We start from the raw sequence: 72,089 nt of genomic DNA on the forward strand, positions 1-72,089 counted from the left end.
ATGTTGAGGAATTTTCCTTCTATTCCTATTTTGCTGAGAGTTTTTTTGTCATGAATAAGTGTTGAACTTTGTCAAATGCCTTTTCTGCATCAATTGATAAAATCATGTGATTCTTGTCTTTTGTTTTATTTATGTGGTGGATTACATTAATTGTTTTTCTAATGCTGAACCATACCTGCATATCTGGTATGAATCCCACTTGGTCATGGTTGAATTATTTTTTTGATATGTTGTTGAATTCTATTGGTTAGAATTTTGTTGAGGATTTTTGCATCTACATTCATGAGGGATATAGGTCTATAATTTTCTTGTGGTGTCTTTACCTGGTTTTGGTATCAGGAATATGGTGGCTTCATAGAATGAGTTTGGTAGTATTCCATCCTTTTCTATGCTCTGAAATACCTTTAGTAGTAGTGGTATTAGGTCTTCTCTGAAAGTTTGTTAGAACTCTGCAGTGAAGCCGTCTGGACCAGGGCTTTTTTTGTTGAGAGTTTTTTGATTACCTTCTTAATCTCTTCTCTTGTTATGGCTCTATTTAGTTGTTCTACCTCTGTTTGTGTTAGTTTAGGTAGGTAATGAGTTTCTAGGAATTCATCCATTTCTTCTAGTTTTCCAAATTTGTTAGAGTACAATTTTTCATAGTAATCTGATATGATTCTTTTAATTTCAGTTGGGTCTTTTGTAATATTGCCCCTCTCATTTCTTATTCAGATTATTTGCTTCCTCTCCTGTTTTTCTTTTGTCAGTTTGGCCAGTGGTTTATCAGGTTTGTTGATTTTTTTAAAAAAACCAGCTTTTGGTCTTCTTTATTCTTTCAATTGTTTTTCAAAATGTTTTCTATTTCATTTAGTTCAGCTCCAGTTTTTATTATTTGTTTTCTTCTGGTGCCTGTGGGTTTCTTTTGTTGCTCTCTTTCTATTTGTTCAAGTTGTAGGGATAATTCTTTGGTTTTGGCCCTTTCTTCTTTTTGGATGTGTGCATTTATTGATATAAATTGGCCTCTGAGCACCACTTTTGCTGTGTCCCAAAGGTTCTGATAGGAAGTGTTTTCATTCTCATTGTAGTCTATGAATTTCTTGATTCCATCCTTAATGTCTTCTATAATCCAGTCTTTCTTGAGCAGGGTATTGTTCAGTTTCCAAGTGTTTGATTTCTTTTCCCGGTATTGATTTCCACTTTTATGGCCTTATGGTCAGAGAAGATGCTTTGTAATATTTCAATGTTTTGGATACTGCTAAAGCTTGCTTTATGACCTAATATGTGGTCTATTCTAGAGAATGTTCCATGTGCACTAGAAAAGAAAGTATAGTTGGTTGCTGTTGGGTGGAGTGTTCTGTATATGTTTACGAGGTTAAGTTGGTTGATTGTGGCATTTAGATCTTCCATGTCTTTATTGAGCTTCTTCCTGGATGTCCTGTCCTTCACTGAAAGTGGTGTGTTGAAGTCTCCTAGTATTATTGTGGAGCTGTCTATCTCACTTTTCAATGCTGGTAGAGTTTGTTTTATGTATCTTGCAGCCCTGTCATTGGATGCATAAATATTTAATATGGGTATATCTTCTTGGTGTATTGCCCCTTTAATCATTATAGACTGTCCTTCCTTATCTTTTTGTGATGGATTGAACTTTAAAGTCTATTTTGTCAGAAATTAATATTGCCATTCCTGCTCTTTTTTGATTGTTGTTTGCTTGATGTATTTTTTTCTATCCTTTGAATTTTAGTTTGTTTGTGTCTCTAAGTCTAAGGTGTGTCTCTTGTAGGCAGCATGTAGACAGATCTTGTTTTTTAATCCATTCTGCCACTCTCTGTCTCTTTATTGGAGCATTTAGTCCATTTACATTCAGGGTATTTATAGATAGGTATGAATTTAGTGCTATCATTTTGATGTCTTTTTTTGTGTGTTGACAGTTTCTTTTTCCCACTTGATTTTATGTGCTGAGTAGCTTTTCTTTACATATTGTCCTTTCCTCATATTTGTTGTTGGTTTTGTTTCTGCTGAGCTTGTATTCTTTCCTCGTATTTTATTTTGATGAGTAGGATAGTTTGTGTCCTTTGTGGTTACCTTATTATTTACCCCTATTTTTCTAAATTTAAAACTAACTTTTATTTCTTTGTATCCCCATATCTTCCTCTCCATGTGGAAGGTGTATGATTACATTTCTTAGTCCCTCTTTATTATTTTAATGTTGTTTTCTTTTATATAATAACATTGCCATTACCCTGGGTTGGGCTTTTTTTTTTTTTAATCTCGCTTTGTTTTTTTTTGGATTTCCCTGTGTGGGTTGACTTCTGGTTGCTCTGCCCAGTGTTCTAGTCTTGGGTTGATACCTGATATTATTGATTTTCTTACCAAAGAACTCCCTTTAGTGTTTCTTGTAGTTTTGGTTTGGTTTTTATGAATTCCCTCAACTTGTGTTCATCTGGAAATGTCTTAATTTCACCTTCACATTTAAGAGACAGTTTTGATGGATATACGATTTTTGGCAGGCAATTCTTTTCCTTCAATTTTTTAAATATGTCATCCCATTGCCTTTTTGCCTGCATGGTTTCTGCCGAGCAGTCTGAGCTTATTCTCACTGTCTCTCCTTCGTAGGTGACTTTTCTTTTATCCTTCGCTGCACTTATAATTCTCTCTTCATCTTTGGTTTTGCCAAGTTTGATTATAATATGTCTTGGTGACTTTCTTTTAAGATCTACCTTATGAGGAGTTCGATGAGCATCTTGGATAGATACCTTCTCATCTTTTACAATATCAGGGAAGTTTTCTACCAATAAATCTTTAAGAATTTTCTCTGTATTTTCTGTTATCCCTCCCTGTTCTAGTACTCTAATCACTTGTAGGTTATTTCTCTTGATAGAGTCCCACATGATTCTGAATGTTTCTTCTTTTTTTTTAAAATTGTTTTATCTGATTTTTGTTCAAATATTTTAGTGCCAAGTGATTTATCTTCAAGTTCAGAAATTCTAGCTTCTACTTGCTCAGTTTTGCTCCTCTGACTTTCTATTGAGTCATCTAATTCTGCAATTTTATTGTTAATCTTCTGAGTTTCTGATTGCTGTCTGTCTATGGATTTTTTCAGCTATTAAACTTTTCATTATGTTCCTGAATACTCTTTTTAATTTCTTCAGTTTCTTTATCTGTGTGTTCCTTGGCTTGTTCTGCGTAGTGCCTCATTTCCTTCTTGATGTCTTGAAGGGTCTGTATATTAAACTTTTGCATTCTGCATCTGGTAATTCCAGGAATGCACTTTCATCTAGAAGATCCCAGGATTCTTTGTTTTGAGAGCCTGTTGAGGTGATCATGGTCTCTTTCTTTATGTGACCTGATATTGACTGTTGTCTCCAAGCCATCTATAAGTTATTGTATTAATTTATGCTTGTTTACTGTTTTGTAGCTGCTTCCTTTGTTTTGTTTTGTTTTGGTATACCTCTATGGGTTGCTTGAGTGACCTAGCTTATTTTCGCCCTTGGAGCTCTGGTGTCCTGTCCCCGGGTGGCTAGAGCTGCTATCAGTTATATCAGTCTAGGATTCCATTCAGTTTTCTTGTATGAATTCATCTCAGGTTTCCAGGTAGCTGATATCAAGTGTGTGGTACAGGCTTTGTCCTACAGCTTTAGAGGGGCAGGGGTGATTGGCGTATATACTGGTTTCTGATTGCAGCATGGGGTCACACTCTAAACAAGGCAGGTGGCTGAGAACCAACCCCCGAGTGTCTCTGAGGAAAGCATGTCCCTGTTCCCTAGAGCGTGAAGGTGGGGGGTTCTGCAGATGGACTGTGGGCACCCAAAGTTTTTTTGTTGTAAGGACTGGGAGGTACCAGTTATCTTTGGACCCCTGTTGTGGGTGGCTGCGTGACCTGAGTGGAGCCACCAGTCCTTAGGACCCTGATGTGGGTAGGTGGGGACCTTGTTTAATAGGCAAAGCAATGTCAGACATCAAACACCCACCTCTCCACTACACAGCTGAAATGGTTGGAGTTTGCCAAGAAGGGCCTATTCTCCTGAAATAGGCCCACACAGGTCCATGCAGAAGGGAAAGGTGCTCAAGGCCACAGATGGTTTATGCCTGGACAGGAGCTTCTTCTGTCCTGAGCTCCCCCTGTTAGTGGAGCTAGCAAATTATCTTTTCCCCCAAATGCAAATTTTTTCCTCCCCCAAGGCCAGGAGGATGGCTCTAGGTGCTCATCAGGGTCTATCTCAGGCCCAGGGATTCAGCCGGTGAAGCCGGCTTGGTGGTGGTGGTGGGGGGCCGCGGTAAAATATACGCAAGTACTTAGCTTTTGCCGAGAGCGCCATTCTCCTCAGGTTCCAGAGGTGTGAGTGGGCTGTGTGGCTGGCTGCTTCTCCCTGAGGAAACTGCGGCCTGATGCTAGTACCAGCCCGCCGCTGCCACTGCTCCAGGAATGGTGCCTGAGGGCTCCCTGCGATTCAGGTCCAGTAACTCCTCTCCACTTCTGAATGGCCTCTTCCTTCCCCTGCCCCTCAGTTCATTGCCTAAGCTTGCCTTTGATTCTCAGGGCTCCCAGCTTGTCACAAATATACTAGTTTGACTTGTTTTTTCAGGTCTTTGTTGTAAAGAGGGCTCCATGGAAGCGTCTGTCTATCCCGCCATCTTGGCTCCCATCCTGTTTTTTTTCTTCTTAAATCATTTGGGTTAATCCCTTATTTTAATAGTTTTTATATGTTAAAAATGATTTGGAAGATAGAGTAGGGAGAATGAGGCCTCTTCATTTTTTTTTTTTTTTTATATCACTTAGGATAGGTTAAGTTATACTGTGGTAATAACCCCCATGCCTCTTTCATTTTGTTGTACTGTGGGGGCTTGCATGCTGCTGTGATGCTGGAAGCTGTGTCACCAATATTCAAATAACAGCAGGGTCATCCATGATGGACAGGTTTCAGCTGAGCTTCTAGACTAAAACAGACTAGGAAGAAGGACCTGACAGTCTACTTCTGAGAAGAATTAGCCAGTGAAAACCTTAAGAAGTGCAGCAGAGCACTGTCTGATATAGTGCTTGCTGGATGATGAACCCCCCAGGTTGGAAGGCCCTCAAAATATGACTAGGGGAGAGCTGCCTCCTAAAAGTAGAGTTGACCTTAATGACATGGATGATGTCAAGCTTTTGGCACCTTCATTTGCTGATGTGGCACAACTCAAAATGATAAGAAAGAGCTACGAACAGTTATTAATAATTGGAATGTGGAATGTACGAAGTGTGAAGCTAGGAAGATTGGAAATCATCAAAAATGAAATGTAACACATAAACATCAATATCCTAGGCATTATGTGAGCTGAAAGGTACTGGTATTGGCCATTTTTAATCAGACAATTGTATGTTCTACTATGCTGGGAATGACAGCTCGAAGAGAAATTGTGTTGTATTCATCTTCAGAAAAGAACATTTCAAGATCTATCCTGAAGTATGACACTGTCAGTGATAGGATAGTATCCATATGCCTGCAAAGAAGACCAGTTAATATGACTATTATTCAAATTTACACAGCAACCAGTAAGGCCAAAGATGAATAAGCTGAGGATTTCTATCAACTTCTGCAATCAGAAATTGATCAAACGTGCAATCATGATGCATTGATAATTACTGGAGATTGGAATGAGAAAGCTGAAAACAAAGAAGAAGGATCAGTAGTTGGAAAATATGGCCTTGGTAATAGAAGTGATGCTGGAGATCACAGGATAAAATTTTGTAAGACCAATGACTTCTTGCAAATACCTTTTTCATCAACATAAACAACGAGTATACACGTGTACCTTGACAGGTGGAATACACAGAAATCAAATCAACTACATCCGTGGAAAGATACTATGGAAAAGCTCAATATCATCAGTCAGAACAAGGCCAGAGGCCAACTGTTGAGCATATCACCAATTGCTGATATGCAAGTTTAAGTTGAAGCTGAAATAAATTAGAGCAAGTTCATAAGAGCCAAAGTACGACCTTGAGTATATCGCACGTGAATTTAGAAACCATCTCAAGAATAGATTTGACACATTGAACACTAACGACCGAAGACCAGATGAGTTGTGTAATGACGTCATGAAGAAAGCAAAAGGTCACTAAAAAGACAGGAAAGAAAGAAAATACCAAAATGGATGGCAGAAGAGACTCTAAACTTGCTCTTGAACGTCAAGTAGCTAAAGCAAAAGGAAGGAATGATGAAGTAAAAGAGCTGAACAGAAGATTTCAAAGGGCAGTTCGAGAAGACCAAGTAAAGTATTATGACATGTGCAAAGACCTGAAGATAGAAAACCAAAAGGGAAGAACATGCTCAGCATTTCTCAAGTTGAAAGAACTGAAGAAAAAATTCAAGTCTCAAGTTGAAATATTGAAGGTTTCTATGGGGAAAATATTAGACGACTCAGAAAGCATCAAAAAAAGATGGAAGAAATACACAGAGCCATTATACCAAAAAGAATTGGTCGACCTTCAACCATTTCAGGAGATACTATACGATCAGGAGCTGGTGGTACTGAAAGGAGAAGTCCACGCTGCACTGAAGGCATTGGTGAAAAGCAAGCCTCCAGGAATTGATGGAATACCATTAGAGCTGTTTCAACAAATGGATGCAGCACTGGAACTGCTCACTCAGCTATGCCAGGAAATTTGGAAGACAGCTACCTGGCCAGCTGAATTGAAGAGATCAAAGTTTATGCCTATTCCCAAGAAAGGTGATCCAACCAAATTCGGAAATTATTGAACAATATCATTAACGTCACACACAAGCAAAATTTTGCTGAAGATCATTCAAAAGCAGCTGCAGCAGTGTATTGACATGCAACTACCAGAAATTCAGGCTGGATTTAGAAGAGGATATGAAACCAGGGATATCATTGCTGATGTCAGATGGATCTTGGCTGAAAGCAGAGAATACCAGAAAGATGTTTACCTGTGTTTTATTGACTATGCAAAGGCATTCGACTATGTGAATCATAACAAATTATGGATAACACTGCAAAGAATGGGAATTCCAGAACACTTAATTGTGCTCATGCAGAACCTGTACATAGCTCAAGAGGCAGTCTTTCGAACAGAACGAGGGAATGCTGTGTGGTTTAAAGTCAGGAAAGGTGTGCGTCAGGGTTTTATCCTTTCACCATACCTATTATTCAATCTGTATGCTGAGTAAATAATCTGTGAAGCTGGACTATGTGAAGAAGAACGGGGAATCAGATTTGGAGGAAGACTCATTAACAACCTGCACTATGCAGATGACACCACCTTGCTTGCTGAAAGTGAAGAGGACTTGAAGTACTTACTGATGAAGATCAAAGACCACAACCTTCAGTATAGACTGCAGCTCAACAAAAAGAAAACAAAAATTCTCACAACTGGACGTATAAGCTGCATCATAATAAATGTAGAAAAGATTGAAGTTGTCAAGGATTTTGTTTTACTTGGATCCGCAATCGACACTCATGGAAGCAGCAGTCAAGAAATCAAAAGACGCATTGCATTGGGGAAATCTGCTGCAAAAGACCTCTTTAAAGTGTTAAAAAGCAGAGATGTCACCCTGAAGACTAAGGTGTACCTTACCCAAGCTATGGTGTTTTCAATTGCCTCATATGCATGCGAAAGCTGGACGACGAATAAGGAAGATTGAACAAAAATTGCTGCCTTCGAATTGTGGTGTTGGTGAAGAATATTGAATGTATCATGGACTGCTAAAAGAACGAACAAATCTGTCTTGGAGGAAGTATAGCCAGAATGTTCCTTAGAAGCAAAGATGTCAAGACTACATCTTACATACTTTGGTCATGTTATCAGGAGGGATCATTCCTTGGAGGACATCATCCTTGGTAAAGTACAGGGTCAGCAAAAAAGGGGAAGACCCTCAAAAGGATGGATTGACACAGTGGCTGCAACAATGGCCTCAAGTATAACAACGATTGTGAGGATGGCTCAGGACCAGTCAGTGTTTTGTTCTGTAGTATGTAGGGTCATTATGAGTGGAACTGACTGGACAGCACCTAACAATACAACATGGTTATAAATAACAACCAAATCTCACTGGCTTGAAAACAACATAAGTCATTCTTGTTCATACCTCATGTATATTATAGATTAGTAAGGGGCTGTACTTACATCATCTTTAACTCCAGACCCAGGTGGATGGAGCAGCTACTATCTGAAATATTGCTACTTACTCTGGCAGAAGGAAAATATAGTATGCAGTATCGCACATCAGCAATTAAATCTTTGGCCCTGAAGTGACAAACCGCATTTTTCTCACACCTCACTAGGCAGAACTAGTCTCGTGATTTTACTCAACCACCAGGGGCAGGGATAGTCCAGCATTAGAAAGCTGGAACTGATTAGGGAACAAAACCAATAGCTACCATGCTTTTTCTAAGGAACATTTTTGTGGCTTGCTTTTGGTGGTTCTGGAGAGCCAATTACCCCCGTTTAAACAAGTATATGAGCGAAGGATCCTGGATGGTGCAAATAGTTTGTGCTTGGCTACTAACTGAAAGGTTGGTGGTTTGAATCCACTCAGAGGCACGGTGGAAGAAAAAAGCCTGGTGGTCTACTTCTGTGAGATTATAGCCATTGAAGACTCTGTGGAGCATAGTTCTGCTCTGAAACACAGAGGATTACCATGAGTCAGAATCAACTTGACAGTAATGGGTTTGGTTTTGGGTTTTATGCCTATTAGAGGTTACCTGAATTGACAAGCATTTTTGACCATCTGCTGTGTGTCAAGTATTGTGCTTAGTTCTGAGGATACAAAAATGAATATGATGGGTCTCTCAACTTCAAGGAGCAACTGGTCTAGTGGAGGAAGAGAAGGATAAAGCTAAGTAACTATAATCCATATATGCCAAATGCAATAAAGGAGGTATGAGCCAAATTGCATGGGAACACAAAGTGCTACAGAACCCACATGAACCCCATTTACTCAGACATCGTGGTTAATCAAGAGATAGATAAAATATATCGGGATAGAAAGTCATCTCACTATATTCATTTCACTACACTCCCCCCATCCCAATGTTACACCTGTACCTGTATGTGCCCTACTAATCTGCTGGGTGTCTCCCTGAGAAGGATATATTTCAAAGGTGAACTACAGCCCATTTGATTTCCACAAAAAAAACAAGCTTACTCATAAAAAAGCTTGCTTGTGCAATAGGCTTCACAGAAGATTTGGTAGAAGTGGAAAGAGTAAGAGGAGATATTTACTTTGTAGCAACACAATCAACTTTGAATGGAATGCTAAACCTTTCTGAAAAAGCCCTGAAGCAAACATGCATAATCAGGTGAGTCCCAATGGCCATTCATTCCGCGAGGCCTCTCTTTCTCCCCATCTTGGAGTCTTTTTCTCTCCTTTCTCTTCTCTCTTTCTTATTTCTTTGTGTCAGTTAGGATAGTCTAGATTATGCTGCAGTAGCAAACAACCCCCAATCTCATTGATTTAAAACAATGAAGGGTTAGGTTTTGCTCACATGAAGAGTCTTTTTTTTTTTAAAAAAAAATTTTTATTGTGCTTTAAGTGAAAGTTTACAAATCAAGTCAGTCTCTCATACAAAAATTTATATACGCCTTGCTGTATACTCCTAATTGTTCTCCCCCTAATGAGACAGCACACTCCTTCCCTCCACTTTCTCTTTTTGTGTCCATTTGGCCAACTTCTGACCCCCTCTGCCCTGTCATCTCCCCTCCAGACAGGAGACACCAACATAGTCTCATGTGTCTACTTGACCCAAGAAGCTCACTCTTCACCAGTATCATTTTCTATCCCATAGTCCAGTCCAATCCCTGTCTGAAGAGTTGGCTTTGGCAATGGTTCCTATCCTGGGCTAACAGAAGGTCTGGGGACTATGACCTCCAGGGCCCTTCTAGTCTCAGTCAGACCATTAAGTCTGGTCTTTTTATGAGAATTTGGGGTGTGCATCCCATTGCTCTCATGCTTCCTCAGGGATTCTCTGTTGTGTTCCCTGTCAGGGCAGTCATTGGTTGTAGCCGGGCACCACCTAGTTCTTCTGGTCTCAGGCTGATGTAGTCTCAGGTTTATGTGGCCCTTTCTGTCTCTTGGGCTCATAATTACCTCTTGCTTTGGTGTTCTTCATTCTCCTTTGCTCCAGGTGGGTTGAGATCCACTGATGCATCTTAGATGGATTCTTGCTAGCGTTTAAGACCCCAGATGCCTCTCTCCAAAGTGGGATGCAGAATGTTTTGTTAATAGATTTTATTATGCCAGTTGACTTAGATGTCCCCTGAAACTATGGTTCCCAAACCCCCACCCCTGCTATGCTGGCCTTTGAAGCGTTCAGTTTATTCAGGAAACTGCTTTGCTTTTAGTTTAGTCCAGTTGTGCTGACTTTGCCTGTATTGCGTTGTCTTTCTGAAGAGTCTGTTTTAATTCAGCAGAGGATTCTGTTTTGTGTCAGCCCTTCACATCAGGAGCAAAGTACATTCTTCTGCTTATGTAATATGGTACAATCTAGTGTTTGCCTTTGATGCCTGGATTCTAGCCAAAACTGTACCCTGTGGATTTCCTTTAACTTGACTGAATTGTCATAGTATTTTCCCAAACAATGACAACTAAATCTCTGGGAGAACGCTGGTGTCAGCTGTTCAGATACTTTTTTTCTTTTAACAGAGATCAATTAATAATATATGCATACTTGTTTACAAGACTGTACAGTCCCTTCTGGCAGCCTGGGAAGGACACTAGAAAAAAGTAAGGTTAGCAGGTCAGTTAATGGAATATTTGTGGAGATCCATCCAAATATGTCTTCCCAAGTACTAGGCCTTTGCTCTTAACAAGATTCTCAACCTGGAATGCCCTTCAACTTGATTGTCCTGTGGATGCATTTTCTTTTAATTAAGCTTAGACTCAACTCAAACGTTTCTGAGAAGCTTTTCCTGATGAATGTATCTAAAAAAAGAAAAGAAAAAAAAAAATCCTCCTCTCCAACACATAGAGCATCCCATATTACCATAGTATTATCTTTAAGGTATTTATTATTACCTGGAATTATCTCGATTGTTTATGTTTTGCTTCTTTACTCTCTGTTGTCCTCAACTAAAATAAACTCCATGAGGACTGGAATCTTGTTCTTATATACCTCTGTAATCTTAGCCCTTAGACCAGTGCCTGGCACATAGTAGGCACTCAATAAAACTTTGTTGCACAAATGGATGAGTTTTTTAGGCTCCTCTTGTCAGCTCTACAGTCAAAATACATGTGACATGATCATTATTTAAATAAAAAAATGGTTTTAAATGAAGGTTTCTCTGACTTTTTGGTACCTGTGTAACTTTATAGGAAGCATAAAAGTGCTTAGAAGACAGAATGTAGTTTAGGGGGATTTAGCTACTTCGCCTTTCCAAGTCCAAACCCAAGAAATAAGGACATCAATGTAAAAATATCCAAGGGCTTCTTATACAAATCTAGCTTCAAGACAATTCCCCTTGTCATGGCTTCCAACCAGTTTGTCTCCATTAGACAATTTGTCCCTTTCTTTCTTCCTCCCTCCTTTCCTCTTTCCTTCCTTCCTTCTTTCCTTCATCCTTCCTTCTTTCCTCCCTCCCTTCTTCCCTCCCTCCCTTTCTTCCTCCCTTCCATCTTCATTTTTCTCTTGCTATCTTCCTCTTTCCCTCCTTTCTCATTTTCTATTTACTAATTTATCATCCATCTATTCTGAAACTGAGTAATTTTTTTTCTAATCCAGGAAAAGAAAATTGGCTCGTTTGTTCTCCTTATCAGAAAATTGATTCAAGGGCAGAAATGCAGTGTAGAAGAAAGCCTATTGGACTGGGACCTAGGAATCTTGGTTTCTAGTTCTAAGCTCTGTTAGAATTCGCATAGAATTTGTCTGTGGAAAAATGACTCTTTGGGTCTTAGTTTCCTCATCTACAAAAGGAGGAAAGGCCTTTGAGAGTCATTTCGTTTCTGTGTATCTGTAAGTCAAAGAACATTAAAAAAAAATGGAGTGATTTCATTAGTTTTTACATTTCTAATCTTTGGTATTCTAAAATGCGACACCCACAGGTAGAACTCCTGGGTGGTTCAAATGGTTAAATGCTGGACGTTAACCGAAAGGTTGGTGGTACAAACCCACCCAGAGATGTCTCAAAAGACAGGCCTGGCGATCTACTTCCAAAAGGTCACAGTCTTGAAAACCCTCTGGAGCAGTTCTACTCACACAAAATAGACTCGACATCAACTAACAACAACAAAAACACCCGCAGATGGTTTCAGTGGAGTATTGCACTGTCTTCCCTACCTAAAATAATAGGAGAGTATACAATAACACAGTGACATGAGGTCTCTGACTGCCACGTGAGATCAGTCTTTGCACTGATCTACCTCTCATGTATATCTATGGAGGGGAAAAAAAGGCCTGCGTTGTTATAGATACCGGCCTTATTCTCACTGTCTGTGAATTTTCAGCCTGCAAGCTAAACAAACAAACAAACAAACAAAAACAGGAGCTTTTCAATGAAATGGTAGAAGAAAATTTATTGGTGGCTCATAATAACCAAAAAGTTGTTTTTCAAAGAAGAAATTAGTTTCTAGGTTATACGAAAGGCTTAGCAATGGAGATGATTCTGGTCATGGTGAAAAAAAAAAATACAGTGAGAACTCTTTCAGAGCAAATAACAGTGCACGGTGGTTATAATGGCCGGCACGTCTTAAAGTGTTTTTTGCTAAAACTCAGCACCAGTGAAAAATGCCTTCACTTGCATTGAAAGGAGCAGTCCAAATGAAGAAAACAGAGGACGAGTAGGGCAACAAAAATGTTAGCATAGGAAAAAAAAAAAAAAAAGCCTGGCAGCTGTGTTAGATGATCATTTTTTTTCCAGTTCATTCCATTTCTGCAAAGCTCCCCACCTCTGGGTCTTTAACTTTTTGTCTTGTGTCTAAACATGGGAGTTATAAATTGAGAATAATGGAAATGTCCTACACCAGATGCTAATTTAGATCACCACAAATCCAAACAAATATCCAAATGGGTATTACAGGGTTCTGCCCTTTCACTGAGATCTAACCCAGACAGTTTCTAGTCCTGTAACAATACATATTTTCCTGATAAACAGCCAAATTAAATTTTTTCTACTAGCAATAAAAGTGGAGGCCTGGTGGTACAGTGGTTAAGAGCTATGGCTGCCAACCAAAAGGTCTCAGTTTGAATCTACCAGCCACTCCTTAGAAACCCTATGGGGAAATTCTTCTCTGTCCTATAGGGTCACTATAAGTTGGAATCGACTTGATGGCAATGGGGTTGGTAGTTTTTCAGGTAGAGATAAAAGTGACCTGGAGTTTCAAAGACTAGAATTAAAAAAAAAGAAATTCTTGAGAATATTCTGAAATGCAGATAGAAAATTTTAAAACTAAACACTAATATTATTTAACTTAAATAAGTTTGAGACTGCCAGGAAAATCCTTCAAAGTGAGTTTTATTTGTTTGAGGTAAAGCATTGTGCAAAATATTTTTATGTTATAACAAAATTTTCTACAGTTAAGTGTTTTCTTGGTAGTTATTGCAGCAAGAAAGCAGCAACAAGGAGAATGAAAGAGAAATAGATTTGGTTCATGTTAATATTTTTTGTTTTGTTTTTGTCCTGCCCGTCTTGAAATATCTCGTAGCCATTTTTAGGTTGTAAATTATCTTAATTTAACTCTTGTAACATAAAATCTCATGTATTTAATAGTTCCTGCCTCTCCAAGGAATAAAGGAAAGGAGTGTCAGTGGTCTATGAAATTATTTGAGTATTTATAGATAAAATTTAACATCTGTCTTCATCTAATATAATATTTGAAAAGAATGTCTGCATTTGTATCTATGTAAAATGTTTCTGGTATCACAAATAATTTTTTCAATCCATATATTCCAAGTGTTTTGTGTAATTTAACTTATTTTTATTGGTCTAGTTGAATTATTCTAATGATCAAAATTAGTCGTGTGTGCATGTAGTTATTGTTTCTGGTGGTTTTAAAACATGGTGGCAGACTCTGTGACACTCCTCCCATTAAGAAGTGGCAATTAAGACCTCTCCCTTTGAATCTGGGTGGATCTATGACTGCTTTGACTAATAGAGTAACCTGGAAGTGACATGATTTCTGAGATAAAGTCATACCAAGCTATGTAGCATCTCTATTTTTTTTGGCTGGGATACTTGCTCTTGGAGCTCTGAGCCACTGTGTTAGAAGTTCTATCACCAGCAGACTCCGTGCTGTGAGGAAGTCCAAGCCACATTGAAAGGCCACATGCATGTAGGTTGATAGGGCTTGATGAATCCCACCTTCAACACATCCCATCTCAGGCACTGGACATGTGAGTGAAGAAGCCTCCCATCCATTCTAGTCTCCCAGCCCTTCAGGTCTTCCCAGGCAAGGCATCAGATAATGTGGGGCAGAGACATGCCATCCTGTCGTGCTCTATCCTGAATTCCTGACCCACAGAATCTGTGAACATCATAAAATGATAGTTGTTTTATGCCACTAAGTTTGGGCTGGTTTGCCATGCAGCAAAATTTCATTGTAATTTTTCTGGATGGTAAGTACTTCTTCATTCTTTTTTACAGCTTATACATCTAAAATGCTCTGACTAGCAAAAGAAATAAAACACTAATATGAAAAAGCAGGTTGCTGCTAATTATGTAATCTAAGCCATCTCCAAATCTATTTGTTCATCAAAATATACATTACTAGTATATCCAGAATATAAATAATTGTATTGAAAGTTTTAGTCCCTCTCTTGGATGTTTATATTAGATATCTGGAAAAGCATGTCCGATCTTTCATTGTATTACACAGAGTACATCAGTAGTTTTCCAAACTTTTTTGAACATGTATCTTCCGTTATATACATGTTTATATACATATATCTATGCTATACTGTATATTTATTAAGCACATTATAAAATTCACCAAAAAAGATGAGATAAAACTGAATAGAAATAGAAATTCTAAAATTTTATTCCACACCACAATGAAACACCTTGCCAACCTATTGATGTATTCACATCTCACTTTGAGGATCCCCGAAGTAGACAATGGATGGAAAAGAATAGCCAAATCTGGTTGCATTTTGTCATCTGTGAAATGACAGAAAAAATAAGTTAACTGTTTAGGCTTATCATCAATTTCATCCTCACACTTATATTTATATTGACTTTTATGATAATCACATCCATTATTTTATGAACTTAACCTTCAAGACAGAATAATGAATGGATCATTGACTGAACTGCAGTCAATAGGCTATTATAATTTCCCTTAATACAGCAATATTGAGGAGCCCCAGTTTGTTTGAAAGCTTACATTTGCTGAATAACTATAAATAATGGATATGAATGATAATGAAGAGATTGAGAAAAAAAAAAGGCCTTGGAACTAGTGAACTGAAAAGACAATAAAAAGTTATGTGACAGGAGAATTATTTTAAAGATTATTTTGGGATTTGACTACCTTTATGTTATGTTTATTCGAGGTATGAGTTAGATTTTTGATCCAACCAACATTTATTTCATGTTTTTTTTTTTTATATGCTAGTTATATTAGATGCTTTTCATTCAGATATCATTTAACTTCCTCAGCCTTGAATGCTTCTAACTTCTCCTATCAAAAATCATTTATATTGGTAGATATTTTCTTTTTTTAAAAAAATTATTTATTTTTATTGTACTTTAGATGAAGGTATACAGAACAAACTAGTTTCTCATGAAACAGTACGAATATTGTTTTATGATATTGGTTAACAACCCCACATGTTAACACTCTCCCTTCTCGACCTTGGGTTCTGTATTACCAGCTTTCCTGTTCCCTCCTGCCTGCTAGTCCTTGCCCCTAGGCTGTTGTGCCCCTTTAGTCTCGTTTTGTTTTATGGGCCTGTCTAATCTTTGGCTGAAGGGTGAATCTCAGGAATGACTTCATTACTGAACTGAAAGAGTGCCTGGGGCCATACTCTCAGGGTTTCTCCAGTCTCTGTCAGGCCAGTAAGACTGGTCCTTTTTTTTTTTTTTAATTGTACTTTAGATGAAGGTTTACAGAACAAACTAGTTTCTTATTAAACAGTTAGTACACATATTATTTTATGACATTGGTTAACAATGCCATGACATGTTAACACTCCCTTTTCAGCCTTGGGTTCTCTATTACCAGCTTTCCTGTTCCCTCCTGCCTTCTAGTCCTTGCCCCAGGGCTGTGCCCCTTTGGTCTCGTTTTGTTTTATGGGCCTGTCCAATCTTTGGCTGAAGGGTGAACCTCAGTGACTTCATTACTTAGCTGAAAGGATTGCCGGGGGCCATACTTTCACTGTTTCTTCAGTCTCTGTCATTCCAGCAAGTCTGGTCTTTCTTTTTGAGTTCAAATTTAGTTCTACATTTTTTTCCAGCTCTGTCTAGGACCCTCTAATGTGATCTCTATCAGAGCAGTCAGTGGTGGTAGCTGGGCACCATCTAGTTATATTGGACTCAGTCTGGTGAAAGTTGTAGTGGTTGTGGCCCATTAGTCCTTTGGACTAATCTTTCACTTGTATCTTTAATTTTCTTCTTTCTTCCTTGCTCCCAAAGGTATGAGACCAGTGGAGTATCCTAGATGGCTGCTTATAGGCTTTTAAGACCCCAGATTCTACTCACCAAAGTAGAATGTAGAATATTTTCTTTATAAAGTATGTTATGCCAATTGAGCTAGCTCATCTTTTTTTTTTTTTTTTTTGTGAGTTAGAATTTTGTTCTACATTTTTCTCCAGCCCTGTCTAGGACCCTCTAATTGTGATCCATGTCAAAGCAGTCATTGGTGATAGCTGGGCACCATCTAATTGTACTGGACTCAGTCTGGTGGAAGCTGGTAGATGTGGTCCATTGGTCCTTTGGACTAATCCTCCCCCTTGTATCTTTAGTTTTCTTCATTTTTCCTTGCTCCTGAAGGGGTGAGGTCACTGGAGTATCTTAGATGGCCTCTCACAGGCTTTTAAGATCCCGGACACTACCCCTAAAGTAAAATGTAGAATGTTTTCTTTATAAACTATGTTATGCCAACTGAGCTAGATGTTCCCCAAGACTGTGGTTCCAACAGCCCTCAGCCCAGTAATTCGGTCCCTCAGGGAGTTTGGATGTGTCTGTGGAGCTTCCATGACCTTGCCTTGTACAAGATGTGCTGGTGTCTATATTGGGAAGATATTTTCAGCAAATGAGATGAAAGAAATATGTTACATCTTAACAAAATCATGATGTAAAACAGAAAGCTCTTGTCAGCCTTTTGGCCTGTTTTTGTAAATAAAGTTTTATTGGAACACAACCATGCTTATTTGTTTATGTATTGTCTATGGTTGCATTTGTGCTACAATGGTAGAGTTGAGAGGTTGCAACAGAGACTGTATTTCCTCCAAAACCTAAGGTATTTACTATCTGGCACTTTAAAGAAAAAGTTTGCCAACCTCTGATATAAAAGGCATACTAAACTTATTTCACTCAGTTTTGCAACCATCTTCTTAAAAGATGCCATTTCACAAGGAACTGGGTGACTCAAGTGACTTGTAAAGGAAATTAATGCCTTTCACCTAGAAAGCAATTCTTAAAAATTGTCATCAATTGGGTATTATTAACCCAGTCAGGCAAATTAGTACCTCATACTAACCTGGAATAAATCAGGTTGGAAAAAAAGACACTGAGATTATGAAATAGTTTGCAGTTCAAAAAGTTTTACTATTGGGCTCTTAATACTTAAGGTATTTGAGCGCCTTTCAAATTATGCAGATTAAGGGGCCATTCCTCTCCCTGTAAGGAGGAATAGCTTTGACTTCCTCATCACTCAGTTCTTGTTGACTGACATTCCCCTGGCCTATGTAACTATGCATGTTGATGGGCATGGGTGGGCTGAATTGCCAGGAGATAGAAGGTATTGGGCTAGGCTGTTTCCTGGGGTGATCTAAACGAGTGTGACCTGGTCTGTGTCTAGATAATTGAATGAAGTTGAGTATCAGAGGAGTACCCTCAACCCTGGAATTCCAAGACATGTACATTTACACAAAGGAGGCAATGTTAGAATTCAGAAGTAGAGAAAATAAGGACTACCTTAAGAAGTGGAGTGAGTACATGGCTAACTGAGTGTTGAGATGAAACACTTTTTGATGATGCAGTCCAAGGACCCTGGTGACATTCTCTTTTGGAGTGTGGGCTACAAGATGTGTGGCAGACTGCTTTGCTGTTTCATTGCTATTCTTCCAAGCTAAGAAATTACCTGGCTCCATTAGTTATTAGTGGACAGATTGCCCTTAAAAGTCCATGCAATGGAGCATTCCTACTTCATTCCTGTCATAGATGATGTCGATAAAGGGAGAGGCCCTTTCAGAATGATGCAGGTATTCAAGGTATGTTCACTAAATGAGTAAAAATAATGTAACATTACATCATTAGTGTGAGTGTATTTAATCCTGTTCTCCTTAAATTGCAGTCACAAAAGAATTTGTTGTTGTTGTTGTTAGATATTCTTCTCCAGTGACTGGTCCCTCCTGATAATATGTCAAAGTAAGTGAGATGAAGTCTTGCCATCCTTGCTTCTAAGGAGCATTCTGGCTATACCTCTAGAAAGATAGATTTATTCATTCTTCTGGCAGTCCATGGTATATTCAATATTCTTCACCAACACCACAATTCAAAGGCATCGATTGTTCTTCGGTCTTCCTTAATCATTGTCCAGCTGTCTCACACGTATAAGGAAAGTGACATTTTTGTTTTTTAACACTTTAAAGAGGTCTTTTACAGCAGATTTTCCCAATGTAATATGTCATTTGATTTCTTGTCTCCTGCTTCCGTGGGGGTTGGCTGTGGACCCAAGTAAAATGAAATCCTTGACAACATCAACCTTTTCTCCATTTGTCATGATGTTGCTTATTGGTCTAGTTGTGAGGATTTTTGTTTTCTTTATGTTGTGGCATAATCCATACTGAAGGCTATAGTTTTTGATCTCCATTAGTAAGTGCTTCAAGTCCTCTTTGCTTTCAGTATGCAAGGTTGCATTTTCTGCATACTGCAGGTTGTTATTCTCCTTCCAGTCCTGATGCTATATTCTTCTATAGTCCAGTTTCTTGGATTATTCGTTCAGCATACAGGTTACATAATAAGTATGGTGAAAGAATACAACTGTCATGTACATCTTTTTTGATTTTAAACCACACACAGTATCCCCTTGTTCTGTTCAAATGACTTCCTCTTGGTCTATGTACAAGTTCTGCATGAGCACAGTTAAATATTCTGGCATTCCTGTTCTTTGCGATGTTAGCCATAATTTATGATCCACACAGTCACATGTATTTGTGTAGTCAATAAAACAGTGGTGCAGTGGTTAAGTGCTGCTAACTGAAGGGTTGGTAGTTCAAAACCACTAGCTGCTCCTCAGAAGAAAGATGTGGTGGTTAGCTTCTGTAAAAATGATAACCTTGGAAACACTATGGGGTTGCTATGAATTGGAATCGACTCCACTGCAATGAGTTTGGTTTTTTTGGTTTAAATATCTTGCTGGTATTCTCAGCTTTCAGACAACATCTATCTGATATTGGCAATGATAGCCCTTGTTCCACCTCATATTCTGAATCTGGCTTGAGTTTCTGGCAGTTCCCTGTTGATGTACTGCTGTATCTTAGGTTGGGTTCTCTAGAGAAGCAAAAACCAGTAAAGTGTATATATACGTATTGGGAGAGAGATTTATATCAAGGAAATGTCTGTTGCAGTTGTAGAGACTGGAATGTTCTAAGTACGTAGGTCAGGCTGGAGGCTTCTCTGATTCATGTAGCCACAAGTGTTGGTGAACCCAAGATTGGCAGGCCGGACAGCAGGGCTCTGGCTCACCGGTTGTGAAGACCAACGATTCCCAAGATCAACAGGCAAGATGGCAGGAAGCTGCTATCTCAAGCCCCAAGAGCTGTAACCAGCTGCAGGATTCAGAGTGAGCAAAAACTTATCATGCTTGCCGGAAAGTTCACCTATATTGGACCCAGGCCACCCCTCCAAGGAAACTCCCCTTCAGCTGATTGGCTACTCACAGAAGATCTCATCATGGATGTGATCTCGTTGTGTCAAATCTCATCATGCAGGTGATTCCATCATTACATGACCACCAAACTGCATCATAACTGCTAAACCACTGAGAATCACGGCCCAGCTAAGTTGATACACAACCTTAATGATTACTTGCTGCAACCATTTTTGAATTATCTTAAGTGAAATTTTACTTGATTGTGATATCTAAGATATTGTTCAACAATTTCTGAGTTCTGTTGGATTACCTTTCTTTGAAATGGTCATGAATATGGAACTCTTTCAGTCAGTTGGCCAGCTAGCTGTCTTCCAAATTTCTTAGCATAGAGGAGTAAGCTCTTCCATCATTGCATCAGTTTGTTGAAACATTTCATTTGGTATCTGTCAATTTTTGGAGCCTCATTTTTTGCCAGTGCCTTCAGGGCAGCTTGGACTTCTTCCTTCAGTACTGTTATGGATTGAATTTTGTCCCTCTAAAATATACGTCATACTTCGTAAACTCTATGCCTGCAGTTGTGAATCCATTTGGGAATGGATTGTCTTTGTTATGTTAATGAGACAGGATTAATGTAGGTTTCATCTTGAGCCAATCTCTTTGGAGATATAAAAGACATTAAACAAGAAAGAGGGAAGCAAGCAGAGATGTGGGAAGAGAGGTGCCAATTCACATGAAGATCACCCAACAGCTGAAGTTTAAAGAGACGAGGACTTTCCTCTAAAGCTGACAGAGAGAATGCATTCCCCTAGAGCTGGCACCCCGAATTCAGACTTCTAGCGTCCTAAACTGTGAGAGGATAAACTTCTGTTTGTTAAATCCACGCATTTGTGGTATTTCTGTTATAGGATTACTAGATAATTAAGACAAGTACCATTGACTCTTGATCATATGCTACCTCCTGAAATGGCTGAATGTCGACCAATTCTTTTTGATACTGTGACTGTATATTCCTCCCATCATCTTTTGATGCTCCCTGTGTCGTTCAATATTTTGCCCAAAGAATCCTTCAGTATTGCAACTTGAGGCTTGATATTTTTCTTCACTTCTTTCACCTTGAGAAATGCTGAGCATGTTCTTCCTTTCTGGTTTTCTAACTCCAGGTGTTTGCACATTTCATTATAATACTTTGTGTTCTCAAGCCATCTTTTGAAATCTTCTGTTCAGGAATTTTACTTCATCATTTCTTCCTTTTGCTTTAGCTACTTTATTTTGAAGAGCAAGTTTAAGAGTCTCTTCTGACATCCATTTGGACTTTCATGTCTTTTTAATGACTGTTTACTTTTTTCAAAATAATGTTGTTATTGTTAGGTGCTGTCAAGTCAGTTCCGACTCACAGCTATCCCATGTACAACAGAATGAAACGTTGCCCAGTCCTACACCATCTTCACCATCATTGTTATGCTTGAGTCCATTATTGAGGCAACTTTGTCAGTTGTTTTCATTGAGGATCTTCCTCTTTTTTGCTGACCTACTTTACCAAGCACGATGTCCTTCTCAAAAAGAATAGCATCATAATATAAAATGCAGATATGTGCAAATGTAAAATCAGTTAATCTGGATTTCTACCTGGTATATTATTCCTGCCCTGTTTAATTTCAGTCTGTTTTCATGCTTGCTATATTCTGGAGATTATCAGATCGTGTATTTTTTCTGCAATGCCAATTTATTGTAGTATTAGTCCAGCAAAGCTTGATGAAGAAGGTTAATATCCCTGAAAAACCCGTCCTTGCCTTAGTTTTTACCTAATTCATGTTTGTCCACTCCTAACATATGGGACCCATACCTTATGCAAAGAAAATGAATAAGGTTTTTTTCTGAATAACCTTTCCTTCTCGCAACAGATGCAAGTTATATGTTTTGTCTTAGGCAGGACAGACAGTACTTTGGCCCCCTCATGTGTTCATAGAGCCTACTTTCATTCTACTAGCCTGGCCCACCACACTCTGGTTTGTCTTGTCTCTGAGCTGAGGACTCCTCAGGCAAGACTCTGCCTCCCAAGGAGTCTGAAATGAAGCAAAGTGCCTTAACCCAGACCATGGAATTTGCAATGCCCGAAACTCTACCTTACAATTATTTGTGAATCATCTCCCTCTTTTTGTCTCGTTCACAAACATAGCCTTCAAGCAGTTTATTCAAAGTGCCACTAATTAGGAAGGAAAGGAATTATTTCAGGAAGGTACATGTTAGTTTTTGTCACTGGTTCCTATGTAACTCTTGAAAAACCACTGCCATTTTAAATGAGTGGGCTTTTAAATCACAAAGATTAGTAAGGGGAGGGTGACAGAGTCCCAGGAGATTATAGACTATAGTATTGCCTACTTTTGCAAACACAAGTGAAGGATTGGGTAGTCATATTACAGAAGAACTTGAAATTTTGCAGAAGTGATATGTTATCTACCCTCTAATAAGTAATCAGGCCGCAAATGCTATAACAGATTTCTGTCAGGTTCTCTAGTATGTTTTAACTGATGTTACATACTCAAGTTAGGAAAAAATTAATTTGCATTGGAATTTTCAAGACTATATGCATAAAAAATCGTACAGTAATTCACTCCTATGGAAAAACTTATTATCGCAATGGTATAAGTTCTTTCCATCAGAGGACATACCTTGAGAGTTAAATAAATGTAAGTTGCCCATATATCTTTGCAGGCTCGTTGATCCTCCAACTGCTGTATGTCTATCAGAATACCACTCTTGAATTCTTCAACTCCTAGTATTTGTCAATATGAGAAGCATAAAATATAACTATATGAGCATACTTTCTCTTATAGTGATCCTTCCTACAAAAAATATATGCACACATACATAAAAACACACAAAATGCATATGCACCCACTTTTGCCTACAATATCAGTGGTTCAAAGTTCTCTGATACGTACTTATCCATAGACCTTTGCCAGTTCGTGAACCCCAGATTGAGCAATGCTGCTTGACGATAGCGAGATTTTGATGTGTGAGTTTTCTGATTGAAGTCTACAGTTTCCCATGGTTTTAGAGCTTTCACACTCTCAATAATGTCAGCAGAAGGCAGGACATTAAAAAAAAAAAATAGGCACCCATTAATTTTGTATTGATGTCTTTCTACTTACTAGTACATTGGAAACATTGACAAAACAGAACAAGCCTTTAATGGGTATGATTATTTTAAGAGAAGCAAATAAAGCTTGACTGATATTTAATATCCAGACTGACATCAATGCCATCATTTAACCTGTATGTGAACAGAGACTGGCTATCTCTCTACAAACCTGTTTCTTTTTCCTGCCAAAATGTTGACTACATCATATAGATTCTTGTAGTTGGGTGTGGCGTTTTGAGCTCTGTCCAATGGAATATGGAAGTGAATGTTGCCCATCATTCCCGGCCTCCCCCTGAAAGACTGCCTATGTGTGATCTTCATGGATTGACGGAGATGAACATGGAGACTTCAGAAACTATAAGTTAGAGATAACAGAGGCAAAAGACGGAAGGGACCTGTGTGCCTAATCGCCCTTGGAGGAAATCTGCTGTTGGCCAACTACTTCGGACTTTTGAGTTAAGCCACACAAGTTTTAGGATTTCTCTGAAATAGTAGCTGAAAGGACTTGAACTTACACAAAAGAGTCACTGAATAATTCAGAGTCGAAAACCACAGAGGGGTGCCAACAGTGTTTGCATTCAGTTTATTTTCCGTGTTTTGTAGAATGTGCTGTTTACCTGTGGTTGGGTAGGTGCAGTAATGCATGATATTATCTAGCTTCAACTAATCCTCAGCAATGGGCAAGCATCTTAAAAAATATTCTTGCAGAGAAAATGTGGCATGAAGAGTATTGTAATAATGCAAAAAGATGTGGAAATCATGAAGAGGCAGAGCTGCTACTTTTCCTTGTATGAGGTCTTCAACCACATAGACAGTAAAACCAATAATGACATAATCAGACCTGACAAGATGTCATCAAAAACTGAATGAATAAACAAGATGATTTTAATTATAGATTTCCACTCATCCTTGTTAGCAATAAACTTTACCCTGTATGATACCTTGAAATATTAAGGAGTAACCAAACCAAGCCAAACCCACCGCTGTTGAGACAATTCTGACTCATGAAGAGCCTATAGGACAGAGTAGAACTGCCCCATACGGTTTCCAAGGCTGTAAATCTTTATGGAAGCAGTCTGCCACATCTTTCTCCCACGGAGTGGCTGGTGGGTTGGAACTGCCAAACTTTTGGCTAGCAGCTGAGTGCTTTAACCACTGCATCGCCAGGGCTCCTAAGTAGTAATAGTAGTGCATATATAAAATATGGGGAAGGCATGTTTATTAAAAAAAATGATAGAGGTATGTAATCAAAACCTTTAGGGAGCACTGGTCTAGAAACTCAGGAATATCCTACTCACCCTCTAGATGGCAGATCCTTCATAAGAGTAAGCATTTACTTACTATAACCCCCTGGACACAGTGGCTCCAGACACAACTTCAGGAATTGCCAAATAGACAAGTCAGTACTTATGAGGCTAAGACATTCCAGTTGTGGCCACCACCCACTGCAATAATAAAGGTTTTGCTATTTAGTAAAAAAGAATAACCTATAGGATTTTTTTCCCCCTTTTCATGTGCAAATATCAGGTTGACTTTTTATATTGAATTTTTCATTTGAACATAGTGACCCTTTGGACCATCTGGATTTTCAGGTTGCAATAATCTACAACTTCAACTTTAAAATTAAAGAGATAATAATTTGATATTCATGTATTGTGAGCTTAATGCAGAATAATCTTGAATACATTGACAATTCTCTTTTAAAATAGAAGTGCTGAATGGTGGGATTTATCTTGAGGTTCAGATTTCTCAATTTTTCATGATTTTAGCACAGGTTTTCTAGACGATTTACCTAAAGTCTAAATACTCTCTTCTCTTTCTATGATGTCACAACAAGCGTGTCTTTAGGAAATCAGCCGTTCTTTGCAGGTAGGGGTCAATGTATCTTGACTTTTTTGTTTTTTTAAACTGTTTTTAAATTTTATTTTAAAAGTACTGCATTTCCATTAAACACAAATCTTCAGAAATGTTGAAAAAGATGAAGAAAAAAAAAATTTCTAATCCAGAGAAAGCTTCCCATACTTTATATTGGGCCCATATTGTAGATTTGTTTCCACCTTTTCTTATTAATATTGTAAGTATACTGGTCTCAACTACATTGTTCTATGTTTTGAAAGTTACTTGTGATTATTATTTTTGCTTGTCCCCAAATAGCTAATATTATAGAAGTAGCATATTTCTTTTAAATATTCCCTTATTGTTGTATGTTCCAATTTTTTGTAGTATTACCAATAATGCCATAATGAACTTCTTTGAGTACACTTCTTTAGTTTCTTAAGAGAAATTCCCAGAAATAGAATTATACTAAGTGAAATTATGTGGACATTTAAGAGGTTCTAATTATTTCATATGGAGCCCCAGTGGTACAGTGGTTAAGAGCTTGGTTGCTAACCAGAAGGTCAGCAGTTCAAATCCATCCGCCACACCTCAGAAACCCTACTCTGTTGTATGAGTCACTATGAGTCAGAATCGACTCTACGGCAACGTTTTTTAAAATTATTTCATTGCAGTGCCACTGTATTGAATATTATGATTTTTAAATGATACATTACTTTTGTTTTCTGTATTTGCTAACTGGTTAAGTTGAAAAAAATGCTTTTATACATTTGCTAGTCTTGTATTTTCTCTTTTTTATACTTTTCATAAATAATTTCAAATTTAAAATCTACACTCAGATTCTCCAAATGTTGGTAACTAATGTCTCTTGTGTCTCTGATTATATTTTGGGGACTATTTTAAGGAAAGAAATAAACAGAATTTTGGTGAAATACAATAGATTTCCAGAGGATAGCTCAAAATCACCTGTAATTTGGCCAGAATTTCTATTCCCATTTGTTCTTCTAAATACTGTATTTTTTTGCACATAACCCGTACATTCTATGTTTGCCAATGGATCACTCCCCCAGTGAGGTATTTTCATAAGTACTGCTATACCAATTTTTTGTTTTTACATGTTGCTCTAAAAAATTAGCATATCACACTTCTGTGGTGGAGGGAGGGCGCAGTTGGCAAACAAATGTAGAAGGCATGCTTATTTACATAAAAATATGGCAGTGACTTTCCTAATTAGCTAACGCCTATTTATTTTATAGTTCATAAACAGCCAGTGACCTCCAGCATTCTCTTTCCCGTTACATTATTTTAGAGTTTCCTTTTTTGTGATATTAGGTCATTAAAAAACAAAACAAAACCAAATCTGTTACCCTGGAGCCAACTCCGACTCATGGGAAGACCAGGTATTATAGAGTAGAACTGCTCTAGAGTGTTTTCTTGGCTGTAATCTTTATGGAAGCAGATCGCCAGGGTTTTCTTCCATGGTGCCACGTGGTGCGTTCAAACCACCAATCTTAGGGTTAGTAGATGAGTACAAACTGTTTGTGCCACCCAGGAACCTGCAGCTGTTGTTAGTTGCCATCAAGTCGATTTTGACTCATGGTGATTCCAGGTGTGCTCATGGGGGTTTCAAGGCTGTGCCCTTTTAGCGTTGGGGGAGAAGGGATGGTAAAACTAAATCTCTGGGTGGGAAGACACTGGCAATTAGAAGTTTGAAAAATATCCTAGGTGATTCTGATATTTTCTTCCCACTATTTTATTTAATATGGAGCCCTGGTGGTGCAGTGGTTAAGAGCTCCAGCTGCTAGCCAGAAGGTCGGCAGTTCAAATCCACCAGTTCCTTGGAAACCCTATAGGGAAGTTCTACTCTGTCCCATGCGGTTATCAGGTGGAACTGACTCGACGGTAATGGGTTTCATTTATTTAAGATAATTTAAGAAGAAATTATATTTAAGAATGACTGAGTTAGATAGTTACATTTCCCAGATATCCAAAAAACCAAAAACACAGTCCCGTCGAGACCCTATAGGACAGAGTAGAACTGCCCCATAGAGTTTCTGAGGAGCGCCTGGTGGATTCGAACTGTGACGCTTTGGTTAGCAGCCGTAGCACTTAACCACTGCGCCACCAGGGCTTCCATATAAAATTTAAGCAGTTTTAGTATGTACTTTTCAATTCATGGTTGATTTAGGGAGAACATATATAGCTTTGAGCAAAATATCATTAACGCAAGAAATATAGATACTCAGACAAGAAGGTAGCTTTTCTAGTCCTAATTGGATGGAACATACCAAGTCTACAAGGTTACCTACGAAGGGAATGCATGCAAGAAAACACCTCTGAATTAGGAGAACAATCACATTTTCAGGTTTGTTTCCTCCATCTTCTTAAAATAGCAATTAATGCTTAGTAAAGGACATGGATGCTATGGTGATGGGAAAGAGGCATAACTGGGTGGTGCAAATGGTTTGCACTCGACTACTAACCTAAAGGTTGATGGTTGGAATCCACTCACTGGCATTGCGGAAGAAAGGCCTTCCAATCTGCCTTTGTAAAGATTACAGCCAGAAAAATCCTATGGATCAGTTCTACTTTGTAACACATGGGGTTGCCGTGGGTCAGAATTGACTCAATGTTAATGGGTTTGGTTTTTCTTTATTTTTGTGGAAAATGTTACAACTTGAAGAATTTTTTTTTAAATAATTTTTATTGTGCTTTAAGTGAAAGTTTACAAATCAAGTCAGTCGGTCACATATAAGCTTATATACACCTTACTACATACTCCCACTTACTCTCCCCCAATGAGTCAGCCCGCTCCCACCTTCCAGTCTCTCCTTTCGTGACAGCTTTGCCAGTTTCTAACCCTCTCTATCCTCCCACCTCCCCTCCAGACAGGAAATGCCAACACAGTCTCAAATGTTCACCTGATACAAGTAGCTCACTCTTCATCAGCATCTCTCTCCAACCCATTGTCCAGTCCCTTCCATGTCTGATGAGCTGTCTTTGGGAATGGTTCCTGTCCTGGGCCGACAGAAGGTTTGGGAACCATGACCGCTGGGATTCCTCTAGTCTCAGTCAGACCATTAAGACTGGTCTTTTTGTGAGAATTTGGGGTCTGCATCCCACTGATCTCCTGCTCCCTCAGGGGTTCTCTGTTGTGCTCCCTGTCAGGGCAGTCATCGGTTGTGGCTGGGCACCATCTAGTTCTTCTGGTCTCAGGATGATATAGTCACTGGTTCATGTGGCCCTTTCTGTCTCTTGGGCTCATAGTTATCGTGTGACCTTGGTGTTCTTCATTCTCCTTTGATCCAGGTGGGTTGAGACCAATTGATGCATCTTAGATGGCCGCTTGTTAGCATTTAAGACCCCAGACGCCACACTTCAAAGTGGGATGCAGAATGTTTTCATAATAGAATTATTTTGCCAATTGACTTAGGAGTCCCCTTAAGCCATAGTCCCCAAACCCCCGCCTTTGCTCCGCTGACCTTCGAAGCATTCAGTTTATCCCAGAAACTTCTTTGCTTTTGGTCCAGTCCAGTTGAGCTGACCTTCCATGTATTGAGTATTGTCCTTCCCTTCACCTAAAACAGTTCTTATCTACTAACTCATCAGTAAATAACCCTCTCCCACCCTCCCTCCCTCCCCCCTCTCATAACCACAAAAGAATGTGTTCTTCTCAGTTTATACTATTTCTCAAGATCTTATAATAGTGGTCTTATACAATATTTGTCCTTTTGCCTCTGACTAATTTCGTTCAGCATAATGCCTTCCAGGTTCCTTCATGTTATGAAATGTTTCATGGATTCGTCACTGTTCTTTATTGATGCATAGTATTCCATTGTATGAATATACCATAATTTATTTAACTATTCATCCGTTGATGGACACCTTGGTTGCTTCCAGCTTTTTGCTATTATAAACAGGGCTGCAATAAACATGGGTGTGCATATATCTGTTCATGTGAAGGGTCTTATTTCTCTAGGGTATATTCCGAGGAGTGGGATTTCTGGGTTGTATGGTAGTTCTATTTCTAACTTTTTAAGAAAATGCCAGATAGATTTCCAAAGTGGTTGTACCATTTTACATTCCCACCAGCAGTGTATAAGAGTTCCAATCTTTCCGCAGCCTCTCCAACATTGATTATTTTGTGTATTTTGGATTAATGCCAGCCTTGTTGGAGTGAGATGGAATCTCATCATAGTTTTAATTTGCATTTCTCTAATGGCTAATGATGGAGAGCATTTTCTCATGTATCTGTTAGCTGCTTGAATATCTTCTTTAGTGAAGTGCGTGTTCATATCCTTTGCCCAATTTTTGACTGGGTTTGTCTTTTTGTGGTTGAGTTTTAACAGAATCATGTAGATTTTAGAGATCAGGTGCTGGTCAGAGATGTCACAGCTGAAAATTTTTTCCCAATCTGTAGGTGGTCTTTTTGCTCTTGGTGAAGTCTTTAGATGAGCATAGCTGTTTGATTTTTAGGAGCTCCCAGTTATCTGGTTACTCTTCGTCATTTTTAGTAATGTTTTGTATTGTGTTTATGCCTTGTATCAGGGCTCCTAGCATTGTCCCTATTTTTTTTTTTCCATGATCGTTATCGTTTTATCTTTATGTTTAGGTCTTTGATCCACTTGGAGTTAGTTTTGTGCATGGTGTGAGGTATGGGTTCTGTTTCATTTTTTTGCAAATGGGTATCCAGTTATGCCAGCACCATTTGTTAAAAAGACTATCTTTTCCCCAATTAACTGACACTGGGCCTTTGTCAAATATCAGCTGCTCATATGTGGATGGATTTATATCTGGGTTCTCAGTTCTGTTCCACTGGTCTATGTGTCTGTTGTTGTACCAATACCAGGCTGTTTTGACTACTGTGGCTGTATAATAGGTTCTGAAATCAGGTAGAGTGAGGCCTCCCACTTTCTTCTTCTTTTTCAGTAATGCTTTACTTATCCAGGGCTTCTTTCCCTTCCATATGAAGTTGGTGATTTGTTTCTCCATCACATTAAAAAATGTCATTGGAATTTGGATCGGAAGTGCATTGTATGTATAGATGGCTTTTAGTAGAATAGACATTTTTACTATGTTAAGTCTTCCTATCCATGAGCAAGGTATGTTTTTCCACTTAAGTAGGTCCTTTTTAGTTTCTTGTAGTAGTACTTTGTAGTTTTCTTTGTATAGGTCTTTTACATCTTTGGTAAGATTTATTCCTAGGTATTATATATTCTTGGGGGATACTGTGAATGGTATTGATTTGGTGATTTCCTCTTCGATGTTCTTTTTGTTGATGTAGAGGAATCCAAGTGATTTTTGTATGTTTATCTTACAACCTGAGACTCTGCCCAACTCTTCTATTAGTTTCAGTAGTTTTTTTGGAGGATTCCTTAGGGTTTTCTGTGTATAAGATCATGTCATCTGCAAATAGAGATAATTTTACTTCCTCCTTGCCAATCCGGATGCCCTTTATTTCTTTGTCTAGCCTAATTGCTCTGGCTAGGACCTCTAGCACAATGTTGAATAAGAGCGGTGATAAAGGGCATCCTTGTCTGGTTTCCGTTCTCAAGGGAAATGCTTTCAGGCTCTCTCCATTTAGAATGATGTTGGCTGTTGGCTTTGTATAGATGCCCTTTATTATGTTGAGGAATTTTCCTTCAATTCCTATTTTGCTGAGAGTTTTTATCATGAATGGGTGTTGGACTTTGTCAAATGCCTTTTCTGCATCAATTGATAAGACCATGTGGTTTTTTGTCTTTTGTTTTATTTATATGGTGGATTACATTAATGGTGTTTCTAATATTAAACCAACCTTGCATAAAACCTTGCATACCTGGTATAAATCCCACTTGGTTGTGGTGGATTATTTTTTTGATATGTTGTTGAATTCTATTGGCTAGAATTTTGTTGAGGATTTTTGCGTCTACATTCATGAGGGATATAAGTCTGTAATTTTTGTTTTTTTGTGGTGTCTTTACCTGGTTTTGGTATCAGGGATATGGTGGCTTCATAGAATGAGTTAGGTAGTATTCCATCGTTTTCTATGCTTTGAAATACCTTTAGTAGTAGTGGTGTTAACTCTTCTCTGAAAGCTTGGTAGAACTGTGCAGTGAAGCCGTCCGGGCCAGGGCTTTTTTTTTCTTGGGAGTTTTTTGATTACCTTTTCAATCTCTTTTTTTGTTATGGGTCTATTTAGTTGTTCTACTTCTGATTGTGTTAGTTTAGGTAGGTAGTGTTTTTCTAGGAATGCATCCATTTCGTCTAGGTTTGCAAATTTGTTAGAGTACAATTTTTTGTAATAATCTGATACGATTCTTTTAATTTCAGTTGGGTCTGTTGTGATATGGCCCATCTCGTTTCTTATTCGGGTTATTTGTTTCCTTTCCTGTATTTCTTTAGTCAGTCTGGCCAATGGTTTGTCAATTTTGTTAATTTTTTCAAAGAACCACCTTTTGGCTTTGTTAATTCTTTTAATTGTTTTTCTGTTCTGTAATTCATTTAGTTCAGCTCTAATTTTTATTATTTGTTTTCTTCTGGTGCCTGATGGATTCTTTTGTTGCTCGCTTTCTATTTGTTCAAGTTGTAGGGACAGTTCTCTGATTTTGGCTCTTTCTTCTTTATGTATGTGTGCATTTATCGATATAAATTGACCTCTGAGCACTGCTTTTGCTGTGCCCCGTAGGTTTTGATAGGAAGTGTTTTCATTCTCATTACATTCTATGAATTCTTTATCCCATCCTTAATGTCTTCTATAACCCAGTCTTTTTTGAGCAGGGTATTGTTCAGTTTCCAAATATTTGATTTCTTTTCCCTGATTTTTCTGTTATTGATTTCCACTTTTATGGCCTTGTGGTCTGAGAAGATGCTTTGTAATATTTCGATGTTTTGGATTCTGCAAAGGTTTGTTTTATTATCTAATGTGTGATCTATTCCAGAGAATGTTCCATGTGCACTAGAAAAAGTATACTTTGCAGCTGTTCGGTGGAGTGTTCTGTATAAGTCTATGAGGTCAAGTTAGTTGATTGTAGCAATTAGGTCTTCCGTGTCTCTATTGAGCTTCTTACTGGAAGTCCTATCCTTCTCCAAAAGTGGTGTGTTGAAGTCTCCTACTATAATTGTGGAGATGTCTATCTCACTTTTCAGTTCTGTTAAAGTTTGTTTTACGTATCTTGCAGCCCTGTCATTGGGTGCATAAATATTTAATATGGTTATGTCTTCCTGGTCAATTGTCCCTTTAATCATTATGTAGTGCCTTCTTTATCCTTTATGATGGATTTAAGTCTAAAGTCTATTTTGTCAGAAATTAATATTGCTACTCCTGCTCTTTTTTGCTTTTTGTTTGCTTGATGTATTTTTTTCCATCCTTTGAGTTTTAGTTTCTTTGTGTCTCTAAGTCTAAGGCATGTCTCTTGTAGGCAGCATATATACGGATCATGTTTCTTTATCCAGTCTGAGACTCTCTGTCTCTTTATTGGTGCATTTAGGCCATTTACATTCAGCGTAATTATAGATAAGTATGTGTTTAGTGCTGTCATTTTGATGCCTTTTTGTGTGTGTTGTTGACAATTTCATTTTTCCACTTACTTTTTTGTGCTGAGACGTTATTCTTTGTAAATTATGTGTTCCTCATTTTCATAGTAGTTGAATTTATGTTTGCTGAGTCATTATGTTTTTCTTGGTTTTTATTTTGAGTTACAGAATTGTTAGACCTCTTTGTGTTTTTTTTTTTTTTACCCCTATTTTTCTAAGTAAAAACCTAACTTGTATTGTCCTATATCACCTTGTTTTCCTCTCCATATGGCAGTTCTATGCCTCCTGTATTTAGTCCCACTTTTTGATTATTGTGATCTTTTACATAAGGACTTCAATGATTCTGTTTTGAGCATTTTTTTCTTTTTAAAATTAATCTCAATTTGTTTTTGTGATTTCCCTATTTGAGTTGATATCAGGATGTTCTGTTCTGTGACCTTGTGTTGTGTTGGTATCTGATATTATTGGTTTTCTGACCAAACAATTTCCTTTAGTATTTCTTGTAGCTTTGGTTTGGTTTTTGCAAATTCTCTAAGCTTGTGTTTATCTGTAAATGTTTTAATTTCACCTTCATATTTGAGAGAGAGTTTTGCTGGATATATGATCCTTGGCTGGCAGTTTTTCTCCTTCAGTGCTCTGTATATGTCATCCCATTGCCTTCCTGACTGCATGGTTTCTGCTGACTGGTCTGAACTTATTCTTATTGATTGTCCTTTGTAGGAGGCCTTTCTTTTCTCCCCGGCTGCTTTTAAAATTTTCTCTTTATCTTTGGTTTTGGCAAGTTTGATGAGAATATGTCTTGGTCATTTTCTTTTTGGATCAATCTTAAATGGGGTTGGATGAGCATCTTGGATAGATATTCTTTCATCTTTCATGACGTCAGGGAAGTTTTCTGCCAACAGATCTTCAACTATTCTCTCTGTATTTTCTGTTATCTCTCCGTGTTCTGGAACTCCAATCACATGCAAGTTATTCTTCTTGATAGAGTCCCACATGATTCTTAGGGTTTCTTCATTTTTTTTAATTCTTTTATCTGATTATTCTTCAACTATATTGGTGTCAATTGCCTTATCCTCCACCTCCCTCACTCTGCATTCCAATTGCTCGATTCTGCTCCTCTGAGTTCCTATCGAGTTGTCTAATTGTGTAATTTTACTGTTAATCTTTTGGATTTCTGAATACTGTCTCTCTATGGATTCTTGCAGCTTATTAAGTTTTCCACTATGTTCTTGAATAATCTTTTTGAGTTCTTCAACTGCTTTATCAGTGTGTTCCTTGGCTTTTTCTGTAGATTGCCTTATTTCGTTTTTGAGGTCATTCCTGATCTCTTGAAGCATTGTGTAAATTAATTTTTTATATTCTGCATCTGGGAATTCCAGGATTGTATCTTCATTTGGGAAAGATTTTGATTCTTTAATTTGGGGAATTGTAGAAGCAATCATGGTCTGCTTCTTTATGTGGTTTGATATCAACTGCTGTCTCTGAGCCACCTATAAGATATTGTAATGATTTATTTTATATTTACTCACTGAGTCTTATCTTGTTTTGTTTTCTTTCAATATACGTAGATGGGCTACTAGATTGTGCTGTCTTGATTGTTGTAGCCTTTGAATCACTTATGTCGTATTACCAGCTGGTTTGGGCTGTTACCAGATATATAAGCCTAAGAGTCCATTCACTATTGTTGAGTATAATCTGATTTTGGGTCACCAAGGGTGTGGTGTAGACTGTCACCTATTCACTTAGAGGAGTAGTGGTGATAGTTGTGTGCATCAGATTCTAGTAGTAGCAGGGGGTCACATTCTGGGGGGAGGCAGGATGCTGTCAGGCTTCCCCCAAGTGCCAGTGAGGTAGGTGTGTCTCTATTCCTAAAGCACTTTGGTGGATGGGCTCTGCAACTGTACCTTAGGCACCCAGTGCATGTACCTCTATAGATTGGTAGGTGTTACTATCCTTAGACCCCTAAGGCAGGACTCTAGGTGGTCTAGGGGGAGCTTCAGCCCTCTGTTCCCCGTTGTGGGCCATTGAAGGCTCTGTTTAATAGGTAGAGATATCAGACCTGGGAAACTTGTCTTTCCAGTAATCCGCTAAAACAATTACAGTCAGATCACTATCAAAAAGCCTTTTCATTATAATAGCCACCTTGTTCCCTGTAGGGATGAAAGCCCAAGACTGTGGATCTCATATGCTTGGCTGGAGCTGGTTCTGTATTTTTAGTCCAATTTTGGGAAGTCAGGGAAGGATTTTTGGTCCCTGGGTTTTTTGTAGCTGTTTCTCTCAGGCCAGGAGAATGGGTTAGGAAAAGACACACACACACAAAAAACCCAAAAAACTGCAGAGCACCTCACTCTCTGGCCCAGGAAATTCCAATGTTAATGAAGACACCTGGGAAGGGGAGGGGAGGGATCAGATAGATAGGAGAGAGTAGCACCCAGGAATGTAGACAAAGTTACTTATCTTGCTTGGTGATGAGTGTTTTATCTGAGATTCCCAAGGGGTGTGTAGCCTGTGTGCGTTGGCTGGGTCGAGATTGCCCCTGAGGGTCAGGCCCGCGTCCTGTGCTTGTGATGTCTCAGAAGCCATGGTCAGTTCCTCCGCTCCCAGTCCAGTGCCCAGTGCCAAGGTTCCCCGGCTGGGACGCCGCACTCCAGGCTACAAAACCAGCTGCTGCCTCCCGGTGACTTCTCCTCTTGTCAGCCATGTCATTGCGCTGCCTGCGTACACTGGCTGGGTTTCTCCGGAGCATCCCGTGTTCGCGCCGTCTCAGGATGCCATGCTCAGCTCCCCTGTGCTCAGTCCAAAGCCCAGCACCAAGGTTTTCTGACTAGGACGCTGACTCCAGGCTCCGAAAACAGTCGCTGCTTCCCCGTGGTTTCTCGTTCTCTCGTTAGCCGTGTCAATGTGCAGCCTGCTTGCGCAGGCTGAGTCTCTGTCACTCAGGTCAACTCTTTAGATCTGTATTTTATGGTCAGGGTTCGTAGATTTTCATGTATGTGATGGATTCAGTTGTTTTTCCAAGTCTTTGTTGCAAGACGGATCCGAGGTAGCTTCTACCTAGTCAGCCATCTTGGCCCCCTGGCTCCAGTATTTTTTTTTTTAATAAACTTAAATGAAAGTTGGCTCTTGAGCTGTGAATGAGATATGTCATTTGCCTCCTCCTTATCAACATGTATCACAAAGTCATTAAAAATACCTCAGCATCCATCTTTGTTTCCATTACTTTATCACAAGAACTCCTGGGAGGCCTCAGCTACTGGAAGTGGTGGGGCAACGAGAGAGGTTGCAAAACCTCCTTCACCTTCCTATTTTGTGGATTTTGGTTTTCCTGAATTAGACAGTCAGGAATTTTTTCTATCGTGTTAAATTTTTTAAGCAATGGATTTTGAATTTATCAACTCTACTTTTTTCTGTTACTTTCTTTTTTTCCTCTTACGTTTTCCTTAAATTCATTTTAGTGTTCTTTTGTACATTTTGAGTTAAATCCATGTTATTGTTGTTGTCTGCTGTTGAGTTGATTCCCACTCATAGCAAGCCTATAGGACAGAGTAGAATACCCCACTGGGTTTCCTAGGTTGTAAATCTTTACTGGAGCAGATTGTCTGTCTTTTTCCTGTGGAGCAGCTGGTGGGTGGGAACTGCCAGCTGTTAGTAGCCAAGCATTTTTTTGTCTTAAATAATGAAAACATTTAAGATTCTCCATTGTCCTTTAGGAACAATTTTCATTGTTCTTTTCTGTTTACAAAAATATACAAATTGATTATAGAAAATTTTAAAGTATAGATGGCCACCTTCTCACAGGTTTTGGTATGTAGTATTCTCTTTTTCACTTTTTCTACATAGATGGTAGTTTCAGTTTTAGTTTTTTTTTTTTTTTTCCCCTGGGATGTAAACCTCACAAAAGAGTTTTAAAATATTTAGGTAATAGAGGTTTTATTTTATTTACGTTGTTATTACTGGCCACCAGTTTTTTGTATTGTGAAAGAATTTGTGGCTTTTACAATTTTGGTTTTTGTAATTTAGTAAGATTTTCTTTGTACTGTAATTTTTATGATCAATGTAGGGAAATATATCATAGCCATTTGTAAGTAGGTCAAGTTTGGTTTATAAGTTAAAATTTACTTTATATCATTCAAATCCCCTAAGTTTGTGTTTGTTTATTGTTGACTAAAAAGAGAGATATTAATTAAATTTCTTATAATCATATTTCTGTCAAGTTAATTTCAAATATTTAACTGATTTTGCTAAATATGTTCTGGTGTTATATTGCTTGGAGCACAAAGGCTTGTGACTTTTAGTTTTACTGGGTCTTATTCCTTTGGTTGGAGCTCTGGTGGTATAGTGGTTAAGAGCTTAGCTGCTAACCAGAAGGTTGGCAGTTCAAATCTATCATCAGCTCCTTGGAAACTCTATGGGGCAGTTCTACCCCATTCTATAGGGTCCCTATGAGTCAGAATCTACTCAATAGCAATGAGTTTGGTTTTCGGTTATCCCTTGGATTAATATGAAATTATTCTCTTTGTCCCATTAATACTTTTTGTCTTTGTTTTTTTTACTTGCATTTATTTTTCTCAAAGTTATTTGTGTTTATAGGTTAAAAATTAAATTGTAGTTCGGTAGTTCCCTGCTACATGCAACCTTCATGCCTCTGATACGCTCCCCAGAATATCTTCTTTGAGTGATTTTGGCTATTTTTCTGGAATTTACCTAGACATTGCTAAGTGATAGTTTATACTGAAATATTACGGTTCCTTCATAACCCCCTCCCTCCCTCTGTTCCTTCCTTGCCAGGCTATATCTGTCGATTGCCGTATCAGTTACAATTTAATTTATCCCTCCCCTTGTTATTTATTTATTTATTTTTTGCCTTTGAGTTGATTCTAACTCATGGCTGACTTTTCTGAAGTAGATCACCAGGCCTTTCTTCAAGGTGGCTTTCGGTTAGCAGTCAAGTGCTGAACCATTTGCCACACCCAGGGACTCCAATTCATCCTATATAATTGAAAAAAGGCAACATACCGATGACTTAAACAGGATAATACCTGTTGCCATCAAGTTGATTCCGACTCATGGTGACCCTATAGGACAGAGTAGAACTGCCCCGTAGGATTCCCAAGGAGCGGCTGATGGATTTGAACTGTGGGCCTTTTGCTTTGCAACCAAATGCTTAACCACTGCACCACCAAGGCTCCTAAACAGGATAGAAATATGTTTTTCTCTTACATAAAATGTTTGGAGGAAAGGTACTGAGGACTTTTATGGCAGCTTCTAGAATTATCAGGGGTCCAGGTTTCTATTGTCCTAGCTCAAGGCTTTCATGCTCTGGTCACCTTTTGTTCAAGATGGCTGCCGGAGCCCTTGCTAGTGGCATCCATACTATAGTCTACACGAAAGAAAGGTAAAAGTGCAGAAAGGGTCCCTGAGGTGAGTTTGCTCCCTCTATGGGGTCTTTGTGGCAGTCTTACACAGTATTTCCACTTATATGTCCCTGACCAAAATTTTGTCACATGGCCGCCACTGGCTACAAGGAAGCCTAGGAAATCTTTTCTTTTATTCTGGCAATTGTCTCAGCTAAATATCAAGGTTTTCTTCCTAAGCAAAAGGGGAAGAGTGAATGTTGAAGTAGAGAGCAGTAGCTATGTAAGATTATCAGTTTTTATAGTCCTCCAGGTGATTTCGGCTGCATACTCAGGATCGAAAACCACTGATTTTAATTATCAGCATCAGAAAAGAAACAGAAGCCCTGATTACCCCAGAAATGTTAAATTAAACAAGTTCATCTGGCAATCTGAGGGAAACAGTGAAAAAGAAAGGGGCCATTTTTCTTCAATCAGTAAGGACAGCAGCTGCTGGCAAAGAAAACTCATTGATAAAACAGCTTAGGCCATCAAGATGTATGATGCCATCATTCATTTATTCATTCTTTTGTTATTTCTTTTTATTTACCAATTTATTAATGGTGATAGTTTTCCAGGGATAGAGCTATGTATTAAGAAAAGAGCCAAGGGTGTCAAGGCCATTGAACCAGCTCGCAAAGAATTTATATTCTGTGGGTGAGAAAGCAGAAGGGAAGTGGGAAGGAGAAATAAAACAAGCAGCATAAGAGGCACAGATAATGGGCTTTGGAAACAAACCCAAAAACCCTCACTTAGTCAAAATGAAGGTCAAAACCCAAAACTGATCCCACTGCCAGCCAGTCGATTCCGACTCATAGTGACCCTATAGGACAGAGTAAAACTGCCCCATACAGTTTCCAAGGAGCACCTGGTGGATTCGAACTGTTGGCCTTTTGGTTAGTAGCCATAGCTCTTACCTACTACACCATCAGGGTTTCCAAAATGAAGGTAAGGTGCTGTAATACCTGAAATACATTTCCCATTGTATACTGCCCTGCGGGAGAAGTATGAAAAGAATGCTGAGGCCTAGATGCGTGCGAATGGCGATGATACTGTGGATTATTGTAGTAATAATTTATGCTTCCAGGGAAGTTGCAACAGGAAAACATAAACAGAAAAGTAATCAACATACTTGGTGACAGTGTTTTCATCTTCTAAGGTGAGTACACTTCAGCAAGGAAAATAATCAACTTATCCAAGAAACACTGTGATGTGATGGAGAAACCTTCGCGACCCTACATACACACAATTGAAGGGCCCAGCGAGAACAGCATCTTGGGAAATCCGATAAAAATCTAGCCAGTATAGATCTTGACCCGCCATTTCAACCTGATCAAATGCAGCTCACTGCATCCTAATTGTTAAAAGGGAGAATTGACTGAGGAGAAAAATCAACTCCCACTTTTGTTCCAGAGACATTCTCCTGTGAGGATGGAATTCAATCTCTGAAGATCTGGCAGGGGCTGCTGTGAGGGAGCTGCTTACAAAGCTCTCTCTCTCTCTGTGATTTAAAAAGCATGAAATAACCTCATTTCAAAGTTGAAAGTCTTAAAAAAAAAAAAAAACCGAACATACACTCTTATCTGCCCTCACAGACTGGATTTTGAATCAGGCTAGGGATAATGTTGAAGAGCCTGAGTGTGTGCCCAAATATGTTATCAACAGCCTGATCACCTTTTTCAGGATTTGTGGCAAATACTATTTTTTCCAGTGCTATTTTACCATCCAAAATAGATCTTGAAGGGCATCCAAGTTTTTAGAATCATTTCTGTAGGGAAACAAAAGAAAATCACAGGCGATCCATTTGTACCTTATGCAATAGAAGTCCTGGTATAATCGAATTAGCTTGTTCATAGAGGAATTGCTCTTAAAGACTGGCTACCAATATTGCAAGATTGTAGGGTGGGATCTTGAAAGACACAATTTCATCTACATTCTCTTTTTCTCTCCTCCTCCTGTATTGTGGCTGCAACAACTAATTTATACCTGTTTTATTTATGAGGTATCAGTCAGGGCACCTTTGGGTCTTTGGATGTTCTCAATAACCTTAGGCAATCTGAATAACTCATATGTCTGCTTTCCAAAAGGAAGTCCATAAAACTCAGAATAAAACCTTTTCATACATCATGTAACTGTGCTGTGCCTGCGTCTTGCCTCCTGTAAAGTAAATAAAACCATATTGATTTCTCCTGAGCCACGGAATCTGTTTTGTGGAATTTTCTCTCATCTAGCTCAAATCCCTGCATGGATCTTCAGGGTAGCTGTTTGCTGCATGGTTGAGAACAGAGCTAGCTAATTAGAATGGTAGGTGGCTACCATGCAAATATAACCCAGCATTGAGCTTACTATTTTTAATGTTTAGACATACAATCAAAGAAGAAAATCTGCCCTCTCTAGCCTTTGTACTACTATAAGGTAAAAACTGTTAGCCTCTAAGTTTAAGGAGAATGTATAAGAAAGTAGAGACAGAAGTTCCCTAATTATTCATACATATCCATACAAGGCTGCCATCATATATGTGGGTGATAATTTTCCCAAGGAGAGCGTCAGGCTAGCAAAAGCATTTTTGAAAGCCTCCTAATCATTTGCTTCTAACTGAAGTTCACACTCGTATGGAGCTTACATTCTAGAAAACAGAGAGAGCAATAAATAAATGTATAACACACAGAGTGATAGCTTCAGTGAAGACCAAAGCCAAGTAGAAGTAGGGATAGTGATAGTGGTAAGAGGGTGGTCAGGGAATACCTCTTATACCAGTGTCATATAGTGTGTAGCCTTTGATCCCAAGAGCCATGCTACGAAAGAAATAATTATTGCATTCTGATACTAAAAATATAAGATGAGAGATTCATATGCTACTTAATATTCATGTGTTTGTGCACTTATTAATTCCTCTACTTATTTGACTGCTATTTATTGTGAGCTTACAATGTATCAGGCACTGTGTGGAATAAAGACATGAGTAAGACACAGCTCCTACCACCAAGAATTTCAAAATCCAGTAGGGAAGCAATGACATAAACATCAATAATTATATCACAGGTCAGATTGTGATAGACACAAGGGTAAATAAATAGAAAAGGGATCTTGATGGATGATAAATAGACAATAGGTATATTGGACAGATAGGTAGATGGATATATAGATAGATGGACAGATAGGTGGATGGATGAGTATACAGATAATAGGTAGATAGACAGGCAGGTGGGTAGATGATTAGTTAAGTAGATAGAAAGAGAGAAATCAATGAGTTACATATTTTCAGCCTCAGAGTGAAAGGCTTTGTTTTCACGATCTGGAATCCTGCTGCCTTCCCCTGACACTATGTCCTTCCATCCTCTCCCTTTCTTATTGTGTTTCAGAATACTAGCCTCCATGCTGTTACTGAAATATATTTAGTACGTCTCCGTAGGGCGTTTGCATTTTTTCTTCCCTCTGACTGTTGGAATTATTTTCCCTGACGTATCTTCTTCCCTTAATTGAGATGTCTGCATAACTGTTACCTTATCAAAGAGTTATTCTCTGACCACCCTATTGCCCCCATCATTATCTCTACTTTTACTCGACTTTGCTCTTCATTGAAGCTGTCAGTATCTGTTGTGCTATACATTTATGTATTTCTTTCTCTTTTCTAGAATGTAAGCTCTATGACAGTGTGAATTTTTGTTAGACACTGTATCTTTGGTGCTAGAATTGTAACTGGCATATAATAGATATTCAATAAATACCTGTTGGTTGAATGAATGAATGACTAGATAATGATGCAAAGGCAAGCTGTAGGAGATCACAGAGGACTTTGAGTTCTAGGTTAAGGAAAATTCCTTAGGCTTTGATAGGTGTATTAGTTAGCTACTGCCACAAAAATACCATATCATACGTACACCAATAAAGTTGTTTTTCATGCATCTGCAGGTCACTGGTTGATGATGAGCTGATTTAGACAGGAGTCAGTGGGATGGTTCTGCTGGTCTCTGTTGGGTTCACTTTATAGATCTGTAGCCAGCTTGAGACTGTAGCTGATCTAGGGCTGGACTTGGCTTGGGCTGGCTCTGTTCTGCTACTCCCATGTCTTATCTGGGAACAGCAGGCTAGCTTGGAAATGTTCTTCTCAAGGTGATGACGGACCCACAAGAAAGCAAGACCACCTGTACCAACACTTCCAGCCTCTGCTTGCATCCTGTATCCCACTGACCCAAGCAAATCACATAACTAAGCCCTGAATCAAAGGGCATGAAAGTCACTCTGCCCTCAGAACGAGGGTTAAGATTTAAATCTAACCTATCACAGTGGGCAGTATTACTTTATGGCTTTCAGAAGTTTCCTGTTTTTTTTTTTTTTTTTTTACAGATTATCATGTAACATTGAAAACTTTCCAATAATGAAACACATTCTTTGGAGCCAATTTTGAATTACAAATGAATGAAAGCGAACCATTGTCCAGTCTGCGAATAAAATAGTTCTTACATGCGTATGATGTTATACATAAGTTCTGATCACAGTATGCTCTATAAGTAGACCGATGACTTATGATGTTCAGAGATAGTTTATCTTATAACAATTTATTTTCCTGCTTTTATCCTGGAAACAACTAAGTGCTCCCTCTACTCCCATTCAATTTCTCCTTCATAGGAATTTAATTTATAAGGCTGCTGACTTTAATTACAGATGGAAGCATGAAACTGTTCTATCAAAATGTAATTGACTGTCATAATAGTATAGCTTTGAGATTTTCTTATTTTCCTCTCCCATCTAAAAAGAGTAGACTCTGGAGATTAGAGTTAATGATGCTGATGGTGTACTGATTGCCAGATTATTTGTTTTCTTTCTTCTTGCATTTGGGACTAACCTGATTATTTTAAAGACACCTGCAATGCTTTAGCAAATGTTTAATTCCAATCAGAGAAGTCTGCCATCACATATGTGGGAGCTATAATAGTCTAATGTTTTCCCAAAGATAACAACAATATTGCTATTTTTTTTTTTTTTAAAAGTAGGAGGTGTAGCAGGCATCAGTTTTAATGTTAGGCAAATGTTCAGGAGTTAGGACATTTGTCACTAGTAGGGTCAGGTTGAACAGAATTTCTAGGTTGCATTCTCTAGAAGAACCAAAGTCAGATTTTCTACATCCAAGAGGTGAAGGGGTAGAGGGGTTAGGGGAGCCTTAAGGGGCTGAAGGTGATTCATATTCTTTGAGGTTGTCTGGTCATAAATATGGGCAATCAATAAATCTTTAATGACTATATACTACAATCCAGATAGCCACATGATCGACTAAAAATTTTACCAGCTGCTATGAATTGGAGCCTAAATGGAGGTGATTATAGACAGGTGAATCCTTTCATATTATGAACCAAAAACCAAACCCAGTGCCTAGTCGAGTCATCCAACTCATAGCGACCCTATGGGACAGAGTAGAACTGCTCCCGTAGGGTTTCCAAGGAGTGGCTGGTGGATTTGAACTGCCAACCTTTTGGTGAGCAGCTGAGCACTTAACCAGTCCATCACCAGGGCTCCATGTTATGAACAGTGATATCTATTTTCCTTATCCACGTTAAACTTTGCTATCATAACAGCTTCCAAGAAAGGCTCTGTGATTCCTGACTTTGCTTCCTGCGCTAAGATGGACTAGCCTACCTGCTTGTCCTGTTTTGAAATAGTCTTACTCCAACATCTGCCCCCAATTCCTCATTTTGCCAACTTTTTGCAAATGATCTGGTAAATTCTTTATTAATCTTAACTGACCCATAATATGGAAGTGATTAAATGGTGAATAAGTCAATACAGGCATGCACAAGCCAGCAAGAGTGCCCAAAGATGGGAAAATGGAACACGTGTATTTTCTTAACTCAGTATTTCACTAAAATAGTACTTAGAATAATATTTTTATTAAAGAAGTTGTAGAAATAACTAAAGTATAAAGTTCTGGTTAATTTGCTGGCATAAACAAGGGTGTTTATTTAACCCCTGGATAGTTAATGTGAGACGAAAGAGTAACAAATTCAGGAAGACCCTCCACTAGACAACATGTGTTGTTTTTTTTTTTAAGATGGAACTAGGTACATTTTGGAGATCTAGAGTGGTGTAGTGGTTAAGAGCTATGGCTGCTAACCAGAAGGTTGGCAGTTAGAATCCAACAGATGCTCCTTGGAAACCACATGGGGCAGTTCTCTCTGTCCTATAGGGTCGCTATGAGTCAGAATCGACTGAACAGCAACGGGTTTGGTTTTTTGATTAGATATCAGCCCATACCCACGACATTTCACATAATGACTCTGTAAAGACATATTCTGACACATTCCCATTAGCAAGTTATATAGGTTACTTATGAAAGTAATGGAAATTACTTTCGAATGAACTCAGTGAAGCTGGGTAAATGACTGTGTAAGAATGAGTTAATCAGCTGTCTATTAAATGTTTTTCTCAGTGTAGGAGGCCTTGGCAGGTAATTTGGCTTTCTCTGATTTGCAACTGCTGTCATCATTGCTATATGTAATTGATACGTCTGCCTGGACAGACCTGCAACCTAACACTAATGCAGAGGAATAGTTTAAAGATACTGAATTATTGATAATTTCAGAATGCACTCCTGGAATTGGATCTAAGGGGCTGGTTTTCCAACTTACAGTTCCACATCATGACGACGCTGTTGAGGCAACATTTTTTTTGCAGGGAGCTTAGCCTCCAATCAGATTGGTGAAAATATGACTAATTATGCTATGGGTTTTCTCTAGAAGAACAAATTTCAGCCTCTACATTGGTTTCAGGTAGACATATTCTTATAGAAAGTATACTACAGAAAATATATTACAGCTTTCATGTCTTACTTTACTTGCAACTGCTTTATGACGTGATGTACCAGTTCTTTCTTAATAGCTGCATTATGTTTTGTAAAACAAGTGGAATGTTAGACTTGAATGGACCATTTGTTATCACCTAGCCCAATATTTCGCAAAATCCCTCCAGTGTTAAAGGAGGGTGAGTATAGACATCCTGGAGTCTGTGGGTAGAGCCTGAAACAAAACAATTCTTAAAGGTCATAAAGCTTTGGATATTCATATATAATGTACCCATGTTCATTGAACCAGGGTTTTAGCTCAGTTTAGCTACCTTCTCTGCACAAATTAAATACAATAGGCCTAGCACCCTCATGTCATGTCCTATGGGAACTGTAATGCCTTTATCAAGGTATTTGGAAATTCCTTGGGGATTATGCACTCTTAGAGTCCCTGGGTGGTGCGAACAGTTAAGGTGCTTGTCTGTTAACCAAAAGGTTGTGGTTCAAGTCCACCCAGAATCACCTCAGAAAAACGGCCTGGTGATCTGCTTCAGACAAATCAGCGTTGAAAATCGTGTGGAGCACAGTTCTGCTCAGACACGCATGAGGTTGCCATGAGTCAGAATCGACCAGAATCAACTGGGTTTTTGGTTTTATGTTCTTGTGATCACTTCTTTTTCTCTCTGGTTTCCTGTTTCCACTGAATTTTCAGCATTACTCAGGCCTTATCATTTTTAACTCTCCTGTTCCCACTGTGTCTTCCCCAATTTCTCAAAACGCAACTCATACAAGGAACTCATAGGAATACTAAATGCTAAATACTAAATGCTAAAATGTTGGAGTCGCAATTTATCACAGCACCACATAGCAAAAAACTTAAAAGTGAATGTTAGTTATCCTTGTTCTTAAGAGTCCTTAGGTGGTTCCTGTGCCATTTTCTTCTCCCTGGGTAACATTTATCAGTAGGCTTCTCTCTTGCCCTCATATTGCTTATTTCATCACTCACTCCTTCCCTCACTTTTCCCCCCGTTATGCTCCATTCTTCTCTGAATATGTCACAAATTTTGCTAATTTTTTATCCACAATGTTTTAACTATCTGTTTGTCTATCCCCCCCACCCAAATTCAAGCCATTTCACTAGATACCTCTTCATAACAAATATTTCCTTCAAAGTAGTTCCTTAAAAATGTTTTATTATAGAAGAATTCCATAAAGAATCCACTAGTTTTTATTCCCATGTTATATTAAAGTAAAAGAAAAACCAACTTAAAATGTTTTGTCCTCTTTAAATCTTTAGCACATTTTCTGCTTCGACAATATGTGACCAATTTTAACTTATAATTTTGTGTTTACCCCTTCTCAACAATCCAGCTTGAGAAGACTATGTTTGTCTTACGACACAGAAGTATAGATCTATTGCAACCTCTCTCCTGTTATAAATGAGAAATGAAATCCAAGGATACTAAGTGGCTTGCCCAACGTCATATAACTCAGAGTGTTTCACAAGAAGGAGAAAATTCTGCTTTCTCATCATTCAAGATGGAATAACTTTCTTATTATTTCTCATTATTATTGTGTCCAACAACTACATTTTTACTTTCCATTCAGGGGTGCTTAATCTTGAGCTTAATTTATAAATAAAAATATTCTAAAAGTATCCTAATAAAAGGCCACGTTACATGAGTTTTCCTTTCATCTGGCCCTATATTGACCTGTTTGTGGGAATATTACCTCCAGAAGATTTCAGCATTATTCTAAAAATGTATCTTCATGTGAGAAAGTTTACCTACTTGCCAGATCCTGACCAGGTGTTTTTGTATCGTCCTTTGTCCTGTTGGGGAGTCTCCTGATTAACAATGGGGAGCAAGAACTTGAAGAATTGCTGTCTCAGAACTGAGGGCAAAGTTTCTATTTTGGTTATTTCTTTTATAGATTTTAGTCTTTCAAGCTTTGGGTCTTGTTAATTTTTGTGATTGACAACACACACGTCTTTATTCTTGTGGGTACACAAACTCATCAAATCGACTTAGAGTTACTGAATTCCTACTTTATGCTTTCAATTGTGCAAGCTTTAATCACGGGTTAAAAACAAAAGCAAAACCAACCAAACAAACAAAAACCATATATATATTGATCCCTATTCTCAAATTTTCTTATGTTTGGAGAGAGGAAAGATAGATATGTGTGAAGTTAAGTAATAAAGTAAGATTTAGATAATATTCTGAGACAGTAATAGGAGATATAAAGCTGAGCATGGTGCATTGCTAAATAAAAGGTATATTGACAAACGACTTAATGTTTGTGCTCTTTTGAAAATCTGCTGAAAGCTCTGAACTCTACATAAAGAAACGTCCATAGCGACATGCCTCAATTTCCTTATTATTTCCCAAAGTTCATGAACTTAGGGAAGCCCCTCTATGAGGGATATGGGCTTCAGGTTAAGGAAGCCAAGGACGGACTGATAGTACCATAGAAGTTTAAAGGCATGGATGATCAATTCCTGATAGAGTGACCAGAGGAGGCTTCCAGGAGGGATTAGAGCTGGATCTTAAAAGATGAGCAGAGAAAAAGTGACAAGACTGGGGCAGGGGGTGTTACCAAACTGAGAAAGTATTGAGCAGGATACCAAGGGCACAATGTTAAACAGCATACTTTGGAAATTGTTAAAATAGATTGATCGGAGTGAAAAAGAAATAGCAGAGCAGTAGGGGAAAGTCTAGAAAGGTCAGCTTGTGTTGGGTTGCAGAGAACTGTGAATAATGGTACAGAGAGGAAATATTTTCACTTAGTTATTAAAAAAGGTAATACATGCTCACGGTAAGAATTTCAAGTAATACAGAAGTCTAAGAAATAGAAAGTGAAAATTGATTCTTTTTAATTGTATAGAATTGACTTCACACTAAGCATGTTAGCTCATAACCTGCTTTCTCACTTAATGACAAATGCATATGTCTACCTTTCCATGTCAAAACATAAATATTTGTCATGTCAATTTTAATGGTTTCAGTGTGTCCTTAATATGAATGAACCATAATTTATGTAACTAATTTCCCATTGATTGCTTTTCCCCCTTTACTTCACTAATATACACATTATCTTTACAAGCCTTATTCATTGTAAAAACAGCTTGGGGGTGGTGTCTGACCTCCTCCAACCCCACAAGGGGTTAGGCGAACCAAGATCAACAGCTCAAGGCTAATTCTGACACTAACCATCCTTTACACAGCAGTCTCTACTCCTCTGCTGGGTTTTTATAACCCACACAGAACTCAAAGACCATACTCACAATTATGGGGTTTATTAGGGAAGTAACAGTTACAATTCAGGCTCAGGAACACTGAAGATATAGTTCTTCCATCAGGATAGCCTCTCTCCAGCTGTGCTCGCAGGCACACTTCTCACTGGCCTTCAGTCTCTACCCGAAGGCACTTGGCTTTCTCTCTCTGTGGGCCAGGAAGCTCACCACATGGTGTCTTGCTGCTGGGTCTCTGCTGCTGGGCCTCTCTTCCTGGTCTTCTCCTGCTGGTCTTTCCTCCCTTGGTGGCGGGCTCCTCCTCTCTGCTCTGGAATTGGCTCTCTTTTAAGGCAAAACTGACAAATTCCCTTTTATTACCCTATCACACAATCCCATTCAGTCATCTGGATGGGAGTTACAAGACCATGGCTAGAAAGGCCACACGCAAAAGTAATTAATCACACCACATTCATGTATTTTTGAGCACCTGCCTGACCATATCTTTAAGAATAAATTTTTTTTAAATTGCTAGATCAAAGGGCATATATATCTTAAATTCTGGATTATGTTGCTAGATTGTCCACCAGAAGTTCTGTCTCCATAAGAGGTATGAGAATTTTCATCTCCTCACATCTTGACTTTAAACTTTTTGATCTCTTAATGACCTCCTTTCTTGGTGTACAGCACAGTTATAACTTCATTGTTTTAAAAAACAGCTCTTCTATTCTTTTACTGGGACAGAGAAAGAGCGAGAGAGATGTGAAGCATTTATGGTCAGCCTCCTTCCTGTCCCCAGAGGCAGAAAGATTACTCTGTGTGAAAGAAATCTGTATGGGAGAGAACCTGTCATGAGGGTGTTATACTGGTTTGGTGATGAGTGGATGAGGACCTGGCTGAGAGCAGTTGCAGAAAAAGACATGGGCTGAATCAATTACCTGGACAAAAGATTTTGGATGAAGACTAAGAAGCTGGATGCTGAGGTCTGCAAGAGAACCCATTCTTTTCTTTATAGTTGACACACCCTGACTTGGCCACTTCACATGCTAGTAATGTGCAGACTTAATTGGGTGCAATAATCCCCAAAGGAGCTTCAGATACACTGTAGACAAACCCCAGCTAGCCCAAGACCCCCCCCAAACAACAAAAAACCCCATTACTGTCAAGCCTATCCTGACTCATAGAGACCCTATAGGACAGAGTAGAGCTGTCCTATAGAGTTTCCAAGACTATAAATCTTTATGGAAGCAGACTGCCACATCTTTCTCCTGCTGAGCTATTGGTGGATTCGAACCACTGAGCAGTGAGCGCTTAACCACTGCACCACTAGGGTTCCTTCCAGCTTGCCCAGTGCTTACTTAATTGAAAAGCTGAGGTATGGTCACCAAAACACCAACATTTAGAGACATGGTTTTTGTAATATGGGTCAGAGATGATTCTTAATATTTGGCTCTAGAAGATCTACACAAAGGCACCTTCCCCAAATCTCATCTCCCCCAAATCTAGACTTTGCATTAGATGGGGCTCCTACTTGGCAGAAATGCTTTTCTACTCTATGCTTAAATTTGTCCTCTTACTTTTTTTTTTTTTTTTTAAATTTGACACCATTTAGTACTTCTTAGAGAGTAAATTTGGTTTTCATTCTCACTGATTTCTCTCGTGTGTTCACAAATGAGCACATGCCGTGTATAGTTCTCAGAGAGAGGCGACATAGGCCATACTTGCATAATGGGTTGATTCACCTTCTTGAGTTTCCTTTTATGCCTTTTTCCCCCTACTATTTTTTATATATATACATTTTTTAAATACCAGCTAGACCAGTTGTAATATTGACCAGTTGTAATATTTGCCTTACCAACTACAATATCCTTGTTTGATAACCCCACTATGTTTTTTTTTTTTTTTTAAATTCATCTTTCTAAGAAGTCAGTGCCTTCCTGCTACTTGCCTTTTCCGTGCATTATTATTCAGAAAAGGCTGTTGAGTTAGTAGCTCCCTGTAAAGTTCAAGCCATTTATTTTTTTCCGGGTTTATCTGCAATATAAATAGCATCTCATATTCTGGTCTAAGACAGGGGCCAGCAAACTTCTCCTGTAAAGGACCAGATGATAAATATTTTAGACTCTGCTGAACACGTGTGTGGTCTCTGTGGCATAGTCTTTGTGTGTGTGTTTTTTATAACCCTTTAAAAATGTAAAAACCAATCTTAGATCATAAGTGTACTAAAAAGGGCCATAGATTTAGCCCATGGCCATGGTTTGCTGACCCCTGATCTCAGAGGCTACATTGTGGAAATGAAAATTTTATACTTAAAGGAACACTTGCCTAGGAGGTATCAAAATGGAAAACTGTTGCACTATAATTTTTTTTCTAAACAGCTAAAGATGGGAAAGAAGCATTCAATTTGAATGACTCTAGTACATCAGACCCCTGTTGAACCTAATTGAAAATTCATTTTTGAGCCAGAAATGATGGAATTTGTTTTAACCAATTGTGAACAGAACCTCAGAACTCATTCCACGCTGTCCAGATTGCTAGTTTTCAAATCTACTTTTCCTGAAACGCTTTGGCCCCCACTCTTCTTCTAAGTAAACTACTTAGTGAATTTTGACATTGGTATGTGCTTTCTTAAGGAGCCCTGGTGGCTCAATGGTTAAAGCGATCAACTACTAACTGAAAGATTGTCAGTTCACAAACCACCAGTGGCTCCGAGAAAGAAAGATGTGGCCGTCTGCTTCTATAGAGATTTACAGCCTTGAAACCCTATGGGGTCACTATGAGTGGGAATCGACTCGATGGTTGTGGGTTTTGTTTTTTTTTTAATGCACTTTCTTGCTTGGAAAATTAATGAACTCAGCCTTTTTAAAATTTTATTTTGATAGTCTTTCTTTAAAAACTCCTTATGTAAGAAAGTCAGACATCAGTCAGCAGATGGGGGAAGTTCTTTTAAATGTTGGGTAAGGAGAATTTTTCTTATGGTTTCTGAAATTATGCTCATAGTAAGAATAAAGTTGGATCAGTTTTGGAAAAATGGGAGTGAATCAGATAAGGGCACCTTGTTTCTGTGCAAAGTGTGGGAAGGATAGTTCTTAGCCTCATTATTTAACAAAATGAAGTGAAGATCTTATCAGGAATAATTGTAAAAGTCTTTGAAATTAACAAAAATGATTACTGAGTACCTTGTTAATGCTAGAAAATTGATAATGATGCAAATGATGCTAGTTCATTGAAAGGTAAATGAATTGTGTCCAGATAAATGCAATTGATTATTATTCTGTGGATATTGAACAATTCTGGATTTATTTGTCAATTCATGTTTGTCTATATATGTACACTCTTTGAATTCTCCTTTGAATTAGTGGTAACATCTTCCTGACTCCCTCATTAATTAGTGAGTTAAATAAAATCTTTGCCATGTGATTATTCATATTTATATGACAGTCATGATTATTAAAAAAATTATCTTTTAACAATCTTAACATCTCACTTTTTTTTATTATGACACATGCATGTACATTGTTTGTGGCTGAGCTATCTACTACCTATCATTATAGAGAATATTTTATATTAATTTTTGTCTTACTCTGTGTATATATGAGTAAATAAATTACTTGAGTTAATTATCCAGATAATTCAAGCTGAGAAACTGAATGAACAAATGACAACAGCCAGACTATATATAACAATAGAACTCTGCAGCATCCACCCCAGGAAACCAAACCACTACCTGCAGGTACCAGTCCAGGAAGCCACATAACAATCTCTGTAATAATGGGCCCAAATTGGGCAGGACTTGATTAATGACTGGTGGTTTCCTTTATTTTTGTCCATGCTTCCAACTTAGGACCAACCAGAGAAAGCCAAAGCTACTCCCCTAACCAATCACAAGATGCTCTATTTCTATTAATTACCCCTCCTATAGCTTCCTCATGCCAACAGCCTCCCATCAGGACACACCTGAAGCCCTCTCTTTTTTCCACTATAAAGTTTTCCCACTCTCCTTCCTGCTTTTGAGTCTCTGCCAAATGGAAATGAAGGTGGCTGACTCCCGTGCTATAGCAAACTGTGAATAAATTGTCTTTGTTTGTTCTTATTTGACTGTTCTTTGCCTACATCCACAGTTAATTTGGAGGTTCCATGAAGATATGGTCCGCACTGCCCATAACTGAAGTCCTCGGCCTTCAACCACATGCGGTACCCACAAGGGCCCCTTGTGCCTTTCTGTTTGTGCTTTGTCAAGTCTGGGTCAATATGGTAAGTCACTAACAAGTCTGAACTCTCTCTTTCAGTTCAGTTCTTCGGCTATTTATTTCAATTTGGTACCTGGGTTTTACTATTGGTTCCCATTTGTTTTGCATCCTTGGAGGAATCAGGCCATTCCTTTGTACCTTTGTCTGCTGTCTTTTGTGTTGCGCTGCTTTAAAGTGTTGTTTGTCATAAAGAGGAGAATCATAGAGTGGAACCCAGGCAAAGGGCCTGTAAGTCTGTTGTTTAAGCTGGCCTCACAAACTGGTGAGTTTGCAGTTTTCATAGGATTGGTATCCACGTGGACAGCCTTTGCTGTGGGTCACCTATGAAAGGGAATAAGGTTTTCCCTCCATCTCGATTTTGTGTCCTGAGAGCTTGACTTTGATCCAAAAATAGTGTTCTCTCTGGTTTTCTACCTGCCAAGAGATGAAGGTTGTTGGGTCTGCATTTGGAGGTGGTCAACCAGCTGCTTGGGGGCCTGAGACACAAAGTACGTAAGCACTACATTTCTAACAACCATTGTCAACTCTCATGGGTTCAAGTCTAAATATAAGTCTAAATCCTCTCCTTTTTCAGGCAGAGACCAAATAGAGTTTGCTATAGTATCTGGATGGAAAATGAACATAGCCTGAACTCAGACAAGGACATGGGCTATGGAGAAAAGGACAGAGTCAAGACATATTAAGAAAGTAGAATATAGTGACATGAAAGTGACTGAGGAGGAGATATACAGGATGGTGCCCATATTTCTGGCCTGTGGTTGGAGAATAATGGCAGAGGAAGTTCCAAAATGATGGAATGACCAATGTTAGTAAGTGCTGCAGAGAGGCCAGGGGAGAGCAAAGGAAAAATAACATAGAAACACTAAAATAGCTACAGAATTAAAGCAAAAAAGGTGTGACCAGTTTTGGTGGCATGATGGGGTTGTGTGGAAATTAAAGCCAGAATGTAGTGGGTTACAGAGTGAAAGACAAATAAATGGAGTGTTACTTGTACTATTTGCCTAAAACGTTTGTCTCTGAAGAGAAGGCCATAGAAGTCACAGAGAAGTGAAGGGACAAATTATGACTGTTTTTAAAAATGTGAAGTCCACCCCAACAGAGGCCCCATCTGCCTTGTTTAATGCTCTAAACTTCTTGAAAGGTGCCTGGCATATGGAAGCACTCAATAATTCTTTGTTGAATGAATGAACAAATAAGATAGGAGAGGCCCGAAGATGCCTATATAGTAATGTAAAAATGAAAACAAAAGTAATTTGGTGTAGGTGGTGGCTACCATGAAGGAAGAGCAAACTGCAAAAAAGCCTGGGGCTAGGAAACCTGTGTGGCTAGGAGGAAGAGAGGCTCAGAAACTGAGCATAGAATTCTCTCCTTGGAATGAGCACTCTCCTTCCCCAGAACTGTGTGGATATAGGATGGTCAATAATGGAGAATTTCAGTCTAGTTCCACCAGGAAGTGAGGGAGAGCAGAGACCTTTCAAATTCCTAGGGTTTTGTGGTTATAAAACCAGCGTGTGCTAGCCCAGAATGCTCCTTTAAAAATGACACAAATAATTTAGCTAATTACGTGTGTAATTGAGGTGAAAAGGGCTGAATTACTTGAAATGATGTCCTTAATTCTCCACTTGACAAGCTGGGGAGCCCTGGTTTTCATTTACAAAGTGCTTCGCCTGGCTCTGTGTTAGTCATGCCGACTGCTCTTTTCAACACCCCTCTGAGGTAAGTTAGCTCCTCCATTAACCCTAACAGAGAAAGGCTATCTCAGCAGGAAGGACGCTAAATGAGAAACACAGAGAGAATTCAATTGAGATCTCGGAGCCACCCAACCCAGATCCCTCTGTGAAGGCACCATCATTCTTTTCTGCAGATGAAGAAATACCAAGATTGACTGAGCACAGAATGCATGCCTAAGAGGTGGGCAGCCAGAGTGTAGCAATTACTTGATTTATAGCCCCCTATTTTCTGGAATGAACAGCTCTTGTTTTACGTCTGCTTTTTTTTGAGGAGAGTTTAAAAAACAGCTACTATTTCAAGAAAGCTGGCCTTGCCTAGTCCTCATGCCACCTCCAAGCATGTATGTGAAGTGTGAGAGACAGGTGATCACCGTACACTGCAGTAGAATTTTATATGCGATTGTGGTGTAATCTAAATTTCTCCAGGCCTAACTTTGAGTATATGCAGGCTATGTTATGATTAAGATGTTTGTATGATTATACTGAATAGATTGAGCCATACACAAAAGGACAAATATTGTATCATCCCACTTATATGAAATATCTAGAATAGGCTAATGCGCAGGGACAAAATGTTAGCGGTTACCAGGGAGTGAAGTGGGGAGGGAATGGGAATTACAGCTGAAGGGGTTCTGAGTTTATTTTGGGGGTGATGTCAAGCCTTTGAAAATGGATAGTGGTGATGGTAGCACAACATGTTGGGTGTAATTAATGACATTGGATTGTACACTTAAAAATAGCTAAAATGGCAAACTTTTTGTTATATATATTTCACCATAATAGAATGAAATTAATTGATTAAAAAGGTACAACACAGCCTCCAAGGATGGTGGCTGTTCCTGCCTACACAGGAACTGTCCTTGGGGGATGCTTGCAAGGGGCTGAAATTCTACACTGTCTAGGTTGGAGAACAAGCTGGTAAAATTTGAATTTTATCATCCATGCGATCATATCTGTATAGCCAGAAGGGTTGGAGGAGTCAGGTTATGCTCCCACTTTGTATAAAATCTGGGTGAAAAGTCCAATCTTTTTCTCTGGGATCTCTCCTGTCTCACAATTTGGGTTGAGTTCTTAGTATTTGGCTCTAAGAGGTAAAGTAAACAGATGATTTATTTTTACCTCGGAATCCTTTATATTTTTTGTTTTCTTCTTCTCTAGTAAGTAATTAGGCAAGTGAATTATCATGTAAGCACAGTATTAGATACTGTCTTTATTTAAAATTTTAATATTTTGTTCATCAAGGATTATTTTGCCTTAATTTTTTTTTTTTTAATATTGCATTATCATATTATTTATCTTGATTACAGAGCTTTTTGGTGCCCTCCCTTCCTTAAATTTTGTGCTGAGAAAAGTGCCTACTTGCCTCATCCTAATCCCGGCCCTGGTAGCCAGGATGTATTTATTAAACATTAGTTTTTCCTTTTACGGTAGTTTTCTTGGCGGGTGATATGAACTTAGAACTTCTAGGAAGCCATTCATCTTTGGGATGAGAACCGGATGGCAAATTTTTGTGCCCCATCTGAGATGGGTTTTCTTTTCACTTGTGTGATCAATCTGAATAATTTTGGTTAAGGTAAAAAATATAAAGATTATTTTTTAATGTGGATGACAAAGAAGCCCTGAGGGTAAATCCAAAGAAACAATTGAAACAAGGTTTTAGCACAGGAGGATATATAATCTCTAAAGTCAGCACCCTGAAGATCTGTTTGGGTGGTTGATGCTGAGGTATGTTTGTGTAAAAGAATCATTATTCAGTTTGGTACTGTCTTAGTCATCTAGTGCTGCCATAATAGAAATACCACAAGTGGATGGCTTTAACAAAGAGAAATTTATTTTCTCACAGTCTAGTAGGTTACAAGTCCAGATTCAGGGCATCGACTCCAGGGGAAGGCTTTCTCTCTCTGTTGGCTCTGAAGGAAGGTCCTTGTCCTCAATATTCCCCTGATGGAGGAGCTTCTGAGGCGCAGGCACCCCATGGCCAAAGGATGTGCTTGGCTCCTCGTGCTGCTTTCTTGGTGGTATGAGGTCCCCAACTCTGCTTGCTTCCATTTCCTTTTATCTCTTGAGAGATAAAAGTGGTGCAGGCCACACCCCAGGGAAACTCCCTTTATCTTGGCTCAGGGAGGTGACCTGACTAAGGGTGGTGTTACAATCCCACCCTAACCCTCTCAACATAAAATTACAATCACAAAATGGAGGACAACCACACAATGCTGGGAATCATGGCCTAACCAAGTTGATATTCACATTTTTGGGGGAACATAATTCAATCCATGACAGGTACCATATATTTTTGATGAAGTAAGTTTGAACCTATACAGTTCACATTATTCTCGTGAAAAACTTAGATTTATCCTTTAAATAAATGAATCTGTTTATTGTGTTGATATTTAAACCTGAAATAAGTGTTTGTTAGAGAATAAAGTCTGAAACATGGATTTTCCCTTTCATTGCCTCAGTTATTTAAAAAAAAAAAAAATCTCCCAAAGATTCTGTCTTAGATCATTGTGCCATGGTTACATACTTTCATGTTCTTCGTGTCTGTTTATGTGCATACCTATTGTTAATTTTCAGGTTGTAGGAGCTCTTTGACTGAATGTAGTTGAAAATGCTGAGATATTTATTTCAGTAAAGTTCAGCATTATAGACCTTCTTGGTTTTATTGGTATCGGCTACAAATCACATTTGTTACCCAGTCATAACCATGAATGGTAGTACCAACCTACACGTTAACACAGGTTCTCATTTCTCTTGGGACTACTGGATCATGTGTTAAGTAATTCTGTATAAGAAGCTGCCAAATTGTTTTCCAAAACACATGTACTATTTTTCATTCCCACCAGAAATGTATGAGAGTTCTAGTGTCTTCCGATGCTTGTCAGCACTTTGAATTACCCGGTTTTTGTTTTTGTCTTTAATTTTGCCATTCTAGTAGTGTGTGGAGCCCTGGTGGCACGTTGGTTAAGACCTATACCTACTAACCAAAAGGTCGGCAGTTTGAATTCACCAGCTGCTCCTTGGAAATCCTATGGGACAGTTCTACTCTGTCCTGTAGGGTTGTCATGAGTCAGAATTGACTTGACGGCGGTGAGTTTTGTTTTAGTTTTTTTTGGTAGTAGGTGTGTGGTGGTATTTCACTATGATTTTGATTTCCCTAGCCACAGAGATATGAGGACTTTTGTTAATCAAGAAAACTGACTAATAGAGTTGGAGATTTGACTAGGTAATATTTTAAACCTTTTTAATGGTTTCTTCCAAGGTTATTTAACACTTTATACATAAAGTAATGTGTATCAGTTATTACCAGGGAAATAACTAGTTTACATTTCATGAGTAGAAGTACATCTTAAGAAGATACATGTTATATTTCTTAATTTTTTTGAAGTCAGTTTTTAATTTAAATTTTCAAACCACAATACGTATTTACCTGGTTGGTGATTTTGTTTTCTAAGAAATAGTAAGTCAGAGCTAATAAAACTCTACTGACTACATTTTCATTATGAGTAGTAATTTATCTGCAATATTATGGACTCCAAATATTACTTTTGTACTAGTGTACATAAAAAATAATTGCAGAATTAATTATTGACTACTATTTTTCTTTTAGTAGTCACAACTATTCCTTTGTGATTTTAAGTGTACTTGGCTTGAAGTATATACTGACTGCCTAGGAATTTAGTTCTTCTCATACTTCAAAACACTTTGAATAAATGGTAAGTGCTTTTGAAAATACTCTTCTGTGCATGTTCTGATGGCTTGGGACTGGTAATAAGTTACACGGCCGTGTCAAGTACAGGCCTGGTATAGGGTTATTATCAACTATTTTGATAAATGATGCAATTTACTGCACTCTCCTGATTTTTTTTATAGCATTACACTGCCAAGTAGAGTACTTGAGCTATTTTCTTTTTCCTGATAGAAGAATTGACACTGTAGAGTAGAATGGATATGTATAAAGTTGAGGAAACTTGGATACCTAATTCTTGATACCTAATTGATGCATCATTTCTGATAATTTTGACTCCCCAAAATTCTTTTGTCTCAGTTGTAGATAAGGGGAAATGTTTTCTTTTGTTTGTTCGAGTACGTGCTTATTACTGGAATTTACCTCTTTGATTTTGCTTATGTAGACTACAGCCCCACTACTCCAAGGAGATAATGTCAAATAAAGAAAATGAAATGGTGACAATAAATGCATTTTTTAAAACCCTTACTGTCTTATGGAACAATAACGGTGTTCTATTAAGGGACTGGATGTGCTTGACAGCAAACCAAAAAGTTAGAGGTTCAAGTCCACCCAGAGGCATCTCAGAAGGAAGGGCCTGGCAACCTACTTCTGAAAAATACTTCTGAAAAATAAGCCATTGAAAATCCCATGGAATGCAGTCCTGCTCTCTCTGACACACGTGGATTTATCATGAGTCAGAACTGACTTGACAACAACTGGTTCTGCTGCTGGTATTAAAACGCTACTCAACAGTATGGTTTGTAGACAGGTTCTGGACTACAGACTGTTAACGGTCTGCAATGAAATATGTACAGAAATTAAGAGCATACATTTTGAAACATTTTAAAGCAATTTGACATTGCCATGACTTCCAAGCATAGCAATACAGAAATACTGCTACATGAAGGCTTAGGGGGGAAAAAAAAAATCAATCCTTCTTTACAGATACTTTTATTGAGTGCTTACTTTGTGTCAGGAAATATGTTAAGTACTTTATAGTGCACCTCATTTATTCCTCTTAAAATTCCTACTTGGTGCCTTTGTTAGACTGATTTTACACACGAGAAAAACAAAGCCCAAAGAAGTTTCTTGCTCAAGGTAACACAGCTAATAGGTACACATTAAGATAACTATAAGGAATAAAGTAGCTTTAGGTAAACGGATAATTCTCTGACAACAGACCATGCTGATTTTAGCTTTTTCATGTATATGTGCAGGACAGTAAGCAATATATATAAGCATCATAGCACTTTTGAAAGACATGGACAACCAACCTGGATATTTCAGGAGTGAAAGAAGTCTTCCCCTATTTGGGGAAAACACTTCAGATACATGTTACCACAGGGAGGACATAAATCTCAAGTGGCCAGAGAGTTAACTCCTTACCTATCTATCAGCTCTACTTTTTTTTTCTCCCTCAGGCTTTTTTTTTTTTTCAGGCTTTGCATAGGGGATCCAGTAACAAACACTGTTGTGACTCCTGTGTTCTTTACCATCTTGTGTCCCTTAGTAGGTTATTTCTGAAGCCAAGGATGCTCAGTGGTGTTTGCAGTGGCCAACAGTTAATAGCAGATACCATAGCGAGGTGTGACTGATGAGAGCAAGAGTGCATGGGGACTTAAGGAAAAGTGACAGTGGCCACAGATTAGGAGACAGCAGGTAACTAATGGGCCCCCCCATGTCTACTGGGGTGTGACCCATATGTCACCTCTACCCATGCACAGCATCCATTTTAATCTCTTGCTCAAATTGAAGCCATTCTCAGCCCTTCTTCACGTTCATTAAAATAAGCCATTTACACTGAAACACTGTTAATACAAGGATTCCTAGGGGGAGATGGAGGTAGGAGTTTTTGTTGCGCAGTATCAGTAGGTATTCATTTGAAAAGTTGCCTTAAGACTATCGGAGTCCCTGGGTGGTGCAAACAGTTAATGCACTTGCTGTTTACCAAAAGGTTGGCAGTTGGAGTCTACCTGGAGGCATGTCCAGAGAAAGACATCTACTTCTGAAAAATCAACTCTTGAAAACCCTGTGGAGCACAGTTCTACTCTGACATCCATGGGGTCGCCATGAGTCGGAATTGACTGAAAGGCAACTGGGTGGTTTTTTTTTTTTCCAAAGGACTTATAGCTTCTCTGAAGTCTTTCCTTTCAGACCCGGAGCAGGGCACGTCTTCATTGTCACCTTTTTCCCACTGGTCTTGTCCGTCCGCCATCTTCTCTCTGGCCCTATCAATTTTCCCTCTCTCTTAGGCAGGCATTTATCATAAAACTTTCACACCCCCAAAGGCCATTATACTTTACAATGTTGATTTGGTTTATACTCAGAAAACCGAAAGATCTTCTGTTGTTAGGACTCTCTTTAAAGGCTCAAGAATAAGAACTACAACAATAACATTCTGGTGTTCTACAGCTTCAGTTCTCAAGTGAAAGGGCTCATTAACTCCAATGTACTTATCCCTACGTTTTCAACCTATTTTCTTCTCACTAGGAGTAAAGAGAGTTAGTTTAGAACTATAGATTAACTTTAGAGTCAAACCACTCAGAGTCTGAGTCTTGGTTTCATTACTTTATTCTTTTACGACCATAAAAAACTTACTTTACATTTCTGACCCTCAGTTTCTTTATCAATTAAATGGTCCACACCATCTGTGTTTATTGTAAACTTTAAATGATATATTGTTGATAAAGCACTTGGTACTATCCTTGCCATAATGGCATTTTACGGTAAATGGCAGTCTCATTGGCATTTTTTTTTTAACTGTCTATATGGTTTTAAATTATAGATTAGGAGTAGGGAGAAAACACTCCTATGGCCTAGAACAATTCCATGACAATAAGACACTGACTACATGACAGAATGAGTATGATTTAGCAGGCTTAAATGAGCTCTTAGTGTCAGACTGCCCTGTGTTCAAATCTGGATCCTCACACTTTGTGGTTATTCGATCTTTGGTAAATTCCTTAACCTAGCCTTAACCTGCTTCCTCATCTGTAAAGGTGAGGATAATAATGAGCTATTCGGAGGATTGTGGTGGGGCGGTATATGGAATCTACAGGACAATTGTGTGGTATATAAGAAAGGACCCATTAAGTGTTGATTTTATTTCTTTTCCGGGACTCAATTTTTTCTCAATAGACAAAACAGAGGCAGTATATTGCTTCCTTTTTGCTGTAACATCTAATGATTTTTTAGACCTAATCTATGATTTTGATGATAATAGTGGTGATGGTGATCAACCCAGAATAGCTCCCTGTACACAGTGATTTTTCAGGTTCTACCTATATTATATGAACATGAATTAGTTTGATGGCTTTTACTTCTGCAGGTTTATGCAAATTGAAACCATTTCCTTCACCAAAACTTCGTTTGTTGTTGGATGGCAAGTGTTGGCAAAATTTACTTCTTTCTGAAGTACTGAGTTCACTACAAATACTTCCAAATATAAAAACCTGGAGAATCAACAGTGTCATTTACACAAGTTTTTTCAAACAATGGATGTGTTTCTGCCTCATTAACAATTAAAAATAGAAGTGACATGTATGATTTTTATTTTGAAATTATTAATACAAAATATGCACAAGTCTGCTAACTTAAGAATGTTTATCGTTTCCTAAAATTTAAATTGCAACTTTCTTGTCTCACTTTAATGATATTGTTTTCCTGCAATGTAAACTGAAGGAAGGTAGGAGGAATAATAGTGGAATCCAGATCAAGAAATTGTTCCTGTCTCCAAGATGTGGATAATTCTTCTTCTGAAAGACATTTTTCTTAGTTTCTTCCTCTCTCCCTCCCGCTCTCCTCCTCTCTCCCTTCCTTTCTCTTTCTTTCCTCCTTTCCTCCCTCTCTCCCTCATCCTATGTACTTTCTCTTTCTTCTTTTCCCCTTCCCCCTTCTTTTCTTTCTCTTCTTCTTCCTTGTTATCTTGGTGGTTCTCTTCATCAACATCTCCTGTTTTTCCTCTTCTTCCTTTTTCTTCTCCTTCTTTCTCTCTCAGAAATGTTATTACATGTTCCATGGAAAAATGAGCTCAGTGGTCAGATAAAGTTGCAATGTTCCAATCGCTTTCTCTGGCTCCCACTGAACACCTGTACCTTGTATCAACAGCTTAGAGAGCATCTCCATATCTCCATTTATTGTTCTGCCATTACTTCACATTTAATTCCATCCAATAGCAGTTCACAGAGCTACACAAAGACCTTAAAGACAAAAAGCTTATAATACCACCTCATTCTTTATACATATTAAGAAACATAAAATGAGTATAGAAAACTCCATTAAAATTTTTAAATATTTACCATGATGACTATGACAATGCTTTCTTTTTATACGTTTATTTACTTGTAAACACACAACTTTATGCATATGTGTAAATGTAATCATATCATAATACTTTTTTGGGTTAGGAAAACTTTTCTTGTTCCCATACGTCCTGACTTTCCTTGTCTTTACCCCTTTCACCTCTCCACACACATCATTTTCCACCAGTGCCTCCTCCTACCCAACAAGGTAAACCATGGAAACAACTTTCTATCATTTCACTTTTTCTTTATGTACATATAATCACAAACACATAAGAGAGTTGCGGTCTGTCTTTGTTTTGTGAAAATAAGTTTATATTATTACACATTTTTGTATCTTGCTTTTCTCATAAATAAGAATATTTTTCTATATCCAATATTTTTCTATGTCCAATATGTTCTGTATGCAACATCCTATCCTATATCACAATAAAATAGGATAGCAATAATTTTAGAATTCTTCACATAGTAAAAATATCAATAAAAAATATCAATATTAGTCTTTCATTGTTTTGTAACTTCTGTTCTGCAGTAGAATATGTACAGAAATTGAAAGCATACATTTTGAAACTTTTTAAAGCAATTTGACATTACCATAACTTCTAAGCACAGTGCTACAGAAATACTGGTACAGGATGAACTGGGAAAAAAAATTAAAAAATGAATCCATCATTACAGATACTTTCACTGAGTGCTTACTATGTATCAGGAAATACGTTAAATATTTACATTTCTTCCTATAACATCCCCTCTCTTTGTTTCTGATTTGCAGATTTAATTGGCTTTGAGGTTGAAAATTTAATGACTGGAGATGTTAGAAGTTGAGTAAAAGCTAAGCTATTCCTATTTGAAACATATCAAATAGGCACATATAAGAAATGATGTTTGTAGATTCTGGATAGGTAATGTTGCCAGATGAGATTTCAGATAGCTGAGCTGTTACTGTACTTAACAAACTCATTAGTAAACACAACAGCCTGGTCACATGTCTGCAAATTCTCTCTGTCTCTTGCATGTCCAGATTTAATATGGACAGTGGTATTGTCAATATTATTCACATAGGATAAATTTCAAACGTGTTATGTGCGGATCTTTACTAAAATGAACAGCAAGATGTTTGTTTCAAGGTGAAAGAGATAATATTACCAAGCCCTGTTGTCTAGGTTGGCTTCTCCTTGCTCCATGTTCCTGCATCACTAATATAAAACTGAGCAGGTGCAGCTGTTCCTTTCTGTACTATAATGATCACTATTAATTCTTCCTGGCAAATCTAGCCCTTGGATATCAGTGGGTTGGGAAAGGAAGACCTCATCTGAAATACTGGAGGTGATGGGGTGCTTCAGGAAAAAAAAATGCTGGTTTTTCAGATTTTTTATTACAGTTTTAAAACTAGGCCTTGTGTTCTACCAACAATCTGAGATTTCAGAAGCTCAGGGACTATATTTAGTTGGAGGAAGGCGGGCAAAGAAAGATTTCATTTTGTACTTAATTTTACTGGTTGTCCTCAGACATCCCGGGAAGCATCAATTGGCCAAGGTGATTATGTAACCAATAGGGCAGAAGAAGAGCTCAAGGCTGCAGTTAACATGTTATTGTACAGATCAAGAGAACAGTAAGAGGGAAATTTTCTCAACTTGTCACCAGTGCTGGACAATCAGTTTGCAGACAACAGGGGAGATGGAAATCGAGTGTAGAAGAAAGTGAATCAAAACACTCAGGCTTTTGTTTTCTTTCCTTCTGACTTAGTGGTAGTCAATGTACCGGGTTAACAGCTTTAAAGTAGGTGACAGGGATCAATAATGCATTGTTTCTTGGTTTTGTGAGTGACTTGCAGAAGAAATTTGAATACCCCAAATTGTTTGCATGTTAGTTTTATAATGTTTGCTATCTCATATTATACCCTTAGTATGTTAGGATTTAAGACAGCTAATATAATATAATATATAACATAACATAACTGGATAAAACGTCATCTTCTGCCTTCTAACAGATCTCTAGGAACAAAATTAATACTGTATTCGTCTATTGGTTTGTATAAAACTGACGGACACTGATAAAGACAAAGTTATGGAACATTTCAGAATGGAATCAGTAATGGCCATACTATAAATCTTGATATAATTTAGTTCTGTTTGATAAAAAAAAATACATTATTTGATAAAATCTTTATTAAATTCACTGACTAGGGCTTTACAGAAAATAATTTGATGGAATTCCATTATTTTCTTAAAGAATCTACTTAAAGTGCATATTACCATTTGATACTTACAAGCCTTATAAATTACTTTGCATGTTTGTTAGCTTCTCATCATCATATAATATAATATGATATTGAGCAGATGACTAGATAATTCTTTGAGCACCATACCTTGGTCCTTGAAACAAAAGTAACATTTTCCAGGTGGCTTAATTTCTGTGAGTAAATGTTTACATACTTATACTATGTATGTATATATGCACACACATATAGTACAAATATATGGTGACACATTAATGGCATTTCTTATTTATGCATTCATTCAGTACACATTTATTGGATATCTACATTGTGCTATGCATTGGGTTATATGCCATGTTTTTATTTTAATTTTTAACAAAATAAAAATATTTTTATAATGCTTTATCATCTCACATAGTGATAAGAAGGAAGTCTTGAGCCAGTCTGCCTGGGCTTAAAATCTGCTTCTGTCATTTACTAGCTGGGAAACTCTGGTCAAGTTATTTAACTTCATCTGTAAAACAGAGATAAAAATAGTATTTACCTCATGAAGTTGTTGTAAGGATTAAATGAGTTAAACCCGTTGCTGTCGAGTCGATTTTGACTGATGACTCTATAGGACAGAGTAGAACTGCTCCATAGGGTTTCCAAGGAGCAGGTGGCGGATTCAAACTGCCAACCTTTTGATTAGCAGCCTAGTTCTTAACCATTGGACCATCAGGGCTCCTAATGAGTTAGTATGTATAAAGAAATCAGAATTGTGTCTGAGCCAAAGTAAGTCCTTAGTTGGTGCAAATGGCTAAGTACTCAGCTACTAACCAAACCATAGGGTCGCTATGAGTCGGAATTGACTCGACGGCAGTGGGTTATGGGTTGGACTAACCAAAAGGATGGCATTTGAACCCACCAAGAGATATCTCAGAAGAAAGGTCTGGCAATCTGTTTAAGGTCACAGAATGTAGTTCATGAGGTTGCTATAAGTTGGAATTGACAGGATGGCAACTATTTTTTATACATATATGTGTGTATACACACACACACACATGCACACATACATGCATAAATATATATACACATACGTGTGTATAAAACCAAAAACCACATTGCCACCCACTGAATTCCGACTCATAGTGACGCTATAGGACAGAGTAGAACTACCCTATAGAGTTTCCAAGGAGCGCCTGGTAGATTTGAACTGCTTACCTTTTGGTTAGCAGCTGTAGCACTTAACCACTATGCCACCAGGGTTCCCATTATATATGTATGTGTAATCCTAATATCCTCTGCCCATCTGTCAGTTTGTTTTACTGTGGTGGCTTGTGTGCTGCTGTCATTCTGGGAGCTGCACCACGGTATTTCAAATACCAGTGGGGCCACTCAGCGGAGGTTCCAGATTAAGACAAACTGGGATAAAAGGCCTGTAGATCTGCTTCTGAAATTTAACCAATGGAAACCTCATGGAGTACAACAGAACATTGTCTGATTTTCTTGCTTTGGATATGTCATCAAGAAAGGTCAATCACTGGAGGAAGATACCATGTTTGGTGAAGCAGAGGGCCAGCAAGCGCCAAGGAGACCCCCAGTGTGATGGAATGAGACACTAGCCACAACAATGGACTCCAACATGCCAGCGATTGGGAGGCTGACACAGGACCAGGCAACATTTTGTTGTACATAAAGCCACCATGAATCAGAGTTGACTTGACAGCAGTTATCTATCAATCATAATATATTATCTTATTTCATCAGATGCATTTGTGATCTTAGGAATTTGGCACTGAGTGTGTGAGACAGATGCCATCCTAGCTCTATAGTCTGATGAATGTGGTAACTGTAGTCTGTACACAATTCTGAGGGAACACAGAGGTGAGAGCGCTTTTTCCAGGGCAGTGATGGTGGTGGTGTTGGTGGTAGCTGGAGGTCTAGGAGTTTCAGTGAAGATGCCGTTAAAAAAAAAAAAAAAAAAAAAAAAAACTTGAAGAAGAAAAGAAAGAATGTACTCAGAGCAGAAGAAAAGAAAGGGCCTCCTAAGCAGAGGGGATGTCATGAGCACAATCACTGATGCACAAAAGTGCCTGGTGCCCTAGGGTTCTGCAGGTACTTCAGACAAGGAGATTGTGGGGAAGAGTGGGAGGAAATGAGCCTTAAGCCTGGGGACAGATTGTAAAAGATTTTTTAAACCTCACTTAGAGTTTAAAATTTGTCCTGTGGGCAATGGGGAGTTATTGGAGGTTGTTGTTCAAGTTAGAATCACAAAAAATTAGGCTTTATTTAATTTTACTTAGAAAAATCACTCTGAGGACAGTGCGGGGTGGAGGTAGGGGCTAGATTTGGTGGGGAAGAGACATGAGGCAGGTGCAGTTGTGAGGAAATACACTGATGAAGGCTTGAAATAAATTAGTAGCGGTAGGGATGAGAGAAAGGGATTTTCCAGACATTTCCAAGGTAGAATTGGCAAGGTTTGCTTAAGAGAGCTGAAAAAGTGGGGACGTAAAAGAGTATACCGATTTCCTGGATTGACTGACTAGGTAGATGACACAAAATTGATACCTATGTTTGCGAGGCTGTTGTGAAGCATTTGTTCGGCATGGCATTGTAGAAGGTTTTCGATGCACATGTTGTCACTGACTTGAATTACTAGATATCAGCTCATCACACAAACACCAACGTGTATTTCACAAGTACTCACACAAATTCAAGGTAACATAAAGCAAGCATTAGAATAGATGCTTGACGAAAGGGGTGGTAAAAGGGAGTATGCAAATAAACAAGAGGGACTTTGCATGGACCATAAGGATGGTGTGTATGACTAATTGGTATAATTACTCAACCTGTGCTATGAGCTGATTAGTATGATTACTCAACCTTATCAGCCTGAGGTCCAAAACAAGGGAATAATAAAAACACATTTAACATATTTAGTTTTGGACATGGCACCAGGTGAACCCTACTACGTGATACAAAGTAGGGGATTGTAAACGAAATGTATTTTGATTAATTCTCGAAATGTATACCCAATTTAGGATACACAAAATAATTGCTTATTTAGAAAAAAAGTTGTCACCATTAAAAAAGCTTAGAGTAAGAATACTATAGAATTAGTTGGCGCTATAATGTGTTTTTATAATGTGTGAATCATCTGTTAGTTTGTTGTACCATGGTGGCTTGCATGTTGCTGTGATGCTGGAGGCTATGCCACTGGTATTTCGGTACCAGCAGGGTCACCCATGGTAGATAGGTTTCAGCAGAGCTTCCAGACTAAGAAAGATTAGGAAGAAGGACCTGGCAACCTACTTCTAAAAAATTGACCAGTGAAAATCTTATGAATAGCAGCGGAACATTGTCTGATATAGTGCTGGAAAAGCTGCCTCTTCTGAGTAGAGTGGACCTTAATGACGTGACTTGGGTACAGTTTTTGAGGCCTTTATTTGCTGACGTGGACAACTCAAAATGAGAAGAAACAGCTGCAAACGTGCATTAATAATCAGAGCATGAAATGTACGAAGTAGGAATCTAGGAAAATTGTAAGTTGTCAAAAATGAAATGGAATGCATAAACATCGATATCCTAGGCATTAGCGAGCTGAAATGGGCTGGTATTGGCCAATTTGAACCTGACAATCTTATGGGCTACTATGCTGGAAATGACAAATTGAAAAGGAATGGAATCACATTCATCCTCAAAAAGAACATTTCAAGATCTATCCGGAAGTACAGCTCTGTCAGTGATAGGATAATATCCATACGCCTACAAGGAAGACCAATTAATATGACTATTATTCAAATTTATGCACCAACCGCTAATGCCAAAGATGAAGAAATTGAAGATTTTTACCAACTTCTGCAGTCTGAAATTGATTAAACATGCAGTCAAGATGCATTGATAATTACTGGAAATTGGAATGTGAATATTGGAAACAGAGAAGGATTGGTAGTTGGAAAACATGACCTTGGTGATAGAAACATTGCATTATAGAATTTTGTAAGGCCAATGACTTTTTCATTGACGATACCTTTTTTTCAACAACATAAATGGCAACTATACATGTGTACCTCATCAAATTAACTACATCTTTGGAAAGAGATGATGGCGAATCTCAATATTATTAATCAGAACAAGACCAGGGGACCGACTGTGGAACAGACCATCAATTGCTTATACGCAAGTTCAAGTTGAAGCTGAAGAAAACTGAAACAAGTCCACAGAAGGCAAAGTATGACCTTGAGTATATCCCACCTGAATTTAGAGATTATTTCAAGAATAGATTTGATGCATTCAACACTAATGACTGAAGACCAGATAAGTTGTGGCATGACATCAAGGACATAATATATGAAGAAAGCAAAAGGTCATTAAAAAGACAGGAAAGAAAAGACCAAAATGGATGTCAGAAGAGACTCTGAGACTTGCTCTTGAAAGCAGAGTAGCTGAAGCAAAAGGAAGAAATGATGAAGTAAAAGAGCTGAGCAGAAGATTTCAAAAGGGAGCCTGAAAAGACAAAGTATTATAATGAAATGTGCAAAAACCTGGAGTTAGAAAACCAAAAGGAAAGAACATGCTCGGCATTTCTTAAGCTGAAAGAATTGAAGAAAAAATACAAGCCCCAAGATGCAGTATTGAAGAATCCTTTGGGCAAAATATTGAATGATGCAGGAAGCATCAAAAGATGATAGAAGTAATACACAGAACACTGTACTGAAAAGAATTGGTCAACATTCAATCATTTTAGGAGATATTATATGATCAAGAAGCAATGGTACTGAAGGAAGAAGTCCAACATGCAGTGAAGGCTTTGATGAAAAACAAGGCTTCAGGAATTGACGGAACACCAATTGAGATGTTTCAGCAAATGGATACAACACTGGAAGTGCTCACTTGTTTATGCCAAGAAATTTTGGAAGACACCTATCTGGTCAACTGACTGGGAGAGACCCATAAATGAGAAAAAAAAACATAGAAAGTCACCTGTAAGTGAAGTAAGAAAGTGAGAATTTGGGGTCGTGTTGTGCAAGAAATTAGGCTTTAGTTTTGTTTTGCATACTAAATAGACTCCCTTATGAAGAGAGACAGGGACATGAATATTCTTTTCTTGGTCAAATTATGGGCAAGCTGTTGTTCTGGACACAGGATAGGATTTTACTTTCTGACTACTTAACATCAGGTGTGACCATGGGATTTTCTTTGGTCAACATTTTGAAATATGATGTGTGGTGTTCCATGGATGCATATATTGAAATGAAGTCTCCATTAGCCAGAAACCTTGGCCATAAAAAGAGGCTCCCTTACTACAGTATGTACGTAGCATGTACAAGATGTATACTTGACTGTTTTAAGCCTTTGAGTTTTTCAGGTTGTTTGCTATTGCAGCAAAAATTAGCCTATTCTGACTGATACGATATTTTAATTGTATTCTCATTTCTATCACTACTTGTTTGGGCAATCTTTATATTCCCACCTCCCCATAAGGTTTCTCATGTTAAGATGATAAAATTGGATTAGATTATCTCTGAGGTCTCTTCTAGTTTATATTAGGGTATCAATCCCAAGTAGGATTTTGGCTGTTTTCCCTTCTGCAAAACCAAATGAAAGTACACAAGGCAAAACAGGTGCAGGGAATCAGAATGTTATTCCTGAGGGTTGCCACAGTCAGGGAAATGCTTACTCTTACATATTTCTTTTAAAATAGTGAATTGTGAATATGTCTTATCATGAGACTGAGCTCACCAAGACTTTGAGCTCACCATGCTCATCTCTTCAACTTCTCATGCATCATTATGAATTCACTTATCTTAAGCATTTTAAATGACTTGGATCTGGAAAGCTGTACCCAGAAGTCTAACACAATTACATCTCTTAATTTTGACATTAGATGCGGAACACTAATTGCGACCAGTCTTTCAGGGTTAAGCACTGATTCATTGGCTTGAGACTTCCTGTACACTTGGACTAAAACATACACCGTGACTAAATGGATGTGCTTGAGAGTGCCTGCAAAGTCTGGTTAATTATTTTTGTGTTCAGAAGAAAGGAAGAAATATAGGCATGTTACAAAACCTTTGTTTGATGAGTACCAGTGATCAAAGTGTCTACTTATATATTCTGATGTATACATTCAAATGCAATTTTGCCCTTGAGACATTTTGTAATAAGAGCTCAGTGAGTCCTGAAAGGTTTCCACATTTAGTCCTCTACATCTGCTCAAGACTGTAATGAAAGCGTCAAAAGCATTCTTTTAGATTTTATTTTTTAAAGACCTCAGGGAGAGTGATGCCGTAATTTTCTGTGGTATCTTGGTTGGCCATTTAATCACCTATAAAGTTGAGAAGCTCTTCCCTGTGTCTAACTGTACTTCTACTATCATGTAATTTGGCTGGTTCTGTCAGTTTGGTCACAGCTGGTCAGCATCCTCTTTCAAATAACTTCACACATTGGGAGGCAGCTAATGAGTCAAGCTTAGAGTGCCTAAGCTACCTCCTAGTTCCAAGTGGTCCCATTTAGCCTTCTCAGTGGCAGGCCTTCTAATTATAGGTTTCCTGCAATTTGGTCAAGGATGCTGATAGAGATATAAATGAAGTCCAGTGCTGGGGTAATTTTGGTTTCTCAGTAATATTATATTTCTCTTGGGGCATGAGAAAAAAAAGCCACTTTTTTTTCAACAGAAAACTCAAAATGATTTCTATTGCTCACTTCAAGTGAAAAAAGTAACTGAGGTTGTAAAAAGTCTAGAAACCTATGAGAGACACTCTTGTTTTCTTTGAACAAATGGGCTTATGTCTCTTAGTAAAGACCCTACTCAGTAGTTGATAGGTATCTTGTGGTAAGAACGGTGATTGTACCCACCACTATGGTTGGTCATTAGCTTACAGGATGAATAGTCTCAATCACCCACAAGGACTTGACCGCTGTTAACAACAGGAACTTGAAAGTAAGAGCAGATCAATTTTTGGGTGGAGTGGACCCTTTTTCCAAGGTAGAATCCTCTCATGGTCCAAGAACTCATCCTTATGATGGATACATCTGGCAATATGTATAAAAACAAACAAAAAAACCAGTTGCCATCCAGTTGATTCTCACTCATAGTGACCCTATAAGACAGAAGAGAACTGCCCCATAGGGCTTCCAAGAAGTGGCTGGTGGATTCGAACTGCTGGCCTTTTGTTTAGCAGCTGAGCTTTTAACCACTGTACCACCCAAACCGTATGGGTACAGTTTTAGAAATTTACCTTGAACATTCTTTGAATGCGCTGGGTTCTGACCAAGGAAAGTCAAATATGTCATATTATGTATCAGGGCTGTATCAGTCTCTTCAGTTTCTACTACTGATTGGAATTCAAGCTTTTCTGTGTGTTCATCTTCCTTACTTCTTGCCCATTTTAAGCAAGGTGAGGTCCTCAGCAGTACAGTTATCCCACAACTATCTTATTAAGGGTAGGAATTTACTCTTCACTGGCTTCAATATTCCAAGAATATGTTCAGAGAACTGGTAGACAGGCAGACAGATAGATAGATAGCTGCCATCAAGTTGATTCCAACTCACAACAGCTTTATGTACAATAGAATGAAATGTTGCTCAGTCCTGCATCATCCTCACTCTCACTGGCATGTTTAAGTCCATCCTTGTGGCTGTTGTGCCAATCAGTCCATCTCACCAAGGGTCTCCCTCCCTGGCCCTCTACTTCACCACACTTGATGTCTTTCTCTAGAAATTGATCCTTCCCGATGATATGTCCAAAGCAAGAAAGCCAGACCGTGTTCTGTCGTTATTCATAAGGTCTTCATTGGCTAAGTTTTAGAAGTAGATCTCCAAGCCTTTCCTTCTAGCTTTAGTCTGGAGGCTCCACTGAAACCTGTCAGCCATGGGTGACCCTGCTGGTATTTGAAATACTGGTAGCATAGCTTCCAGGATCACAGCAGCGTGCAAGTCACCACAACATGAAAACAGAAAGGTGGTGAGGGATCCAATTATTATACACTAAGCTGCTTTTTATTATCTAATACAACAAAGGGTCGGCAGTTCGAATCCACCA

Source organism: Loxodonta africana, chromosome 27 (assembly GCF_030014295.1).
Source record: "Loxodonta africana isolate mLoxAfr1 chromosome 27, mLoxAfr1.hap2, whole genome shotgun sequence".
NCBI lineage: Eukaryota > Metazoa > Chordata > Mammalia > Proboscidea > Elephantidae > Loxodonta > Loxodonta africana.